The sequence below is a fragment of the Onychomys torridus genome, chromosome 6 (assembly GCF_903995425.1).
Source record: "Onychomys torridus chromosome 6, mOncTor1.1, whole genome shotgun sequence".
Classification (NCBI taxonomy): domain Eukaryota; kingdom Metazoa; phylum Chordata; class Mammalia; order Rodentia; family Cricetidae; genus Onychomys; species Onychomys torridus.
The window spans coordinates 126,351,416-126,423,504 of NC_050448.1; positions in this window are offsets into that span (position 1 = coordinate 126,351,416).

Here is a 72,089-nt window from a genome sequence, read left to right on the forward strand (position 1 = left end):
ATACTTAGAATCTCAAACTCTAAATATCTTTTACTCCTAATGTAACATAATACCTACTCAGTTTCTTATGTACATCTGCCAAATATTTGGAAATGCAACTTAGTGTGAATGAGGAAGTACCATGTAAGGTAATTAGACACCAGCGATCCATGAAATGTCTACATTTTTACTAGGAAATTCTTTATGGACTGATGCCATTTGTTTTGCCACAAATCTGCAGGGATTCACTGGGTTTGGCTATCAATGGCTGCTAGTCAGCTTCCTCTTGCGACTTTGAGATAAGCAGTTTAAGAAAAGCCATTGATTATGATGGTTCTTGGTTGTTGCGGTGTTACAGGAGGGAAACCCCTTGGAGGAGGGGGGAGGAGGCACAGAGTCAAAAACACAGACTCCATGAGTGAGGTGGGTAACAGAAGCAGACTCATTTACTCCAGAAATTGGGCCTGCCTATATACCTCCCTTCTGGTGTCCCATTGGCCCTTGTAGGCCTCTAGAGGTGAGTTGTTCTTTCTCTATTGGCTCCTTCGACCATGACCCCCTCTTCATCAGCAGTCTCTTGGCACAGTGGCTGATTCCAGGTTGGCTCCAAGGGAAGTTATTATAGTGCATGTGCATGCGGACCAGTAGGCCATGCCCAGTCAGGGCGACTGGCTGCTTTCATCCTATACTTGGTGTCAGACATTTTTGTCCTTAGTTGTTTGGCTATTCAGTAGGTAACATGATGGCTTTTTGGAGGATTCTGGCAATGTTTACCTCTGAGAACTTTGGTAACTCCCGTGACACATAGAGATTGTCCACATTTTCCATACCACATGTCTCCTCAGTAGTGATCAGTGTGGACTCCAGTGCCCTGTCTCACAGAGGACATCTTCAGCCTTCAGTTGTCATACAAGCCACCTGTTATGTCTAATAGATGCCTTCCAGAGCCACCCATTCTCAAGGATGAGCCATTGTTGAGCTAATGAAAAACATAGTTTACCAATACTTGTTTCCCACACATTTACCCAATCTCCTGGAGCCCTGGCTGATTCATGTATGTCCACAATTCAGACTCTGACTCTGCAGTCATTCTATAAACACTGAAGCACTGTACATCAAATATCAATGACATCAGATACTTCTAAGCATCAGACTCATCATCAGATAAATTGCCCTCGACTAACTCTTCACTCATGGGAGAGAAAAAGGCCACTCAGGTATCCCATGCACTTTAACTACTCTTCAGCCAATAGAACTGTTCAGATATTGTGTGCTGAAGGCCCTCTGGAATGAAAAATCCTCACTAAGTCAGACCAGCATCCTTCCATACCCATTCACAAAAAGTGTTCACGAAATTATTTCTCTACCAGAATAGTCTATAGATTCTCAAACAAATGACTGATTTCTGGAAACCTTATATCTTCTATGTGGAGAAAAGAGAAATAAAATCAACAAAAGCAACTGATATCTGTAATTTCTCTGTCAATTCAAAAGAATTGGGCTTTTTAGAGTCCATTCTCTATGGTACAATGCCTTACTCAGCCTTGGTGCAAGGAGGAGGGGCTAGATCTAGCCCCAACTTGGTATGACAGCCTGTGTTGACTACCGAAGAGAGGCCTTACCCTCTATGAAGAGGGGATGAGGGTGGGATGGGGGTAGGTGTAGGGAGAGTGGGAGAAAGGGATGGAGGTGGAACAGGGGTTGGTAACTAAAAGGAAAGAAAAAAATTCAATGAAAATGTAGGTTAAAAAAATCCTTACCACAACAAAGAACAACCTCACAGCTAATATAATAATAACAATTAAAATGTTTTGTCTAGAATTGAGAATATTCATGAATATTCATTGTTAGCATTCATTTCTAATCAAAACAGTACTAGTATTCATAGCTCAAGCCATTAGGCAATGAAAAGACAAATTTTTAAAGCATAAAGAAGTGATAAAGTTTGAAGACAGAATGACCTATATATTTATCTATCTATCAATCTGTAATACACACACACACACAAACAAACAAACAAACAAACACACATCTAGACTCAATGTAATTCCTAGGAAAATATTAGGAATAATAACAGCATAGAAATACTCTAGTATTCATATAGTACCATTACTGTTGCAATCATGGCTAAGGAATCAAAGCTGGAGATTTGTTTGAAGAATTGAGAATAATTTTTCAATAATTGGCACAGAGACACTATTAAGCATACAAATATTCATTGTTGTTTTATAGTTTCCTTGAAAGGTTGGAAAGAACATAGTTCTGGGAAAAAAATGGATCTCAAACATCAATAGATTTAAATTACTTGAGGTTGATTTTTCCATCTCTTGAAAATAACAGTGTTATGATATTGCTGAGAAATAGAAAAAAATACAAATATATGTGTAGGTCCTTAAGTAGAGAGCAACTACTTGATGGAAGAGGTGTAGTTTTAGACACAACTGTGGCACAATATTTGAATTAGTATCTACAAAGAATGAAACCATGATTGTAGATTCTGATATATTAAAGCATAGCACATGCCTATTTAGAAGATAATGACAAAGCATTATTCTGCATATGTTGGGCAGTATTGTCTAAAACTGTAAATTGTTTTTATTATAGTATTCTTCCTCCTGGAATCCTTGTCTCAAGAAAGTTTATCTTCTAGATGCCTGATGTCTCATGAGCATTGTGCGGTAGAAAAACCAATGAAGAATGATATGGGAGTGAGTTTGAAACTGTGAGAAAGCATAAGAGAAGAGAGCCTGCATTGTAGTAGAGGACAATAGCATTAGGTAAGAAAGAACTGTAGAGAAACAAGCTCTCAGAAAGCACCTGTGCTTCCTCCCTTTTCTTTAGGTTGAGTGTTGGAAGAATTTTACATCATAGCAAACATGAGCTGGGTGTTACCTAAAATCACAAGGAACCCATGCAAATCTTCCTCTGGTGATGCCAATCCTTACAATTGAACCCCTATCATCCTGTGATAGAGTACAGTAAAGAATGTGGATGAATTTCATGATGTTTTACAGTCAGTTTAAGTTAAATAATAATCAAACTTTCCCTGTGTTTTCAATAAGGTATCAGAAGCTACTTCAATAATACGTTTGAGATTATTCCTTCATTCCTAAAAAGGACAGCAGACCATGCAGGTGGATTTGTAGGCAATGGTTATTTTATTGAAAGACAAAAGACATAATTGAGCCATTTATAGTTCTCAATATTTGCCATGAATAACATCTAAAAGACAAAACAAAACCAACACACACACACACACACACACACACACACACACACACACACACACACTACTACCACCACACCACTAGCAGCTGCAACAGCAACAAAAAAGACCATAAAACCGAGGGAAAATGTATTCTAGAGACCAGAAGAAGTGGGAAACTATAAACTATGTATAAAAAAGTACTCTGTTTTCTTTAAGTATTCTTTCATAAAATAAAATTTTATTGTTAGCGTCACATCATTCCTCAAACAACTAAAGGGAACAACACTGATGGAGGATAATTCTAAGTTTCTGAGAATCAAAGACAAGTATTTTATATTAAAATAGTAGAAAAGAAAGATAAGATGCAATGAAATTATTTCCATAAGCCTTGGTTGTGAAAAAAGAAACAAAATTGAAAAGGAACATGCAACCAAAGGAAGATGGTGCCAGAGTGGGTAGACAAAATGTAGTATATTGCCTCGTAGCCAGTGGGAGAAGCAGACAGAGTAAGGATGTTTCTGGAGCCACAGAGGAGAGTTGTGTGGCTGATGTTAGGAATCTGTGTCCTTCAAGCTGCAAAAGGAAAGGCCTTACAAAGTTAGCTTGTTACCAAGGTTGATGTATTGGCATTCCTGTGGGTACATGGAAGTTGACAGCATAAATAATCCAAGAAATTGAAGATTTGGAAACTTTATGCTGAAACTTCTAAGTTGTCTACTTTGTTAACTTCTTGATTCATCACGGTTTGTTTCTGTTTTGTGATTGCCTTTCCTTTCCAAATATTTGACCTTTTGTTTTCATTCTCCACTCATGGCTTTTGTTTGCTTAATCTGAGATTCTGCCCCTACCTTCTTTCTGATCACACCTAATGGATATTTGGAACTCTGAAAACAATGTCAGGTTACACTTGAGGTTCATGTGCTCCTAAAAAAAAATAACTGAGCTATGACTACACACTTAAACAAAAGTCAGCACAGGAAAATGCCTTCCTTTAGCAGAATGCTGAGCCTTTATTTGGAGGACAGAGGATTTCATGTTACTTATGTAAAACTGATGACACTGGAGTTTATTCTTGCTAATAAGTGCCTACAGTCAGCTTCATTTCTTTCTCACTAAAACCTAGGATTTGCCAATGTACATTCCCTCTGGTACTTGAATGTTTGGATACTCAACATGTTTTTACACCCCCATCAATTATGAAATATGACAATGTTGTTTTCCTAATACAGCCCAATGCAAACTAAGTGCTTAATATTTGGTGAATGTTTAACATTTATACTTATTTTTCTTGGTAAATATTTGAGACCACTGAATTTGAGAGGATTGAGCTATTTCCTGAGGGAAATACGTTAGATACTTATGGGAATCTGGTCATACTATAACTCAATTAACTCATTCTTGACGTTGATTTCAGACCACTTCTCTTTAAAGACACCTCATATAAGACACTGGTGATTTTTTTAACTCTATATTTAACACTCTCATGACTTATGTATGAATATAGCTTATCCAACATACTCATTTTCTCTGTAAAACATATAACCCTCTTATACAGGGACATGATGCTATTAAGCAATAAAATCACCAATACAATTTTTTTAAAAAGGGAAAAATATGGCACATTCTACCTATGCCATGACACAGACACTTTTTAGTAGTATGCTAATGCATAAAGATCACGTCTCTATAAACAAGCCACAAATGTAAACTTTGAGTAACTCTAATTTTATCCTACACTGTGGCATAGGCTGACAAATTACTGTAAAATTTTTCCTGTTGGCATTGAAATTGCAGACAGCATGTATGGAAATTAACAAACAATGAGGAAAAACAGTTTACAACTTCCTTGCCAACATAAAGCAGAAAATATAAAGCCAAAAAGTTCTCTCTCTCTCTCTCTCTCTCTCTCTCTCTCTCTCTCTCTCTCTCTCTCTCTCTCCCTCCCTCCCTCCCTCTCCCCTCCCCCTCTCTCCCTCCCCCCCCCTCTCCCACAGAAACACACACACACACACACACACACACGCAAGGAGTGGAGGCTAACTGCCACTGCTCCACTGCTTTTACACAAACATTGCTATTCTATTCCTGTTAGCTTAATTTTCCAATGCTATACTATGTAAAAATGATCCAAACTCTGGTCTGAAGTGTAGTGGATAGCCATCCCAGCATTGGCCTGGAAGTTTCAACCCCCATTGAGGCTTCGGTAATGGTCACGCCCACAAGGCAGGGCGGAGGAGGAAGCAGAAGACCAAGGATCGGGAAGAGGTCTCTCTCTTGGTTCCCGGACTCTGGACACTGGAGGTAGACCGAGCAGAGTTCTCCAGAGAACACCGCCGGACTGCACTATACCCTTGCCAGACCCTGTAACCTACCCCTTCATTTGTAAGTTACCCCACAAAATAAACCTCCCTTTTAACTACATGGAGTGGCCTTAATAATTTCACCAATACTGAAGTCTCTAGCAGAAAGTGTGAAAGTGTTGTTGTTGCTAATGAAATGAGAATGGGCAAAGGCTGATAGAGAAGACAAATTATTGAATTTATATGGTACAAAGAGAGAGAAATACATCACTTATTCTAAATAGTGAAATTACCTTAAAGAAGCAGCATCCAATACTCATAAAATAGAAGAATAAAAGATTTAAGATGTTGCCAAACAACATGAATCACCAAATGTCCATGAGAATAAAACATTTGTTTGCATGTTTTAATTGAATAAGAGCTAAGTACCATAGTCATTATCTAAACACTGTAATCACTTGATAACACTCATATTTTATCTTTATGTTTATTTTTATTGTGATAAATACATGTTTTGCCATCACAGAACAAAAATTATGACTTTCATTGACATAAACACAATTTCAATTGTTAAGCAGACTTCCTGATTTTTAAAATTACTGAAAAGGTGAAACTCTGTTTTGTGTTTAGTCCTACTCACATTCTTCTCCTCCCCGCAGTATTCTTTACTTTCCTTCACCCTTCTTATTCTCCTTTTCCTTGATGTAAGAGCTCTTCTTTTTTTCTCTATTAAAAATCTAATCGGCACATTTACAATTTTAAACTAGAGCTTTTTCTCTCTCCTCTACACTTGCTTTTACAAAAAAAATAAAAATTTGACAGTCTGTTATCTATACAAATACTTACTTATGGGGGCAATACCCTATCAATTCTGTTTCTAAAATGTTATCGTTTACTTCCATAATGAAAAAATGGTTCTAATGCTTTTTACTATGAAAGATAGCTTAGGCATAATTACCTAAAACAGATGCACATAAACTTTAAAAAACAAAACATCTCTGGCACACACAGCTGTCCTTCAGACACTGCTTCTACACAGCACTTCTTTCTGGGTGACCTCCAACAGATTTAAAGAGGCTATTCCCTCTCACCTTCCCCAAAAAATAAAATAAAGTTGAAGAGAGAAAAAGAAAGAAATAAAAGGAAAAATGAATCTTGTCATGGAAGCTGTAGTGTGGCACATTGAGTCACACTGTAAATCCTTTTGTCCATATATCTCTACTCGCACGCGTTCATCAGAGACATTGGTCTGGTTTGAGGCCTCTGGTTTCTGCTACACTATCTATGCTGAATGCTCATAGGCAGGTGGTACCAGATAAGCCCCTCCCACACCCTCAGATCTGGCTCACCTGTGCTCCAGTTTACAGGGTCAACTCTCCTGTGGTGCCCAGGAGAGGTGCAGAGCCCATTCTCCTGAGGGCTGCAGCTGGTGAGGAGTTGAGTCACAATCCCCACCTGCTGCAGGATGGGTGAGGGGAGTCATCTTTCCCTACCACATGAGAGGCATGACCTGCTTTCCCATTCTCACTCCCTGAGAACCAGCTAGTCTATGTCCCTTCGAACAGGGTCAGTTCTGGACAGCTGAGGTGTAGGACCCTTTCTCCTGAGTGCTTCACCTGGTGAGGGGCAGGACCAGTTCTCCCTAGCATTGCAGTCAGTGAGTGGGTGGGGCCTACAATGTATAGCCTTATCATCTTGGCCTTTGGCTTCAGGAGCCATGAGCATCAAAATAGAGCGCAGCTGCATCAGGACCACGAACCTAGACATGGGCCCCAGTAGCAGCCCAGACCCAAACATCATGGCTCTGGGTTGTAATTAAGCCACTCACCTCATCCCGCTCCTCACCACTTTCACCTATTCAGATATGCCTCTTTCCACAGGAAATGAACCATCTTTCCCTCTCTCTGTGTCTCTGTCTCTGTCCCTCTCTGTCTCTCTGTCTCTCTCTCTTTGCCATACCAGCTTACCATAATCATAGTAGTGCCCATCTGCCTGGTACTGCGTGTCTCACTGTCCCACTCAGCTCATTATGGTGCTGGGCAGGACCATGCTTCCAAAAATTATAATGGTGCCCAACTGCCCATTGCCAGAGGCAGTCTTCCCAGCCCAAGTCTAGAGATCTTGGGTGGAGCTGTATTTGTCCTCTGGGGTCTTCCAGGACTAGTGGCCAGTTTATTTTTAAGTTAACTTTATTATTTTTTCTTTGATTTTCATTTTTACCCCATGTTATACTTCAGGAGATATTCTTTAGTTATTACTAAATGACTCTAACCTACTGCCTCAACAGATTGGGGGGATTGAGGTGGATTGAAGTCACAATAACTATTCTTTGTATTCAAATATGCTTTTTTACTTTAATATGTGTAGTTCACTCTTGTTATTATAACTAGTGCTTATTTGTAGCTTAATCCCTTTACAAACCAGGATGTTTTTACAAAATATTAATTTGTTCTTTAATTTTTTGCTTTTTAAAAATTACTATTAAGTATTACCTTTATACATACATACAAATATATAGATTCATTCTGATGTGTCCATTTAATGTTGCTCATAAGTATACATTTTTAGGGATAAGAACTTGGGATGGGAACACAAGGAGTTCATCCCTGAGAAAGACATAGTTGTAGAATGCATAGGGTGAAAAAACCCTCCTTCTGAGACATATGCAATTTGTAAATGTTACGTTTACTGTCAATACAATAATAAGAGTAATGTTTCTTCATTTAAAAATCAAATGGAATGTGATACTTTATTTTCTGATGAAATGCCTTGTTTTGCCTATCCATACTATTGTACTAGGAAGCAAAATGACATTTGAGTTCCTTTCAAATTCCTGCCTGTCTGTGTTAACTAACAGGGGGATACCTAAAGGGATCCTTACTTGTCTTGGACCTCATTAATAGTTAAGTTAGCGGTCATTAAATGATTGTAGTTCAAATGCAGTGCTGTTTGCAGCAAAAGATAATTATCTAATTAAGTCACCTAGCCGGACTCTGATGGGAAGTGAACCAACCACTCAATGATTCCAAATAAGAACAGCCCCCGACCTTGGGAGAGCTATGAAAATGAGAGCTAGCGTGAACAATGGCATTTGCTGGTAGGGTTCCTGGAGTTGAGTGCCATCAATTATTGTTGGCTTGCAAAGGAATGTTTCCCATCAGCCAGGCACTGGGGAAACAGTTACAGTTTCCCCTCTATGGGGTCCCTAAGGCTTCACTGCCTACAAACAGTTTTGAGGCTTACTGGGATCTGTGCTTTTCTTTCCATCGAAAATAAGTCCAATCCACAACTGAATTTGCCTCCTTAATGGTACATTCTGCTTTGTTGATGTAAAATGATACATTTACTGTAAACCACTTTGAAATATATACATTTGTGAAATTCCAACATGGATTTTTAACCAAGACTTGTACTTATATTTACACATGTGTAAAAAGATGCAACAGATTTGATAAAAATTAAAAGTGTAATTGGATTTTCAGGTTATGGTTATAAAATTATTGATCTAAAATACTTGAAATAATATACCACTTTATAAAGAAACTGAAAGACAAATACTCATGAAAATTTGTAGGATCTGATCTATAGTTTTTTATTAGCCTCAATCTGTCATTCAGTCAATAGATTTTGAATGGGATTATTCTCTTTTCTAAAACGATTTTTCTGTTTAATAAAAATATGTCCTTTAAGTGGGAACATATTTTGAATATACCTTCAGAGTCTACATAACAAATATTCAATGGATAGCTATTATACACCTATTCCTGTAGTACATGTTGGGGAGCTAATCAGCAGTTTTAAAATCCCTAATCAATAAGTTTTAATTCTGAGGAAAATGGAGGAAAAATGTAGGAAGTTAAAACAACAGAATATGCACGTATTTACTACTTTTCTTTCTTTTCTTTTCTTTCTTTCTTTCTTTGTTTTTTCTTTGAGCTGAGGATGGAACCTACGGCCTTGTGCTTGATAGGCGAGCGCTCTAAATCCCCAACCCCTTTATTTATTTATTTATTTATTTGTTTGTTTATTTATTTATTTATTTATTTATATTTTCTACTTAACTAGATTACTCCAACTACTCTCAAGCATAGAAAAATAAATGACAACAAAAATGTCTGATATTTAAAAGAAGGTGAAAAAAGCCGAGTATGAGGGCTGGGGAACTGAGAAATGAAAATAGTTTCTTAGACCAAAGAACAGTGTAGGATTGAAAGATAAGTTATGTCCAGACCTTGACATACTCTAGAACATGCTAATCCATCCAGAGCCCATCATGAGCAATACAGGATGCACTATAAGACCTCAAGAACAACAATGGCATTTTCCAATTATATTTCAGAAAGTGAGGGAGGCAGAAGATAAGGGTCATTCCCACAGAGGGGACAGTGCAGAGAGAAGTTTTTTCCCTGAGGTAGGTGTTAGTTATTTGGTGGCACTCTTACCCTTTGAGGGAATGTTCTGAAACATGACAAAGACAAATCCACAAGGGTTTATCATTAAGATAAGAAAGAAAGAGACAGACATGAACAGGCCTGTGGAAAACACACGTGGTCAAAGTAAAGAGTGAGATGGGGGAACATGGTGCTGGCTTATAAAGGGTGGGCCACACATGTGTCCAGGAACCTATGTGGCTACTCCACACATGCGAGTAGATCACATGGCTGCGCATGCACTTTACACAACCACGCAAAGCCACGGGGTCCTAGTCACTTGAGACGTTTTGACCTGGAAGTGGCTATTTTGAACGGGAAATAACTAGGCAGAAATGTCTAGGTCCACCAGGCATGCCCAACCGTGGGGGCATGTTGTGAATTCATATCATCAGGGATTACAAGGAAGCACTGCCCCGTGATTTCTCCACCAATGTGCAAGCTGGCAGCAAGCATAAAGACTGAAAAAGTCAGAATGTAGTCAGCACATTACAGGGCCATGGCGCTCATGAACTCACAGCAGCTGTGGTTACAGGCACGCATAAAACCAGGGAGGATTTGTGAGGCCCAGTCCCTTACTGAGAAGATATTGGCAAATCATAGCTGCTTGAAAGAGGGTGTTCTCACTGCTAGGTTACCCACAATGCATAGACAGACCCACACCCATGCAAATGACCAGAGCACTATCTGGACTTAGTGGTTTTACACATACATACATACATACATATTTATTATGTATTATATAAAAATATAAGGTGGGATATGTATATGTGTGTGTGTGTGTGTGTGTGTGTGTGTGTGTGTGTGAATAGAGTGGACAATAATTTGGGAAGGGGCCTTGCTGGGGGACAGGGATAGTTGGAGGGGTAAATATGATCAAATTTCACCATATATGTATATGAGGTTCTCAAATAACATAAATTTTAAAACTTCATAGAACAAAGTTGTACTTTAGCTGGTTGCGGAAGCTCATGATTTTAATACCAGCATTTAGCAGCCAAAAACAGGTGTTGGTGAATAAAGAGAGACCACAAGTGTGAGATATTGCCACTTCACATACAAACAAAACACATACAAATAAAACAAAGAACTGGATTGCCCTGCCAAACTGCACATAGGGAAGATAAACATTAAATTAACTAAGAATGATGTATTGTTGAAAATGATAGTCACATCTATACAGAGTTCATTGGAGGACAAAAAAAAAAATCTGAAGTATCTTAATACCAAATATTTCACTTAATGACGAAATTTTGATTTAATGTTATCGGTATTATTGTGTGCAAATTATTAAATGGATAATTTTCCTAAATTACACATTTATGATTTTTATTTAATAGCCCTTATAATTACTAGTTATTTTTCTCTACCTAAAATATTCATTAAACCATTATTTTATTATGATAAATTTTCTGAGGTATAAAGCATCTATGTAATATTAACATTATATGTTTCACAGCTAAGCTTAGATAGATCTTCCTGTTTGTGTTATAGTAGAGTCATGCTCTTTCCAACACTTACTATGTACAGTACATACAGCCAACTCCCTTTGGGTACCCATCTCTTGGAACACACTACCCTTTATCTGACTATCTCTTCATTGCCTTCCCATAAAAACCTGTATTGATTTAAAAGTTCTGTTACTCACTATTAAGGCACTTAATGCCCATAGGGTTGTGTTGTGTGAAGACTATTGTCTCTAGATGTACCCTGGTGCTCACTGAGGTCACAATGTGCAGGCTATTTAGTCCTCCCAAAGCATCAGCACAAATCCCTTGAAGCAGAGGCTTTCAGAAAATGTGTTCATTGCTCATGGAATGTAGTTGCAAGTTTGAGTCATTAAATCCCATACAAAAGAAAGAAAATATGAGAAAGAGAGAGAGAGGAAGATGGGGGAGGGAGGAAGAGAGAGAGAAGTATATTTAGTTACAATTAAAAATGTTTTTAGCCATCACATCTCTATTTTTAGTGAGTGGATACATATATTTAATAAAACGTAGAGATAATTGTACCTAATCTTAGCTCTTGGTAGAAAACTGATGGTTTCTAGGGTCTAACAAGAGTTACAGAGTTTCTCCTCCCAGTGATTTGCTACTGTGCAAATAGTCAGTCTGATTACTCTTTATTTGTTTGATCAATGCATGAACACAAACTCCGTAAACAATATAAACTATTTCAGTCTCAAACATCCCTTCAGATCTCCCCCAAAAAGCATTGTGGATACACTTGCTAAGTTTTTAAGAAGAAATCAAGAATCATGAAATGAAATTTAAATTACACATGAGTACATTGTATCATCATCATTTACAAGATAACACAGAACAAATATTTCTGCTAAAACAATTGTACATACACAATTCTCCCTATAGATGGTGGGGATTGTTGCTTCTCTCCTTCTTTCCTTAAAATGAGGGCTAGAGTAATAAGTCCCTTCCAAAGGAAAAAAACCACACATATTTAATGTGCAGGTGCAAAAAAATGGCAAGCGTTCACTTCAGTAGGGTCAGCCTCACAGCTTCACAGGTATGTTCTATGCAAAGAGATAGAGAAAATCATCTTATTTGGTGGTGACCTTCCTCAAAACCTACCACTCCAGTCTGTACATGGAGAAAAAATTCATGCCCATGAGAATGCAGGGATGGATATTCTATATCATTCCTAATTTTATCTTCTGAGCTGTCAAGATTGTGGAAAAGCAAAGGACAACCTAATTGCAACAGACCCAGGGAAATGAGGAGGTCACCAGGACCAAATAAAATGTGGCATCCTATACGAGATACTGTAACAGAAAAACATGAATGAGAAAACTGATAAATGTAGCAATTAGTGTTAGTTTACCAAGGATAGTTTCCTTGTTTTTGAAAAATGACCCATGTTTATAAAAGATGTTAATATGAGGAAAAAACTTGATGGTGACTATGTGGACATTTCTTGTGCTATATGTACAAATATTCTATAAGCATAACATTTTGTTAATATATACTTATTGTAAAAATAAAATGGGTTTTAAAACAAATTCTGAAAAGCATCAGTATTTTTTAAAAAGGAGATATTTTTTATATTTGCATAAGTTTTTCATGATACTTTGCTCTAGAAGATACATTTAAAATATTGAATGTCACTATAAAATTCTGGAAGCTTGAATATAAATGAGGTCCCATAAAATCTGTTATTTAAAAATATAGCATACCTTAAAAATCACTAAATACACATAACATACCATATATCAGGCAAAATTCACATATTAACATGTGCTTGCTTGATTTCTTTATCCTTACTGCTTTGAGCCTAAGGAACCAAAATGGTCAAGATACTAGTCAATTTTTTTTTAAACCAAGTTAACGGTTCCCTCATGAAACTTACTGAAAATGTTAGTCCATATCTATGTGGATAATTTCAACCAAAGAATTTGAAGTCCTCTTGTTAGTTAACTGTGAAGATTCATTTCATGGCTTTAGAATTTCTATGGCTTCTATTTGATCACATGGCATTTTCAAAGTTGCCATGCTGAGTATTAGAATCAAATAAGTCGACAAATGTCATACACTATTGCGTAAGTGTACTTATTGGAGCAGACCCAAGGCTCCCTCTATCCTGTCTTGGAGAAGCATGCAGGCTCAGCATTGCATAAGGGGGAAAAGCCCCATGGCGGTTGGTTGCACACCTTTAACCCTTACACTGGGGAGGCAGAACCAGTTGAAGATAAAGGCCAGCCTGGTCTGCAGAGCGAGATCTAGGACAGGCACCAAAACTATACAGAGAAACCCTGCCTCAAAAAACAAGAAAAAAAAAGTTATGTAAGCATTTAGAGTTATTGATAATACCAAGAGGAGATAGAGTCCTTCCAAATATTACTTTTTTTTCATTTAAAAGTTGTTTTTTTCATTTTACATACTAATCACAGTTCCTGCTCCCTCCCTTCTTCCTGCTCCTCTGTATCTCCCCCTACCCCACCCCCCATCCACTCCTCAGAGGGTGTAAGGTCTCCCATGCAACAAAGTTTGGCATATCAAATCTGGGCAGGACCAAACCACTGCCCCCTGCATCAAGGCTGAGCAAGATTTCCCACCAGAGGGGATAGGCTCCAAAAAACCAGTTCATGCACCAGGGATAAATCCTGGTCCCATTGCCAGGGGCCCCACCAACTGCCCAAGCCACACAACTGTCACCCACATTTAGAGGGCCTAGTTTGGTCCCATGCAGGTTATCTTAAAATCATTACCAACCTCTGAGATTTCATATTGCTGCAGAATGTTGTTTTCCAAACACCACACTAGCAAAAGCACTGTACCAATACTCTACTATAATGATGGAATTTATTGAGCACCATCCTAATTAAAAAAGCCTAACACACTACTCTAAGTATTTCACCTTCACACTTATTAGTGCAAAATTATGTTTTTGTGGTGATATCCTCTTTGAAATCTCCTCCACTTTCAGTCTGTTACATGACCAACACTACTTCTACTCAGCAGTCAGTTTCTCTTCCCAAAATATGGGAAATTTTGACTCACTTTAAGTAAAGTGTCATCATGCCTATCTCTTGCACAATCCTTGGTGATTGTGTTTAACCAATCACAATGTCAAGATGTGTGTATTCTTGTCCTTTTATAATTTGACATGTTTTGATAAAAGTTTTTATAAGATGAAAGAAGCACAGAAACAGAGAACACATAAGTCTAAACCTTAAGGGATTGTGTGGGGAATGCTGCCTAGAAGACAGAATAAACAAACACAAAACAACGAGAAACCCAAGCCATGTTAACTGGGATATTCCTGTTCAAAGCAGATCCAGTCTGCCAATGAGGATGGTAGAACAGAAACAAGTAGAATTGATCCATGAGAGTCTGCACAGTGCGCTGTCCAGACCAAGGGCCATGCGGCAGCAGCTACTCACTCAGTTACTCATCTTTCTAGAAAATTTCTCTCAGCAAGATTCAACCAGGTTTTTGTTTTGTTTTGTTTTTGTTTGGTTTTGTTTTGTTTTTGACATAGAGAGTGAATCTCAGCATGTGAAGCTTTGAACAATCATGCACTGCGGGAAATGTTTTGCAGAAATTGCATGACAAGATTGCCAAAAGGATTACCTCTTGATTTTCTTTGTCCTTGGGTTTATTTCAGCTAATAATGGGGCAAGAAAGGGGCCTTCCACATTGAAAAAAGAATTTATTCATGAATCATATGCAGCAAAACTGTTCTAAACTTATTGTTTCCCATAATTTTCTAAGAAAACAATACTTTTTGTGAACATAAGATATATATTTAAATATTTGTTATTGTCATGGTATCATAATTATAAGTTGTGAGAATGGAATATTTTTTCTTGCCAGAACTTAAAGCCAGAATCCTAAAAAGAAATATGTCTTCCCTCTCTTTAATCAAAGGTATGAAGGAGTGTAAAGAACTTGCAATATTGGATCATATTAAATAAACAGTTATAAAAATTGTGAATAATATATTAAATTCCAAGTAATACTATTTTACACCACTTTGATATCTGACAAAAATGTTAAGCTTTGATGAACATGGTTGCACCAAAAGCATTACTGTCCAGGTTAAGAGTGTTACAAGGTTAAGGGCAACACCACCTGCTTTCAACACTCTGTATGCAATATGCAGTATGATGGCCTAGTTCTTAGTTTCTTCCTCTGTATACTAAGAATGGCGCATCCAGACTGATGAACTCACAGAGCATGATCTTAGATTTAAGTGAGAGAAAGCCCATGTTAGGGTTTTGCATTTTCCCCTCACTTGTAAATTATTTAATAAGTCTCCTTTTAGTGAGAAATTGGGAATGAGTTCATTGAGGGATTATATTTACTGTTTTCTTCCATTTGAGTATGCCATGAGAAAAACGGGTGCAGAGAATTGATTATATGGTATGTTAATGAGTGAATCAAAATGCAAGCTAGATAAGAGAAAGCAAGACTATGAAGAAAAGCGGGGACAAGGCTAGACTTCTTGGTGAGACTGAATAAATATTTTCAGGGAAATATTAGGTTATGGAAATAGGTCAGCATGAGACAACTTGTAACAATTTTATGATAGAAATTTGCCTCTTGGATATTTAATTGTGATAGCAAGTTCCAAATTCACCCTCTCATTTATAATAAATATTTACCATTTTAAATATTTTAATTTAAATTGAATTACAGAGTTCCTCAGTTTCAATGAAGTAATTATATTTAGTGGGAGGGAACAAAGAATTTCCTATATTGTTTAGATTTTTAAGTGAGGTACTAAGAAATCTTTCGTATTAGGAGAAAGGAGGGAGCAGGAGAAGGGAGGAAAAGAGAGGGAGGGGAAGGGAGAGAGGGAAAAAATATTCCTGAGGTAAAACTTTAGAGAACAATAACTGAAATGTGTGAGGAGAAAAACCTTGTCAAAGATATGAGAACTTTAAGAAAAAAAAGAAAAACAAAGAGCAATTCAAAAGGAAAAATATGACTGCAAAATCACCCTTGGAAGAGAAAACAATGCACTGAGACGCACAGGCGTCTGAGATAAAGATTCCTTCATATGAAAACCTTGAAGTGACTTCAGAGAGCTGGAAGAATGAGAAAGGGGATGTCAAACTTAGACTTACACTCATCATTTCAAGTTTTACACTGCAGCAGGAGAGACCATGGCTTCCCTGAGGAGCTCATGAGTACATTCCTTGGGATACTATTTCCACACTTGGTTTTTCAAACCAGGTCCATTCCTACTCAGCTCTGCTACAGCATCATTTTCTCTACTCCAAGTTGCTAACATAAGAAGCATTATTCTTTCCAAACCAACCACATGATAACTCAAATAGTAAGTACAATGTATTTATTGAAAGTAGTCTGACTAGTTAATAATATATCAAATAAGAATTAATTGGATTTGCAAAGTCCAATCAGTATAAAACTACCAAATGACTCTGATGTGTCTCTCTATATGTAGATGTATACATAAAGATATATAGCTATATAAGGCATGTATAGATATGAACACACATATATGAACAGATAGGTAAATGCTTATAAAAATATTAATAAAACAAAAATATGTTTCAATACACATACAGATACAGACATTTGCATACATACCTAAACACACAGGATAAATACACAGGCACACACATGCACGCACACACACACACACACACACGCACACATACACACACACTCCTCCTTATAGTACAGTATCAATGGTAAATTCATGTATAAAAACAGGTAACTGAATACTATACAGAAATTTCCAGCTATGTTGCAAAATGATTGAGGGCAAAAATAATTGTTAACAAACTCCTTGGCAGATAGCAAAGTTTTTTTGTTTTTTTGTTTTTTTAACTCTCCTTTTTCTCACATAAAACCAAGTGAAGAAGAAGCAATTTTGAAGATAATTCAAAAATCAAAAGAAAAAATAAGTTGCCTAAATCATTAAAATGGTGAATGAAACTTGACCTTGAAGCCTCAAATATTCAGATAAATGAATATATTAACTAGAATATCAAATGGATAAATTAATCCTGAAGACTGCTACATAATTTGCCTAAGGTACTTTTTTTTCAAGTTTAAATTTATTTTCTTCTACTTTTTTCCTCTTTCAAGTTTCAATTTAGTCTTTCTTAGATTGGATCCAATATGATTGATCCTATATAGTCTTTGCTAAACCAATTCTACTAAAGCTTAATCTACACATAGCAAAGATGTAGGCTGTGTCCACACCAACCCAAGATAGTCATTTACAAAGGTGTTGATTGTCCACCTCTCTTTGTAATTTGTGTAATTGAACACTGTGAACACTGTGGGATAATTGACCATTTAATGGTTACTGAAATTTGAACTCTTATTTTTACTAATGTATTTTATAATTAGTTCATCATAGGTTAAGTAACAAGGATGCATATCTCATAGTTTTCATCACCATGAAAAATTCCTTAGAAGTCTAAATTAAGCAGGCTATGATTTCTTAGATCATATTAATTAAACATTATCTGTAGTTACAAGTTTAATAATTTAAAATAGTAACAAAAAGAACTCAAATTTCATTAATTGGTAAATGAGAAATACTCTTACGCTATTCATTCATCAAAAAATGTAAAGTCTTACAAGATATACTGGTGCAATAGTGTTACAAATTTATGACAGTAACCATCCCATTAGATGGCACCCATACATATATGAATGTAATAGCAACTAATGAAATAAAGGCCATGACTTTTAAATAGAGCAAGGAGGTACATAGTATACATTTTGGAGGAAGAAAAAGGAATAGAGAACTGATATAATTATATGATCTCAAAACCAAAACCAGAAAATATTTACAATAACTCTGAATGGCATATTACTATGTACTGAGTACTGCTGTATCTTCATGAGGGGGTTGTTTCTTTCAGTAGATGGTAATTACAGATGATATCCACAACTGAACAGTATGCAGAGGGGGAATGACCTTGTAACACTCAACCCTAAATGAAATGTATTTATCAAGCCCCTTGTCTCAAGGCTCAGGGATCTCTGTGAAGAGGATATAGAAAGATTGTAAGATCAAAATGTGTTAGATAACCACAAGGATACATGTGTCTTCTAGACACAGCAGGAATGATGCACATATGAACTCACAGAGAGATTGTGACAGCATGCACAAGACTTGCACAGGTTCATACCAGACAAGATCCCAGTGCTGAGAAGGGAAGTGCACAGGAAATCCAAAATCCCACCCCTAACAACGAAGCTATTTACATTTGATACACATTGGAAAGGAGAAAACTTCTATATGTCACAAGATCTATCAGTGGCACTCCAAGATAAGTCCCATGTCCAGGAATACATGGTTAACATCAAAGGAACTCCATGTTTTGACTGTCTTGTGTGACTTTTGTTTCATTTTGGTTACCATTTGGTTGATCATCATCTTCTTCTTCTTCTTCCTCCTCCCCCTCCTCTTCCTCCTCCTCTTCCTCCTCCTCCTCTTCCTCCTCCTTCTCCTCCTCTTCCTCCTCCTCCTTTTTCTCATTTGTTTTGATTTTCAGGTTTTTTTCTTCCCACCATTATCTGGGTGTGTGGAGAAGCAAGGAAGATTTGTGAGGAGGCAAGAGACTGCAAATATTATGATTAAAATATGGTTTATAAAAATTTTAAATAATTTTTAACACAGTTAAAAAACAAATAGATGAGTGGATCAGCCTGTCCTCTTCCACATAAACATTTGGAACATATTTAGAACTAGTCATATTCTTTATTTTGCTATGTTTAAATAAAGATTCAACAAAACTTCCCACCATGTGGTACCAGTATCAGATTCACACTGGATCTAAGTGCCTTGAGGAAATGAATAAAAACTCCCAGGACTGAGTGTAGTCTGACTGAAATGTGTTCAGAAACATTAGACCAAATAACAATTTTGTAAAATCTTTCAGCACTCTTTTCCAGCAAAATCTTGACTGTTTTCTGTAATTTATTGAGTATCAGTATCCAAATGTTTATAATGCAGCATAGTATAGAATAATCATATTCATTCCCAGTCATGTGACTGGCTACATTGTCATCATTCAGAATTGCAAGAGAATATCTTACCATATATCTCATCTCAAGAAAAGATTCTAATAAGTAAGCAAAGTATTTCACAGAATCATATATTTCAGAAATGCCATAGCGATTTACTCAAAAAGTATTTCTTGATGGACATTTAAAATTCACCTTGCTTAAACTATTTGAGTCCTGAAATAGTAAGATGTTAATAATGGCATCATTTTCATTAATGTAGAGATAATAAATCATGGAACATGCTCAGGTATGCCCTCCCTGATACATTAGTGTACCCTTGTTAAACTCATTCAAAGTAATTTCTTTAAATGAATTCTTTAGAGGGAGTGGGTGGAGTCAAACTGCCAAAGAGAGAAGTTTGTTTATTTTAGATTAATTAGAAAGAGTATTATTATCTACAGCCTGTCTTTGGACTTTTTATAAAACAGTAAGTCCAGAGGCTTTGTCAATAGACATGCTCTCAGGAAGAGCAGATGTTGTGGGGCAAGTCGAATGTGACTTGGTTTTGTGCAGCACATTGCAAATTTTGAATTCGCATTCACATTTTAAAATTCAGAGAACCAAGCTGAAGTGACTTGCTAAATATATCAAAAAGAAACAGCTTGTTTAGTAAATGAAGTAGCAAAATGTTGTGACCACAGTCTCTTTTCCTTGATAAATTGAGTCCTGTACTGTGAACCTCCCTCTGATACCTTGTCTCCTTGTACCTGTTTAAAATTTGAAATGAGACAAGTCTGCAATTCACCCAGGATGCTGCAGTATTGAGCACCCTCAGTTTTTCTTCAGGATAAGTTTGATCTGTCTTTTATCTGAAAGCTATTGAATAGAATCTTTACCATCAACTGGGAAGGATCTGCATGAAAACCCCATGTTCCTTACATGGTGAAGAGAGGAGATCACAGGTTTGGGGAAATGTTGTTTATATTAAGCCAACCCAAAATTCAATAAACTAGATTCAGGATGTCAATGATATTGAAATTGAGAGATAGAAATAAAAATGGTCATTTACATATTAAAATAGACCCTTAATATTATATCACACTGAGTATGATTTCAAACATTATATGGTATATATGGTTCATTTTAAACTCTATCAGGCAAAAGAGTTGAACACTTTCCTTATGATTTTCTAAAGCCAACTATGAAAAGTAAGGGCATACACACATACATTACACATAACATAGTATATAATATATAAATCTATAAACCTGCACATATTATACATATACTATACATATCAGATAAATATATAGGCACTTTTTATTCAAATTTGAATGGACAAAGATCTATTGTACTTAGATGGAGAAAAGCCATTGTGAGACAAATACATTCTGAATCTGGCATTGTAATTTTCAAATACCCATTATTTTGAAGAAAACAGTATATTATATATGATCCCTTTATAAAAATGATAACATTTCTAATAGGACCACCAAAATAAACACAGAATATTTTGAAATTTGTGAAGGAATAACTTCATTCCTGATTGAGTGTCTATTAAATATACCTAGTTTTTTTTTAAATTTTCAAAACACATAGTTACTCAAATCTAGTGAAGTTTTCAGTAATACTTGCACCCTGTCTCAGAAATTATACTGTTTGAACAGAAACTTTATGTATATATTTTTTAAGTAGACTTATGAATTGGAATTCCATCAGTGTCCTTTTCTATAGATTATAGCATGGTTTGTTTCTCAGTACTTTGGAAAAAGTTTTTGAAGAACTACATAGAAACTGACTTTAACACAAGCACAGAACCAGAAGTGGAGTTTGAAAACACTTCTGTTCTAGAGAATTTTTAATCTGGAAACTGTTGTTAGTTATCATGAAAAGTAAAAATTGATTGGAATGGTTTGGGGGATCTTAACTAGAACTAATTTAGGATCAAAATTATTTTGAGTCTCTTTTCCATATCTTCAACAGACTTTCTGCACAATAACATATTGAATACATATGATAATCTTGAAATAACTGGGTAGCAACTGTCTTTGTGTTCTTGGGCCTAAGAATGCATCTTGAAGTGTAATTACTTCTTATCAAAAGGCTATATACTCTATACTCCAATCAAACAGTGAGCTTATTATTATTGGGGTACTTTAATAATAAAAGAGATTTTTGAACAGAGCCTACAGTAGTGTTTCTCAACCTGTGGGATGCAATCCCCTTGGGGTTATATATCAGATATCCTGCATATCAAACAGTGACATTATGATTCATAACAGTAGTAAATATACAGTTGGGAAGTTGCAAGAAATAATTTTATGGCTGGAGATTACCACATGAGCAACTGTATTAAAGGGCCACAGCATTAAGAAGGTTGAGGACCACTTGTCTACAGGGAAAGAAGGTAGTAAAACTTCTGTTTTTTAAATTATTGTATTCTGACATATCAAACACCAAGAAGATATTCTTTGGGAACCAACCAGAGACTTACATCTCTTCAAATTCTAAAATAAGCAAGTAGGTTTTCATTTGCTCACTTTTAAAGTCCATTTATTTTTAATCCAATACAAAATATTCTGACACTTTCTCCAAGCTCTGTAGTGTGTGTCACTGTCTCCTTGATGGCTCCCCTGTAAATAAAAATGACTCATATATAAACTACATACCCTGTCATGTATCGATCAATATTCTCTAAGCAATGGTTCACTAAAATAAAAAATCTTGAATTGATGCAGAATGTATAAATTGTTTCAATAAACATTCTGTCAAAAATATAACCCTATGACTGACTGTAAGTTGCTATTTATGCTATATTTAGCAGCCACAATGTCTGAAGTTATTATTATGATATAGTAGCTTACATATAACTTTATATTCATATTTTATATTATATATATGAACATTATTAATATGAAACTAATCAAGAATAATTGTCAGAGGTCTTGTCAACAGATGTGTGGATGCGACCATTTTCAATGTACCGGGACAGTGGTTTAGATGAACCCAAGTAGCATAAGACTGTTTCCCTTCTCTAGTTTTTGCAAACTGTGATTAGAAAGAAATTAATGACTTTAAGGACAGACTCCAGCACAGAGCCTTAAGCACAGCAGACCAAACCTGATGCTATGATCTTATTTAAATTTTGAAACTTAGCCAAGTCCATTATTCATATTTATAATTTAAAGAGCCACTGTGCTCTGAAAACATTCAGACCCCTCCTGGTTGTATTAATATTTGATATTTGATTAGGTTAAGATGCAAATGTGAAACCTCCATATGCTGCTGAATAGCAGAGAAACAGCAGGTTCCATGTGGCCAGGCCACCTTGGATCTCCCAGTGATAAATATTCACAAGTTCTATGAATAGCTCATCATCACTATGTGTTTTGCCCTGCCAACTTTTGGGCCAGTGATCAAATGTGTCATTATTTTCTGAACAGTAGAAATTAATACTTTCAGAAATTATGGTTTTCTGAAAGTGACTTTTTTTCTAAAAAGGTAGAATAAAATTCAGCAATATTGTGTTTTTCCAATTTAAAAAGTATATACATGAGATACCTAGATTGTGAAAGAAAATACTTACTAACACTTGTTAGAATTGGAAGAGAAACAGAAGGAACTAACTATACTACAGTTGAAATTGCCTTTAAAGAAGGATTGGTAAACTTCAAATTCTAAAAACATCTTCATAAATATCATATCAACTTGAATAGAAAAATACAAAAGCAATAGGATAGCAAGTAGGAAAGATAATCATTCTGTAAGGAATGATTTTAGATATTCAGAGATGGACCGTGTAATCATTTTACAGAGACTAAACATTTTAGACAATGTCCTTCATGAGCAAATGATTTATGAGATTGAAGGAAGATGAGTTAAGTTTTGTGTGTAGAAAAAAAAGAAAGAAAAGCAGCCAGGCTGATCCTTCATTTGACTAAACACCTTGAATGCTCCATATTGAAAACTTACCCATGCACAGAATGAATATTTTCAAAGAATAATATAAAAGAGCAAATAAAACAAATTAAGCCTTCTCATTTTACTCTTGAGTATCATTTCCTACCCATCAATAGTCCCTAGCTTTACTTAAAAAGCAATGAGGAGAGCAAAACCATGGGCTAAAGTACTTCAGCCTGCGCTATGGATCACATTAGGAATGAGCAGGCACTTAGAGTGGTCCACACAGGTACACCTGGCAGTTCAGATTGGTCTGCAAGAACAGGTAGGCTATTTACCTTCAGCATTCTGAGTTAGAATGTGAAATTCTGAAATCCTTTTTTGCTATCATTATAATCAGTATTCATGAAACTGACATGCTAAGGAGTGATTTCATGCAAAGCTAAGAGAAATGAACTCCAAATCTCGGTAAGATTGAGAACAACATGACCAAACAACACTAAAGTGAAAAATGCTGCATAATTGATTTATGTTAAGAAATAAAAACTTTCCTAAAACAAAAGAGATATGTGTGGTGATATATTGTATATCAAATAAAGCTTGCCTGGAGATCAGAGGACAGAGCCAGCCACTAGATTAAACACAGAGGCCAGGCAATGGTGGCACACACCTTTAATCCTGGCACTCAGGAGGCAGAGAGCCTTCGAGATTTCTGTGAGTTCAAAGCCACCCTGGAATACATGAGATTGATTCAGTCTAGGGGAGAAACAGAGCCAGGCAATGGTGGCACACACCTTTAATCCCAACACTTGAGATCTCATGCCTTTGCTACCAGTATTTGGGAAGCACACAAGCCATTAATCCCAGCACTAGGAAGGAAGTGAAATGGCTGGGCAGAGAAAGACATATAAGTCATGGGAGACAGGAACTAGACCTTTTCAGCTGAGGACTCAGAGGCTCTCAGTCAGAGGATTCATGGAGCTAGGATCTCGCCTTCCCTTCGGCCTGAGGATTCGATAGTAGTGGTGAGAAGTTTCTCTAGTGGCTTATTTCTTTGTCTCTCTGATCTTTCAGCATTTACACCAATATCTGGCTTCAGGTCTTTTTATTATAAGAACTTTAGGAGCCGTGCAATAGAAAAATTTTCTTATTTTCAGATAGAGCATGCTAGTCGTTAAAATAAAACCAAAGACGAGATAATATAGACTAACCTATTCGTTCATACAACTCAAGTTTCTTTTTATGTAAAGATATTGGCTATTCAGGCACGTAAACACACTTGCACACACTCATAAACACCAAAATCAAAGCACATATGTTGTGGGAAAGTATTGGATCTCACTTCAAAAATGTATGATCTAAAACTTATGATGCTATTTTCACTATTTTAATTTTATATTTTTAGCTTGGCTTTTCCCTTGTGAGCTGTGAGTGAAGGATGTTGGATTTTGCTTGCAGGTCTTACAAGGCTTAGCTATTGAAGAAAAGGGAAAACCCATATTCATTTTGGGTTTAGGAAGTATTGTAGTCCAGGAATATCACTGTCCTTCAGGAGATAGAGCAGATGCACAAGCTTGGATATTTCAGAGTCTTTTCCACACAATCATTTCAACAGTCACTCCTCATCTGTATATTCTGGGACAAAAGCTGCCATAAAAGTCTTGGTGACTTATTCAAGTGTTACCCTTGCAGTCTGAGGCAGCAGGTTCCTACTCCACTAAGCCCCACTCATTTCTAGCTCCTCTGGGCATCTATACTCTCATCATTTTCTCATCTTCCTATAGAGTCGGTGACAGCAGTGTAATCAAAACTGGAACCATACATTAAAGATTTTATCATCAGTTTCAGACAGTCCCATGGGGTCTATAGAAGTTTCTATGGTATTATCTCATCTTTGCCCTGAGTAGGACTCAAGTGTACAAATATGCTTCAGAACCCAAACCAGCAAGAAGAAATAATAATTTTTTAAACAGCTAGAAGTATAAAAGCAGAGACAGTTATGAGTTTAATGAGATTTTAATTAAAGCATTGAATATATATGTCAGAATTTCCTAAAGTCTTCACAGAAAAAAAAATGAGAATAAACAGGATCACTTTCAGAACTCTGATTTCTCAATATCAATTACAAGTATTTTTTTTAAATAGTGATTTCTATTTTATTTTATTTTGTTTTGTGTGAGAGTACATGTATTTGGGTACCTGCATACACCTGAAGAAAAAAGCAGATTCCCTGGAGCTGCTAGCTGTGAGCCCTCTGATGTGGGTCCTGGGAACTCGAGCCTACTCTGGGAGAGCAGTTTTCACATGTGATTATTGAGCAATCCCTCCATGACAAATTTTTGATACTATGTGCTATCTAAGTAAGTATATAAGAATCTTAGTATAATGTAACTTGCACATGCACAAGATCCATATTCTCTGTCAATAACAGCTTAGCTTAGTAGGTTATGGTTTTCTTGTGCTACAAGGTTTCTGTAACTGTAATCCACAATGCTCAATAAATGTCATGAAAAACATGAGTGTATCTGTTTACGTCTAGTTTCTTGGAGAGACTGTAGTGTCTCGGAGTTCAGGACTTGCCAACTGAATGTGTCTTGATTCACGACTATACTAACTGAACTATCATTTGTCCTTCTGATCACCAAGTACTTAATTGTGATGCAAATCATCGTGTCTATTACGAGGCTGTCCAGTTTTGCTGCTCTTTATTTCTCATCTTTCATCACATCCTTTGATTCAAACATCCTCTAATGTCCTTGTGAATTTTACCTGAGAGTTCTGAGGAAATAGTTTGAATGTGCCAAACAAACTTTAGATTTGCATTACTCTGTAAGTGTTATTGTTGCTATGGTTTTGGCACTGATTCTCCTATTTTTCTCTGGGAACCCAAGGTGTCTGAGAGTTCTCTGCCACACCACTGGGAATCAAGCCAGGCCAAGGATAATCTAGGAACCAATCTTTCCACCAGCCCTTACCTTCTTGGCCCCTCTCTACTTCTAGACCATTTACTATTAAGAAATCTCAAGATAACTTCAATCTGAAATTTCAAAGATAATAAAACATAACTTTGTCTGTGAATTTGTTATTTTTAAGAAAAATGTGAAAAGATTACAAGTAAAATTGACTTTTAGGTCCACTGAAAGACTGTCTGTATTCCACTTTCTTCATATACCTATGATATTAAGGATAACATGCTACATTAGCACATAATACTGTAGACTTTCATATTTGCTCAGCTCGTTGTGACTAGCTAATTTTCTTGGGTCTCCCATGTGAACCTCTGTGTTGCCAGACAATTGACTCCAAATGCTCTGTTTCCCTATTTCTTTACATATGCCCATGACTTCCTTATACAAAACAGAAAACAGTTTAGAATGACAGTTTACATTAGCCATTCATAATTCTGCTTGCTAGCTTCTCTATAGTCTACTCAAGTACCAATAACTAGCTCATCCATAAAAATCAGGATTATGAATCCATAAGCATTTTCAAATTCACCTGTGGTGGTATTTTATTCATGCTGAAATGTAGTGATATTTTATTTGTGCTTTAATAAGTAAAGCTTGCCTGGAGATCAGAGGAAAAAACCAAGGCATTATAAGTAAACAAAGAAGTCAGACAATGGTAGCTCACGCCTTTAATCCTATCACTTGACAGCAGGATCTCTGTGAGTTCAAGGCCACACTGGAAAAAGAACACATGCCTTAAATTCTAAAACTAGTTAACCATGGAGGTCCACAGTTCTGTACAGGCACATAGGAAGTGACAGAGCTGGGTAGGAAGAGGAAGAGATATAGCTGTGTGGAGAGAGCAAATCAGATGGCTGAACAGCAAGGCATATAGGCATGGATAGACAGGAAGTAATTGGCATTTGGAAGCTGCAGAGTTGGTGAGGTAAAGTTGGCTGGTGGCTTTCCCTATTTCCCTAATCTCTCTAATCTCCCTATACTTGGCTCCATGTTTTTTATTTAATAAGACCATTAGAAATTAATCTAAATTCACCAAAATTGTCTTTGAAAAATACTGAAAAGTACATTCAACTGAGTAAATTTTAGATTCAATCCACAGCTAAATTCATCTTGAATTGATTCCCTCTGTGGATTCAGGAAATGATACATTTCTACCCACATAGAATCCCTTCAACTATCCCTAGTATACATTCCTTACAATTCTCCTACTCTGCTCTATCTATAGTGTTCTGACAATGTCTCCTGGATCATTAGTTTCCAAATGCAAATAGAGCCAAAGTGATAACTTTTTAATCAAAAAGTTTGAAAAGCCAGTTTCAAATATGTGGCATTGTGATACCATTAATATATCTTGATTCTGCACAGCATTCCAGTTAAATTAAAAAACATTAATGAACAAATGCTTGATTCCTAATTCTTTTTTTTCCCCTCAATCCCTTGGAATCTAGTTTTCATCTCCCAATGTCAGACAAAAGAGTTCATAAGCATGGCTAAACTCCTGGCACAAATGACAGTTTCCAAAGCAGGTGTTTGTGCCAGTGTTATGCTATTTCTTTGGAATTACTCTGAATATATAATGCCTGCAGAAGTGATGAGTATAGATGGCTGTGCTTTTAGCAAACATTCTTGTTCTTGCAACTGCAGTTAATTAAATAAGGTTAGATGTGAAAATAGGAGAAGAGTATATTCTTTGTCTAAAGGAAATTGATTGCACCTTGTTTTCAGAAAATTTGCAATTATGAAACAGAAGATCTTATAGAAGATGGGCAAGAGCCAGTAGTATGGTGTGATGGGGTCAAGATTATACTGTGCTAAGCAGAGACATACTCTCAACAAAAGGATGCAGACATAAATGTACCCAAAGACAATAAGCTCGGAATCTTTTAGCCGTCATAATCAAAGGAGGTAGCTAATCTTTTTCCACTTGTGAATAAGTACACTTTTAATTATTGTACAACTTCTGTCTTTAGCAAATAAACTTACTAATTTGGATAACCAGTGTAGATTTCTCCTCATTTCAAATGATGCACAATAAATTCTACCCTATTGTGGTAGCAAGCAATCTATAAAATAAGGGTAGTAAGATTAAAAAAGTAAAAGTCAACCATAAATTTGTTTGTCTCCAGAAAATAAAATGAAAAATATCTTTTGTAAGCTGTGTTCTTTATACTGACTTCCATGTTAAATAGACTCAGGTCTAATCCTCGATTGTGCTTAGTCACAGTTGGAAACGTGAGTTAAGTAAATCACTTATTCCTATAAAATACCAGTTAGACTTCAAATGGGAATGAATTGACATCTGTCAGAAAGGTTTGTTGATTATCACTTAAAATCATCTCACTTCAAATACCTAGTGTAGTGGATAGCCATCCCAGCATTTGCCTGGAAGTTCCAACCCCCATTGAGACTTCGGTAATGGTCACGCCCACAAGGCGGGGCTAAGGGAGGAAGCAGAAGACCCAGGATCAAGAGGAGGGCTGCTCTGGGTTCCCGGACCCTGGATGCTGGAGGTAGACTGAGCAGAGTTCTCCAGAGAACACCGCCAGACTGCGCCATACCTTTGCCAGACCCTGCAACCTACCCCTTCATTTGTAAGTTACCCCACAAAATAAACCTCCCTTTTAACTATGTGGAGTGGCCTTAATAATTTCACCAATAACCTAGTATAAATTTTCTATTATTTCTGACATTTTAGGCTTCATTTTGATAAAACATCATTGAGCAAGAAAAATCACACAAAGCAAATATTTTTAGAACCTCTGCAATGTCAGGAAAAAACATATATTATTCAGTTAGTGTTAGAAAATATACATCAGCTATGGACTCAGTGATGCCAGTATTCACAAGAAAATTGTGATAAATACTTGAAAGTTTTCTATCTGTTATGGTAGTATAGAATTAAAATAAATATCAGCTTCACTGAATATGGCTACAAATGATATGTACTTCCTATGTCCTAAACAGACTGAATACATTGACTACCACGTGAATGCTCATTCCCTTCCTTTGTGAAAAGTTGGAACACTCACAGACATGCCTGGTGATTATTTCAGGTCTTTCACAAAAATGGAGGATCTGAAATTTATGATTTTTAAATATATGCTTCAGAAAGAATGAATTAAGTTTTGTTTTGTGTCTCATAGCATTTTACTGGTACCTGCGGCATGACAGGGACATAGTAAAGTATCAGAGCATGAAAAAAATGCTGAAGATAATGCTTCAGATTCATAAATACTGGTTACATAAAGAAACCGGACTTTACATTTTCTAAGTCAAAATATAAGTGAGAGAAGGGCAAGGTTCAAGGGAAAGAGAGCTTAGGGGACCGGGAGATCCCAGCTGGATCAAGAACAGAGAGGGAGAAGAAGGAATAACAGACCATGATAAATGAAGACCACCTGAGAATAGGAAGAAGCAAAGTGCTAGAGAGGTCCCCAGAAATCCACAATGATATATCCACTGTAGACTGCTGGCAATGGTCAAGAGAAAGCCCGAAACGACCTAGTCTGGTGTTCAGATGGCCAAACACCCTAACTGTCATGCTAGAACTGTCATCCAATAACTGATGGAAGTGGATACAGAGATCCTCAGCCAGGCCCCAGGTGTAGCTCCAGGAGTCCAATTGTCGAGAAAGAGGAGGGATTTTATGAGTGAGAATTGTTGAGACCAAGATTGGAAAAGCACAGGGACAAATAGCCAAACTAATGGAAACACATGAATTATGAACCAAAGGCTGTGGAGCCCCCAGCTGGATCAGGCCCTCTGGATAAGTGAGACAATTGAATAGCTTGAACTGTTTGGGAGGCACCCAGGCTGTGGGACCCGGACCTGTCCTTGGGGCATGGGCTGGCTTTTTGGAACCTGGGGCCTATGCTGGGACACTTTACTCAGCCTAGGTGAAGGGAGGAGGGGACTGGACCTGCCTTAGCTGAGTCTACCTGGCTGGGCTGACTCCCCAGGGGAGACCTTGCCTTGGAGGAGGTGGGAATAGGGGTGTGTGTTAGGGGGGAGTGCTGGGGGGTTGGGAGAAGGGAGGATGGGGGAATCCGTGGCTGATATGTGAAATTAAGTTAATTTCATAAATTATACACACACACACACACACACACACACACATATATATATATATATATAATAAAAATGAGAAGGTATATAATACAAATGGATCCTATACTAAAAGAGAAGACATGAATTTGGGAGAGAGATATACTGGCCTTGGTAAAGAGAATAACGGGAAGGGAGGATGGCTATGATTAGGTACATTGTATCCATGTATGAAAATTTTAAGGAATGAATAAATACTTCTAGTAATTGAAAAAAACCCTTACAGTAAAAAATAAAAATAAAGGATAAGAAATGTTGAGACTATTTTCTCTAGAGTGTTTGGTAGTTACACTTCCACATGGGCTCAGTGGTTAAGGAAATGCACTGCCCCTGCAGAAGGCCAGAGTTCACTCATAGCACCCATCCTGGACTGCTTATGATCTCGAAATTCCAGACCTAGGGGTCATCTTAAGGCCACTACTACCACCTTACTCATATGCACATGTGCTTACACACACACAAACATACACATAAATTAAAAATAAAATAAATATTTTTTAAAAATTAAAGAAAAGTGAAAATGAATTGTGTATCAAACCATCAATTGTTTTTGTTTTTATGAATATAACAGTATAGCATGAGAATTCAAGGGAAAATTGATATTATAAAGTAAAAATGTAGGTTACTATATAAAGTTATATAATTTTAAGATAAAATATAATTTTGTTGTGTCTTTATTGTGATCATAAGTAATATTTACTAGTTGGTTTCCAGTACTTGGAAAATTCATGTATGATATACTTCAATAAATGGTAAATATTAATGCGTACCATTCTTTAAACAATTATGTAGTTAGAGTTTTCCTGCCTGGCCCAGAGTCTGGACAAATCTCTCTTACCCGCCAGTCCCACAGTCGCTCAGACCCAACCAAGAAAGCATACAGAAACTTACATTGTTTAGAAACTGTATGGCTGTGGCAGGCTTCTTGTTATCTACTTTTTCTATCTTAAATTAACACATTTCTGTTAGTCTATACTTTGCCACATGGCTTGTAGCTTAGCAGTGTCTTTACACGTTGCTTTTCATGGCGACGGCTGGCGGTGTCTCTCTCCAGCCTTCTACTTCCCAGAATTCTCTTCTCTCTTGTCCCGCCTTTACTTCCTGCCTGGGCACTGGCCAATCAGAACTTTATTTACTCAGAGCGATATCCACACAATTAGATAGCTATATCTCTGCTAAACTTCATAATAAAGTTAATGCAGAAAGACGACAAATTAGGCAAGTTATTAATTGTGTTGCAGAGTTTAATCATTTGTTTGTTTTAGCTAAAATTTTCTTCCTTTATTGAAGTCATGAGTACTTGACAGTGAATAATCTTGTATGGAAAATTCCTAATTAAGTTGGATTATTTTAAATTTATTGGAGGATATTAAACCCGAGGTTCTGTCAATATAGGTGGATATAACAACATATACAATCAAGTAACTAGGTCCAACATAGAGATGAGAAATTATTTTTGACAATACTTGAACCAGGAACAGTTTATAATTTTGCTGATGATTCTTCTCTCTGTAGGCATGAGCCATCTAAAGGCAGGGTGTGTTGTAAATCAAGTACTGCTTCCATTAATCATAATGGGAGTTAAATGTATGTCAGGAGAATGAATCCCCTTAGGTATTTAGAATGAGTTTCAGTTGCTATACATCTGTTGATGTTGCTTGCTAAGGTATTTTCACACTTCCAAATAACCATCCCTTTCGGCAAGATTAAATAAGAAAGCCCCAGCTGAACATGGCATTGCCAAGCCTCTGAAGCTCAGAAGCTCCTGAGGACCACAGAAGCATGTGAAGAGGCATCTGTAAATTACGTGCACAAGCCAGAAAGAGTGATCCAGACGCCCGCTCTGCAGGTAACTTAAAGACACCCAGCAGACTGCTTGCTCTGCCAGCTACTTGCTGTATCTCCACCAGAACTTTGCAAGCAAGGCAGAGTTCATCCTCCAGGGTAACACTGGGGAAGTTGTTTTTGTGCCAGGTTTATGTAAATGCTGTGAATTGAGCTGTCTGACTTTGTTACTTCATCCAAGGGACATTATGATCCAGCAAATGCAAACAGCTTCATTGGAGTCTTGCTACCTCTAAGAAGAAGGAAGGAGTACTACTGAACAAATATATCAAGAAAGTACCCCTGCAGAGACTGGAAAAAAATAGAGAAAGATTCCCAATGAAACAACATAGCATTCTTCATCGTTTTTTCTGGACGTCCGAGCTTCTTTCCAACCAGAGTTCAGATTAAATACTTTTACTGACAGAACACAGAACACGTCTCACAATATAACATCTCTACTTCCATTTTACTTGAATTCTGTAGCTACATAAACCTTGCTAGAATAAAAATAAGCAAAGGATAACATAAGCCAGAAGAAAGGAGGCCATGAAAGAGTAAATAACTGGATACAGAAAACATCATCAATATCATTATAAACAGGCTCGTTAAGGACTGGAGAGTGAAAAATGAAAAAAAAATATGGAGTGATTATTTAGGCACTTCCCCTCCCCCCCCCGAAAAGAACACCCAAGGCATAATGAAACCAGGAGTCCAAAGGAATGGTTTTTCCAGGCATATAAATAAGATATAGAATATTTTGAGATTTTCCTATACCTTCCTACCTTCTACCTAGATTTTGTTATAACTGGTAATATTTAATATTGCTTTAAATAGCAAGAAAAACAGAAATATGTGGTAAGATTAATCAGTTTGGAAATTAGTTTAAACTTCTGGACAATTAACAAAGCAACCACAAAAATAAAGGAAAAATAAGAAAGCAAACCAATGGCTGTAAGCCAGGGTATGTCATAAAGCTCTAGGCAACACTATAAACATGGCAGAGATTTGAATGCATTTCAGTGTAAAGTGGAGCAGAAAAATGAAAATGTCATGAGAATGCATGTTTACAATGTCAAGGTAGAGAAAAAAACGTAAGAGACATCTTCATGGTGACAGTGACATAAAGGGTGATTGACATAAAAAGAATCAAAAAGTATGTCACACTGTAAAATGCACTGGAATAAAATGGGAAGGTGTTAGATACAAAAGTATTAATATGACGAAAACACTTTTCTAGGACTTAAGTACACAACACCAGAAAACATCCTGATTTCTTGTAATTATGCACTTCAAAAAAAAAAAAAAAAAAAGGAATAGCAAAGGTCTGCCTCAGGAATGCTGGTGATCATTGGGTAGCTTGTTCAAAGCAGTCAGGAGAGTAAGTGATGTTGGGTGCTGCTGAGGTCAAACTTCAGATCCGATGGTTCTCTTGGGGTTTCAGCATCACATTTAAAGGTGCCATCTTTTCTCACTCTAACAACCTCTCCCGTCTTGAGCTTTTGTTTTTACAGATAACTTACCACTGCTCACATAGGCTTGATTTCACCTAGTTGTCTAATGCACATTTCAATCAATTAGAATCCATTCTTTATGCGGTCATTGTTTTATTTTGATGGATTTAATTATGTGCATGTTTTAGTAATAGCTAGCTATACAAGGTCTACAAAAGTCAAATACTGTAGTTACTTAATAAAATTATTTAATTGATGAGGGAGAGTATGATTTGAAGAAAATAAAAAAGTATGGCTAGAGATTGATAAGAGGTTTGAACTATAATATATGGCATGTATGGTCAGGAATGTCATAAGTAATAGACAAGAAATGCTAAAGATCTGCTGTCAGGTGAATCATAAAGGAGGAAATTTCAAAACCAAACTAGTCCAATAGTCAAAAGGCAAGTTTGAGACAAGAGACAGAATAAACAGGGTGGTAAAAGGGACTGTGCTGAAAAAAAAAAGGTCCATTAGGAGGTAGAAGTCAAATCAGATACTTTGTTGTAATAGTAGTAAGGCATTCAAAATACAATTGGATATTCTGGGCATTTTTAATAGACAGAAAACTGACCAGTATATGGAATACTGGCATAAATCAATGAAGAATATGAGAAATACACATGTTATGGAGGTGTCTTTCACGTGGCTGTCTGTAATTCCACGGGTGCAGCCTCCCTGTCAGGACATGGCAGGAGTTGGAGCTAGGTGGCAGAGGTAGGACCCAAAAAAACGTAAATAAATTATTCATGTATGAACTTTTTAAAAAAATGTACCATTTAAAAAAATCTGTTCATGTAATAGTATAGAATGGGACATTTTGTCCAGTGTATTGAAAATAAAAAAAGAATAGGTTTCAATTTGGCTGATCTGTCCAGAAGTGAAAGTGGGGTGTTGAAGTCTCCTACTATTAATGTGTGGGGTTTTATATGTGATTTAAGCTTTAGTAATGTTTCTTTTACATATGTGGGTGCCCTTGTGTTTGGGGCATAAATGTTCAGAATTGAAACTTCATGTTGGTGGACCTTTCCTGTGATGGGTATGTAATGTCCTTCTTGATCTCTTTTCATTGATTTTAGTTTGAAGTCTATTTTGCTAGATATTAGGATGGCTACACCTGCTTGCTTCTTAAGACCATTTGATTAGAAAGTCTTTTCCCAGCTTTTTATTCTTAGGAGGTGTCTATCTTTGAATTTGAGGTGTGTTTCTTGTATGCAGCAGAAAGATAGGTCCTGCTTTAGTATCCATTCTGTTAGCCTGTGTCTTTTTATAGGTGAATTAAGTCCATTGATATTAGGGATATTAATGACCAGTGATTGTTCATTCCTGTTATTTATTTATTTATTTATTTATTTATTTATTTATTTATTGGTGGTGTGTGTGTACATCTCTTCTTTGAGGTTTACTGCTGTGGTGTTATCTATTGCCTGTGTTTTCGAGGGTGTATCTGACTTCCTTAGGTTGGAATTTTCCGTCTAGTGCTTTCAGTAGGGCTGGGTTTGTGGATAAGTGTTGTTTAAATCTGGTTTTGTCTTGGAATGTCTTGTTCACTCCATCTATGATGATTGAAAGTTTTGATTTTTTATATTAGTCTAGGCTGGCATCCATGGTCTCTTAGTGTCTGTCCAGGTCCATTGAGAAATTGGGTGTTATTCCAATGGGTTTGCTATATACTTTGGAAACTAAAAATTAATGATAGTTTTACATGAATTCTTTAATCAGTTACAAAGATACATGTTTGTTTTAAAAAAACAAAGAATGGAATGTTAATTGTTATTATATTGTTAATTATATATATTGTAAATATTATATGTATTGTAATATATTGTTAATTTTGTATATGATTCAAAGTGCTTTCATTTGGATATATGCTTACAAACCACCTGCAAATGAATCTGAAAATATATTCAAGATACTCAAGAGTCTGAGATACAAAGAGTAAGTGGACATTTTACACCAGCTGTTTACCATAGGCTCCTCCTCATAGCAATGCAGGTCAAGTCAAATTCCAACACCTATTCTATCCTCAGAAGTTGAAAGCAGAATTTTTATTGCTGGTATCAAAAGGTTACATAAATAATTCTACAAAAGTTATATGTCCACAATTAAGGCAAAGAGAATATAATCTTTGCTATGTGCAAATAGATAACAAAATGAGTTTAGGGTATTAATAGCATATTATCTTCAAGACTGTGATATTTATTTTCAAATATAAATTAAGACAATATATTAAACAAAAATTTCCTTCATATTGTTATCATTTATTGTTGGCTTTACAATATTAAGTGACACCTAAGTCCACAATCAACATATATATATATACACATATATATATACATATATATATGGAGAGAGAGAGAGAGAGAGAGAGAGAGAGAGAGAGAGAGAGAGAGAGAAAGGGAAGGAGGGAGAGAGAGAGAGAGATCCATAAAAGAAGGCTGGAGAAAAGGTTCAAACGGTCCAAAGGTTCAAAAAAGGATCATAACCTGCAATTTTTTGTGGCAGAGGACCCGGATTCAATTGTCAGGACACAAATGGCATCTCACAACCACATGTAATTCCAGTTCCAGGGGATTCAACACCTCATCTAGCCTCCACAAGGCATATATTTGGTATATATATGCAGGCAAAATGCTCAAACTTAAAAAAAAAAAAATCTAAAAAAAAGTGCTAATAAAGAAAACTGAAGATCTCAATAAAAGTGTAAAATATTAGAATTTTGAATAGATTTGAGTTATGAATATAGAAGCTATAATTGAATTTGGCCTCTAACAATATCTGAGGCTCCCCAATTTATTTTTTATTGAACAGAAAACTAAATTCAAGTTTGATTTACTAATTTCAGTTAAAAGGGGAAAGAGTCCCAAGATGTTTTCAATAGTAAATCCCAAAGATTTTTAAGAAAAATACTGGAGAGGACTGGAGAGAGAGTTTAGTGCCTAAGAGCACTCAGCAATGCTCCAAAGACTTAGGTTTGGTTTCAGGGCTTCTATCCTCCCCTTCCAGCCTATTCATGCACTGCATGCATATGGTACACACACACACACACACACACACACACACACACACACACACACACACACAAACACACACACACTGGTTCTATATTGGATATGTTCTTGGAACTTCGATTTACAGGCTATTCCAGTGTTATTCTTTGCTCTAAAGATTGCCTCTTGGTTAGCATGCTATGTATTCACTACTGGTTTATGTAAGAGATTTATAAAGGTTAGTATTTTATTTGTCTGTTGTTGCTCAATAGAGAAACACATGATTTATGTCTTATAGGAAAATAACCTTAAAATCCACAATTTTATTGAATCCTGGGACATTAAATAACCCTGCTTTTAACTTAGCAAATTTATTTTAGCAAATCTTTTCCAGGTGGGTATAAAAAAATCACTATGACCCAAGTGACTTATACTGAGTGCTATTTAACTAGTCAAATATGTATTGATGGGCACTCATCTCAGTGTATATTTATGAGAACTGATTTTTAACAATGTCAATTACAAATGGACAGTTTGAAGATGCCACTGTATTTCTCAAGTGGACTCCCTTGAACAAGGTGATTAAACTTAATGTCTAATAAAATGAGGCATGCACCTTTTTTAACTTTAAAATCTCCCAGCCTACCATGCTCAACATCCTCTGAGAATCATGGGCAAATTCACCTTTCCTGAGCCCCTCTCCCATCTCCCTTCAATACCTTTCTCTCACCCCCAACAACTTCTATTTTTACTTCCTACTCTTATTCTAGTTTATTTGTGCTAAAATGTTGTTCCCAATGGGGTAATGGGTAAGAAGCAAATTTTATTGTCTAATTTTCTTAGAATAATGAGAATCTCTCTAATTTAGGAAATAAGAGGTAACTCTTAGTTAACTCATTTATTGTTTTATTCTCTGTCTACAATGAATTTTGCTCAAGGAAGGAACTGTCTCATGCAAACATGAAAACAGAAATGCTTTGAAATCTGGATATGCAATCTCTTAGGTTCTGCTTCAATTTGATCTTGGTTGGGACTCAAACAAAAACTTTTAAGTAGCATGTGTTAATACCTGTAAAGGTCCCAGATTCTGAGGTATGATAGAAATATTTCTAAACCTTGGCAATATCTGAAAAGATAGACTCAAAGTCTCCTTTTATAAATATATCCTATCTTATTGATTTTTTTAAAAAAGGATCATAAGATTACTAGGGATAGGAAGAGAAGACAAATTTGACTATTTTATGTACTGCTTTTAACAAAATCAACAAAACAAGACACGTTTAAATCTCCTCCCTAGAATGATATATGACTGATGTTTATGTAATTGAGGTAACATTTTGGCAAAGTCCAACTGGCTTTACATTGCTGCTTAAACAGTATGAGTTTGTTTTTCTGATTCTGTTGTATGAAAGATGAAACAAGCACATATCTGATGGTTCGATATTTTTTACCTTATTTTCCGAAACTGTTAAGTGGTATGTTTATGCTTCACGTGTTGATGGTGTTGATGTAAAGAAAGTTTAAGAATATGGTTTTCCAGTTTTAATAGTTATAATGGTAAATTACATACATCTGCTCAAATACATGCAATTGTAATTTTGAATGGAATTTTATAATATCATCACAAAATATGCTGTCTGCTATGTTAGCTTAAACAGCATTTGCCAGATTCCAGCTAATTTTAAATCATAGGTTAAAAATTAAATTGGAATAATTGTAAACTTTGAAAGCCTGGATAGAATGTAACAATAGAAAAAAAACCTCATGAAGAATGAGACAGAAGATGCCTGTGTGCCATTCTGCTCCACTGAAGAATCAAGGCAACATGGTATGACAATTTTAAGGAGTGTGCCTGAGAGGCATTGACTTGGGATGATGTGCATTCTCATGTCACCAAGTGGCATCAGAATAACATGCTAACCATGAGAACAAAGCTATTTTCAACTCCAGTCCAGTATTTAATGTGGAGGACTCTACATTTCTGAGAATGACATATGGGAATGTATTTGTACCTCCACTTATAGAAGTGGTCTAGCTATCATAATTGTTGACTTCCAGAGTCTTCACAGGCTTCATTCTGGTTTGGGAAGCTATCCTGTCTTAGTATCTAATACACTCCAAAGGATGACCAACCTCAAGCCCCAGAAGCCAAGCTGCTACAATAGTCACTACTGGCTACCAAGCTATCACCTTGTTCTAGTGACCTGTGGCCAGTAGCTGATGCTGTCAGAGCTTTGGCCAATGTGAATCTCTAGAGGCAGAGGACAGTTCCCTAAACAAGAAGCTCCCCATGACAAGTAACAGATAGTATATCAAATTTGGGTAGGACATCAGATGGATTTTAAGCCAGTATAAAGGTGAGGGATTCAGGTCAAAGAAATTGGTCAGACAAGGTCTTCCTGAAAGTTGCACTTAGATAAACATCTGCTATGTCTATTCCACCATCAGGTTACTAAGAAGAACATTCTAGGTGAAAATGGTAATTTCTTATTTTATGACAGATAAACAAATTTGTTATATATAATAAAATATCCTTTTATTCCTATAGTTAACATTACGTCTCTTCCTCTCTTTACCTTTTCCCAATGTGTGTGTGTGTGTGTGTGTGTGTGTGTGTGTGTGTGTGCATGAATGAATGTGTATAACAGTTTGTGATTATGTACTTGAATATGAATGATTGTAGATATGGGTGACTGTGTATGTGCATGTGTGTGGTGGCCAGAGGAAAATCTCCCGTGCCATTCCTCAAGTATTATCCACCTATTGGTTTACATTTTTGAGGCAGGTCTCTCACTGATCTGTATTTTACTAATTCAGTCAGACAGGCTTTGGGATTACAAGCACACCAGCCCATTCAGGTTTATTTTTAAGTTTCTTCAGGGATCAAATTCACATCTTCCTGCCTATAAACTGAACACTTTATCAACCAAGCTCTTCTTTCTCTCTAACCTCAGTTCTCAAATTTAAATGGAATACTGTGCACTCTTGAGCTCCTTCACCAAGATACCATAACTTTATTTTCAGAACAGATGTATCCTGATTTACAGGCATCAAACTGCTATCTCATTTTCCAAAGACAAGACCTTAATACTCAGCTACAAATATGAAGTGGTTACTATCTTGTTTTCAATTTAGAAAAGCCTAGGAGGAACTATAGATTATTTTAAAAGACTTTTCAAATATCCCTGCCTCCTATGCTTCAATTACACTTCTATAGCAGAGGGGCATTAGTGACAACTAGCTCTGCTCTTGGCTCCAGCTATGAAGGGCGACTATGACGTTCCTTGTCTCACTCCCTAGGAAACTCTGTTATTTCCATAAGAACATAAAACTGCTACTGTTCTCAACAGTAACTTGTTCAAGACAACAACTTGAATTGAAAGGCACTCTTAATGAAGCACTTATCTTTTTCTTAAAAGCTTTATTTTGATTTGGTCTAAACTGACTTTCTCGTTCACTATTAATTTTTGATATAACAAACTCAAACTGCCTGAAAACTGATTAGCAACTTAAAACAAAACAAACAACAGCAAAACAAGATTGAAGATGGGTCATGTGAATGGATATCTATGTTCCATCCACAGAACTACATAAACCCAGTTCTGTGGCACACTCCTGTACTCCCAGCCTTTGAAAAGATCAAACGTTCAAAGCCCATGTCATTCCCAGGTAGCTCTCTTTCTCTCTCTGTATTTTGAGTAGGATAAGACATATGATAAGGATGGTATCTACTTTACCAGGTGATGCAGACCTGGTTTCTCATGGTTTTCCAAGTACCAGAGAAGGAAATGTAAATCCAAGAAACAAACCAGTGAAAATGATATTCTATGCTACTAATTATTTAGTGAAGACAATCTATAGAGAAGTACAAAAAGGTCATGAATATAGATTTAAAGGTATAACAACATCATGTAAAAACACAGAGAAAAGAACCAAATGAAGGAATCTCAAACTCCCATAATTATAGGACCTACAACTTAGGAGTCTTTAAAAAAAAATCACACACAGCATGAGTGAAATCTACATGGACAGACTTCTCATGTTTGTGCAGATTTGTCTTCTAGAATGACCCATGAGCCACTGTCTCCTTTTAGCTTCCTAGAGATGTTGTGGTTCCTCTAAATTCAGCTCAATACTGCCTTTCAGTGTTGGTTCATTAAAATTTGCTTTCTTAGAATGAAAGCATGTCTCTGTCATGAGGAGAAAAGTATACTCTCTACATTGGTGGCCAGTCAGAAGTGTTTGGGATGAAGAGTCTATATGAATACAATTCTAATGGCATTTCAGCATAAATTACATAAAATATATGAAAGTAAATGGGTGTTACTTTGTTTCCATAAAATTTTATTTACAAAATTGGTGGTTCAGCAATTTGGCTGTGACCAGCAGTTTTCCAACCGCTGCTCTTCAGTTTACTTTTTATTAAAAAGATCATTTTCTTTGCTTCAGTTACAGAAATGGATGCTAAGAAATGTAGGAGCTACTTATACAAGTAGTAGGACGGAATGAATAAAGCAAATATTCCTGGAACAGGTGAATTAATTATGAGTTCTAATGACCAATGTGCTTATGACTTTGTGGTACAATTACCAGCAATATTATTGTACCTTTTCTTGACTTTTTAGAAGAACCTACTAAAATGCCTAGCAACAAAATCTCTGAATCCAGACCCACATGACCTACTAGTTGCTATGACAAAAATGACTGACAGCAGCAATGGTAAAAGTAAAGGTCTATTTTGGCTCACAATGTAAAGACAGGATCCACTACAACAGAGAATGCATGATAGCTGGCTTGGGGGTAAGGGTGTGTCATGTTGCTTCTGTAGACAGGAGGAATTAATGATGCCCACTGTTTCTCACTTTACTTCCCCTCTTTGGCCTTTTAATTCATTTTTGGCACCTAACCCACATAATATTGTCACTCACGTTCACATTGGGACTTCCCTTTGATTTTAAACTTTCTGGGAACACTCTCACAGACACACTTGTAGGTCTCTTCAGTAATTCTATATCTATTCAAGTTGACAATGAAGATCACCTGTATTTGCATTTAAAGCATTATATAGTCATCAAATAGAGCATCTTAGAAACTATACTGTGACACAGTTAAATCACTTCTTGACTTATTGCAGTGAACTTACTTTGAAGCCAGCTTACTGTGAAGATATGACATATTTACTATTGTACTTGTTACTTTATTCTAGTTCTGGCACCAAATTAGGTTAGCATCTATAAATGAATAAATTGATAAAGACAATACAATACTTGTATGTAAAGGAGCATTATTCATCCATAAAGAAAACAAAATTATGTTATTTGAAGGAAAATGTGTAAAACTAAAGACCACTGTGTTAAAGTGTAATGGCCAGAATCACAAAACCAAGTATCCCGTGATTACTTCTTGTGCCTGGGATGTAGAGGGAAATGAAGGGACACAAAAGAAACCTGGGAACTATTAAGGAGCATGAAATGAAAACAGGTGGTTGAGGGAGGAGAATAAAAATGGTTCATAGGGGTGCTAAATGCAGTCTATGAAGAAATCATAAACTGAAAAGTCATGATGAAATTAATCTTACAATAAACAAAGACTATTATAAAGGAAATTTATTAATACAATTTATAAAAATAGCTTCTACACAAAAGGATCCCTTATATAACTACATTTTAAATATTAAATAAAAATTTAATATTCTGTGAATTGTAATTAGTTTTTATAATGAGAATTAATATGACATTCTAATTCAGTATATTCTTATGTTAACAGAAAGGCAAATAGTTTGTATTAGTGATGTGAGGTTCAGGACCCTGAGATAACAAGGATGGTGGAGGGCAGCCTAAATGGACCTCTTCCTTGCCATTTTATTCCCGTTAAAATATTTCAGGTTACAAAATACAAAAGATACAGTTATATTTTGACATATTAATTTATTTATATCTTATTAGTTTATACTAGTTTTTACATTCAAGCAATTGCTATTAGAAATTGTATTATTAGTTTTTTTTTTGTTTTTCAAGACAGGTTTTTTTCTGTGTAGCTTTGGAGCCTGTCCTGGAACTAGCTCTGTAGACCAGTCTGGCCTCAAACTCACAGAGATCTGCCTGCCTCGGCCTCCTGAGTGCTGGGATTAAAGACGTGCACCACCATTACCCAGCTAGAAAATAATTATTAAAATGGCTAAGTCATCATTTTTGGTGACGTGTTGAGGCACTTAGGATCAAATGCTTGCTCTCTAGTATGCTAGTCAAGAAGTCTAGCACTGACAGCAACCTAATCACTATGCTTGTAATTTTTTATGGTCTACATATAAAGAAATATACAGCAAAGAGTTACTTATCATAGACTAGAGTAGTGAATATGTAAACCTAGCTTCAAAATACCACATGAGAGATTCAGATAAAATATATTATAAGACACAAAGATTTGGTTTCATAAATACTTGTATCCATCAATGACATTGTTATATAATTATAGGTGTTAGTAATTTGATAATCATCTGGAAACTGTCTGAATCTTTTTTTTTTTGAGTCTTTTATTAAAACTGGGTGACATCAATAAGGAGATGGTACAAAAAAAAGGATTCATGAAAAACAAAAACAGAAACCATCTGAATCTTACATTATTGGTAAACAAAGGGTACTATGAAGACTTGTTGCTGATCCTTTAGTGTGTGTGTGTGTGTGTGTGTGTGTCCAACAGATATAAACTAATAGAATTTTTCAAAAAGTTTCTGACTTTACCATATCTCTTAATCCTTAATTAAAAATTCTAATTCCTGTGCACACATGGAACACAGAAGGCAAAAGTGGAAGCACCTCCACATTGGGTGAAGAACTAAATATATTTCAGTATTTGTCAGTGCCTCGCTGGCTAGCTAATATTCAAATCAAAATCAGAATGCTCATGAAAACCAAATGCAATCTAAAGAGCAATGTCTTAATTCTATGAAATTGTCTCTGATTTTTTAATTGTAAAATGATGTTATTTTATTAGAATAATAAATAATTCATAAGGTATATATATATATGATGAAAATAAATTTGTACCCCTGTAGTCCCAAAAAGTTACACATAATGTTTAAGATTAATTTTCTTATCCAAAATTTCTCTCCCTCCTTTGGGTGATCGGATCATTTATGGTCTTCAATTTGCATATATATTTGACATCATTTATGAATGCTTTATAGCCTGATGCAGACAGTATAAGTTTGTTTTATATATTATATACAACTCTCTTGCACATTGATTACAATCGATGCCAAGACTCATTCCCATACTAATGTCCTGGTATTATCCTTCTCGTGTGTGAGCATAATGCTCTTTGCAACCATGAAGCTTGATGAGAGTTTCTTGGCATTCATGAAATATTTCACTTCTTTACTTTAGAACATTTAATAGCTATTCAAAGAAAAAACAAGAATGAGCAATCATTTTCTTCATTTGCCATTGAAAACACAGTGAAGTACAAAACCTAAGTTCCAGGTTTTTTTTTTTTAATTATTGTTTTACATTTTTAAGTATTAATGGTTGGATAATCAAGATATCTCTAAAAATAAAGCCCCTGTGACATCATGAAAGATGATGTTCAATGTGTAGATGCCAAGCTACAGATTCAGGTGAATTTTATGAGTGTGCTTTTTAATTCAGTCTTACTTTTTTTTAAACTTAATTTTTTAAATTAAAGTATTATAACATCATTTTCTCCTTCCTCTCCCCCTCTCAATTCTCTCCTATGTCTCTTCACATTGCTCTCTCAAATTCATGGCTTTGTTATTAAGTGTCATTATTGTATTATAATATAATATTATTACACAATTATTACTACATATATAAAAGCAAAAGTATAAAAATATAACCTATTCAATCATTTAGCATTGCTTAGATGTACATTATGTCAGGGCTGGCCATTTAGTATTAGATAACTAATTGCAGGAATTTCCCATGGACATAACTAACCCCTCCCCCATCAGTCTTTCATTGCCTGGAGTTCTTGTTCCAGGAGCAGGGCTGTGTGTTGTTTTCTCCTTTTAGTGTTAACATGCTCATGCCATTGTCGTTGTGCTTAAGCAGCAGTATTGTTGCAGGATCATGTGCGTAGCTTCCCAGTCATTTCTAAGGGACAATCTCACAGCAGATTTCCTGGTCCTCTTTCTCTATAGGCTTTCTGCCCCTTCTAAGATGTTCCCCGAGCCTTAGGTACAGGAGCTGTTTTCTAGTTGGAGCCATTGGGGCATAAGGGTAATTTTATAAAATCAAAGCATTATTCTGTCTTTCACAAACTTCAGCTTCAGGTAAACACCACTTTCATATCTGCTAAGATCAAAGGGAGAAATGTTAGTTTAAAGGATAGGATAAGACAGGGACCTGACTGGTTATCAATTCCTATATGACATAATAAAAGAAACTAAGCCATACATTGGGATGTTTGAGTGCTTTGTAGACAGCATTTTTTCGAAAAGTCTAACTATGAGGTTTTAGAAAGTTTGAAACTCACTGTGAAGACCAGGCTGGCTTTGATCTCACAGATGAATCAAGAGTTGGTATTTATGGGGTATGGCACCACAACTAGCATTTCTGTTTGTGTGTTTGGGTTGTTTGTTTGTTTAAGTCTCTAGTGTCTCAGAGAGGCCACAGACTCACCCTGTTATGATCCTCTGCCTCCACTTGCCAAATCCTGGGACTAGAAATGTGCACCAACATGTCAGGCTTCAGGACATGTGGGGGATAGAACCTAGGTCCTCATGAATGCTAGGCAAGCACTCTACCAACAGAGCTACATCAGCAGTCATGGTGTATTTGGATATTTTTCAGTAGATACACAACTTGAATTACACTTTCACTGAATCACAGAATGCAGTAAAACTTCCCAGAGAAAATGAATAAGAAAATTGCTTATGCTTCACCAGCATGTTCTACTTTAAGGTCGAGAAAGAACTCAAGTTGTAAATAACATTTGTCCAGTTCCATTAATGACAATGAAATTCCTTCTAGAATATTAATACCTGCCTTGTAAGATCTAAAGTCAAAATCTTTTTTGGGGGGGTGGGTGGGTGGGGGGAACCTTTCAGGTTCCATTAAAGAATAACCTGTGGTGATTTTTATTTGTGCTGAAATGTGATATTTTATTTGTATGTTAATAAATAAAGTTTTCCTGGAGATCAGAGGTCAGCCCTTAATCTGATCACATGGCAGTCAGTCTGTGTGTTCAAGGACACAGCCAAGCATGGTGACACATGCCTTTAATCCCAATACCAACCATTGAGACCTGAAGGTCTGTATAGACAGGCAGTGATGAGGAAGTGATATGGCTGCGCTTAGAGCAAATGAGAAGGCAGAACTGGAAGGCAGTAACGCACAGGTTAGACAGGAAGAGACTCTCTTGGGAAGCTGTGGTAAGGTGGTGAGCTAAGGTTAGTTGGTGGCTATTGCTCTGATCTCTATAGCTTGCACTTCTGTACTTGGCTCTGTTTATCACTTAATAAGACTGTTTAGAAATTCATCTGCAATTACCATTACTACCACAAGGGTTAAATGCATACATCCAATGACTATGACTAAACAGCATTTTCAAGAACACAAATAATTTCGGAAAGAATGGTCAGTCGACATTCAGTTTGTAACAGGTAAGCAAGCTAGATCATGGGACTAAATACTATAAGTGTATTTAATTGAAAACTTGTATATAAAATATACTTTGGAAGCTGGCTTTAGGGTTAAGAGTACTTGCTGTTCTTACAGAGGGCCTGAGTTTGGTTCACAAGCACACCAGAGGGTCTGCCATCCTCTTCAAGATTCTATGAGTGTCCACATGCACATATTAATGTGAAAATATACAAATATACATATGTATAGATATATACTTTGATTTATATTATATTATACGATAGCAAAAAGATAGTAATTAGGTCAGAGAAGATCAGAGAGATGATGGGGTTGGTGCTCAAGAGAGACATAAATGGAAGAGAATGAGGAAAAAAGAGAACAAAGAATGGAGTCAGGATGAGATGAGGAAAAAGAATGAAAAAGGAGAAAAATGGACAAAAAGTGGAGACTTTTTTTTATTAAGAAAAAAATTTATTCATTTTTACCATACCAAAGTTTCCTCTCTTCCTTCCTCCTGCTCCCCAGCTTCCCCCTCCCGATCCATTCCCCATTCTCTCCTACAAGAAGGTAAAGCCTCCCATTGGGAGGTACATTTAGCAGAGGCAGGCCCAACCCTCTCCCCCCTTGTTCCAAGGCTGTGAGAGGTATCCCATCAGAGAAGTGGGCTCCAAAAGAAATTTAGATCAACAGCTGTGGAGCCTGCATGGGACTGGACTAGGCCCTCTACATAGCAAGAGAGTTGTGTAGCATGATCTGATTGGGGGGGAGGGGCTGGCAGTAGGATCAAAAGTGGAGGAGGAAGGGAGAAAAGGAAGAAGGGAGGAAGGGAAGGAGGGGAAGAGGGAGAGAGGGAGAGAAGGAGGGAGAAGTATTTTTCCTGTCAACTCTACTAGTTTAGAGATTTAAAACTTGCATCAACCTCTCAGACTCTTTAAAGAAGTTTTGATCAAATAAGACCTGGAACAGTGATTATTTTTCAGGTAGGGTGTCACACTATACCTGGACTCTATGCAGGATCACCATCTTCGTCTTCTGTTTCTCTGTCCTTCCTTACTCCCTATCTACTTCCAAACCTATCCTTCAGCCACCCAGTCCCTGTCTGAGTCAGAGTACCTACAGGACATTTTCTTTCTTGATCAGGTCAGTCAAAAACATGTGCAGATGTTCAAAACATGTTATATTTTATGAGCTTGACATTTTTACTGCATTTCCCCTCAGAAGTTAATTCAGTTTTACTGTTGAAGAAAACTGTCATTTCCCTATATAAAAACAACACTTTGCTCTGAAAATGGCAACATGTTTCCCTAGGGCAGGATGGTAGCTGGTGAATCTCCTACAAAAAGAAAGCATACACATGGCATGCAGCTATCATTTTTATGAGAGCAGCCTGTTCATCCTTCCTCCTTGTATTTTTTTTTTCTTGCTTTGGAAGAGTGAATTTTATAAGTTCAAGGATAAAGCAATTTCTGGGATGTGTCTTAAGATTCTCAGAAAACAGTTGTCTTCACTTTATATTCTGAGTATACTACTAGATGGCAGGGGAACTGCATCAGAGGTTGAAGTGATTAAGCATATTAAAACCTATCACTTCCAAGCATTTATTTGAAGAGATCTGATACACGGTAAATAGTTCAGTCTTAACCTTCTTTGTATGACTCCTTCTCGCCCAATGCCTAGCACCTTTAAATTGAGTTTTGTCCACTGCAGGATCTGCTGTCCTTTGTGCAGTGGGCTAAATGATGGCTGACAAGCACAAAGAGTACATCTAATTCATAATCCTTAGAAGTTGTGAATACTACTTCATATTACTAAATAGATGGTGGGTGTAAGATCCCAAATGTTAGCCTTGGTTATCGAAATAGGTCCCCAAAGCATCAAATAAGCACCTGAGGAAGAACAACACAAGGAGAAGGTAATTCTGACAATGGAGAAGGAGATTGCAACAAGGTGGCCACAAGCCAAGGCAATGTTGGAGCCATTAGAAACTCTAAGAGCTGGGAACAACTACTCTTGAGCCTCTGTGGGAAGCGCAGCCCTGCCAACACTGTTTTTAGACTTTTGGCCTTAAAAATGGTGAGAAAATAAGTGGGTGTTGTTTGAAGCTCCAAGTTTTGGGGAATTCATTCTTTCAGGAAACTGAAACACCTACTAAAGAAGACTTGCTGAAAATGCCTCATTATAAAAGCTGTTATTTAGGCATGACCTACCAATAAAACAACACAACACTTACTCCAGTAAGACACACTAGAGTGCCTTAAGTTAGTTTTTATGTGCACATTGTTTCCTCTCTCTCTTTTCAAAAATGTATTCTTTTCTTATTTTATTTTATTTGTTTATTCTCTTCTCATACAATTTATCTCAACCACTGTCTCTGCTCCCTGTCTCTCTCACTCACATACCCTCTCCCCCAGATCCACTGTTCCTCCTTTGTTTCCCCTCAGAAAAGAGCAAGCTTCCCAGTGATATCAACAGAACTAGGCATAAAAAGATGTTGGAAGACTAGGCACATACCCTCATATCAAGCTTATATAAGGCAACCCAGTAGGAGGAAGCAGGTCCCATGAGCAGGCATAAGAGTCATAGACACCTCTGTAACATGAATTTCTAAATGTTCTTATTAAATTAAAAAAAAAAAAAAACTTGGGGCCAAATATAGGAATGAAAGTCTCAGAGAAAGATCAGGGAAAATAGGGAAAGCCTACAGCCAACCTTACCTCATCAACTCTGTAGCTTCCAAAATGTGTGACTTCCTGTCTACCCAGTCTTTATATGCCTTATTTTTTTATTTCAAATTTTATTTTTTTTTAATATGGATATTTGTGTTTCAATTTTACATATCAGCCATGGGTTCCCCTGTCCTCTCCCCTCCCGCCCCTGCCCCCACCTTCCCATCATCCCCTCCCCTCCATTCCCATATCCTCCAGAGCAAAGACTCCCCTGGGGATTCAGCTCAACCTGGTAGATTCAGTTCAGGCAGGTCCAGTCCCCTCCTTCCAGGCTGAGCAAAGTGTCCCCACATAAGCCCCAGGTTCCAAACAGCCAGCTCATGCACTAAGGACAGGTCCAGGTCCCACAGCCTGGGTGCCTCCCAAACAGTTCAAATCAATTGTCTCACTTATCCAGAAAGCCTGATCCAGTTGGGGGCTCCAGAGCTTTTGGGTAATTCATGTGTTTCCATTAGTTTGGCTATTTGTCCCTGTGCTTTTTCCAATCTTGGTCTCAACAATTCTTGCTCATACAATCCCTCCTCTTTCTTCCCAATTGGACTCCTGGAGCGCTATCTGAGGCCTGGCTGAGGATCTCTACATCCACTTCCATCAGTTATTGGATGAGAGTTCTAGCACGATAGTTAGGATGTTTGGACATCTGATCACCAGACTAGGTCAGTTCGGGCTTTCTCTTGACCATTGCCAGTATAACAAGAAGCCTGCCACGGCCATACAGTTTCTAAACAATGTACGTTTCTGTGTGCTTTCTTGGTTGGGTCTGAGCGACTGTGGGACTGGCAGGCAAGAGAGATTTGTCCTGACTGGGCCAGGCAGGAAAATCTAACTACAAATGGCGCCCAACATATTGGCAAGAGTTTCCACCTAAAACCTGAGAAAAAAGATTCTAAAACGGAGCTAAAAATAGCTTCCTAATTGTCTCTCTCAAGTTAGCGGCAGCCTGCCGGTTTGAGCTACTATGGTGGGTTCCTGGCGTGTGCGTCTGACCTGCAGTGTGGCGGGAATGAGGAGTCTACAAACTGCATTTTACTCTGCTATGTGGTGGATGTAGCCTTTGCTAGTTAAAAAAAAAAAAAAAAAAAAAAGTTTCTGGGCTGTGCGCTGCTTTGATAGAACTGCTTCTGATAGTTGATGGTACACATGGCTCCAGACCCAGAGCTGGAGGTAAACTATACTACCGCCATGTTGGGAAACTGAGGTGGGCGGAGCCAGCAGCCACAGTGGTATTTCAGTCTTACAAAGATGGATATTACACAGAGAATCTGGTTTGTCTTGTCTTTGGGATTTTTTAACCACAGAAAAAGATTTGATCATAAAAGCGTTGAGTTAAACAAATATGTAAATTTTAAAGGTACCTTGACTTCGAAATTTGGATATAAGGATATGTTGCTTTGGAAAGGAGTCTCTGCTTTTGTTTCCACAGAAAGCCAGAGGCTGTGGATTTGTTCCAGATTAAGATACATCAGGTTTGATCAGCCAAGACCACCTGAAAGTTCTCCGAAGACACCATGGCCCAGATGATCCGACATCCAGAATGGTTTCAAGGCAACTGGCTCAGAGGTTTACCCTCACGGACTACTCCATAATCCTAAAATTTTCTTTGTGTCCCCATAAGATACAGCGCCCCCCTCCAGCAGGAAGTAGTAAGAGAAACTACGCCCACATTCCCAAAATTATCAAGCTGGCTTTGGAGATGGAATTGGCTCACTCCTTCTCTAAACCCAGACTTATTGCTAAAAGGAAAGGTTAAGAGATTCTTGTGTCCCAAATCAGAAGAGCCCTCTGGTGTGGGACAGACAAAAAACAATATTTTTCTTTAAAGCAGGTTGATTATAAATGAGATCTCTTTCTAAAGAAGAAAGGGGAATATGATATAGATATAATAGGATGAAAGGGTAGATTAGGGAACTTACTTCTAAAGAGCAACAACTTGTTTAAAATGTTTTACATTGGTTTAGATTTTAGTCTATTGATACAAACTTAGTTAATTTTGTTATATTGTGTGTATATTTCTACTCTTGTTTAAGGTATTATGTTTGTATAGCTCATTTTAAATTGAAATGGATAATTAAAAATAGATTAATAATTAGTCATCTATGATAATCATACTCGTAGCCATGTTAGTTAAGTCTTCTAGATATACATAGACATATTTCAGATAGATAGGTAATCTTCAAATACATCAAAGACCTACAGAATATGGCATTTAAAATACTTTTAAAATTTAGACTTTCTGGACAGTGAGACATGTCTGCTCCTGGCAGCACCAATTTACTTCAGAGAGGAGGATGGGCATTGAAGACACTTCATATGGAGTTTATCTTCACCTTGGCAAAAATAGCCATTTGGGCAAGAAACTGTTCTTGCCTGGACTGCTCGATCACCTGGACATGCAGGACCCATAGAAAGGTGACCACTGAACTTTGCTTGACAAAATGGTCCTTCAGGTTCCTGCTTCACAGACGAAACTGCCAGACATTCTACAGGACACTGAGAGAAATGACCGAGAGACTCTAGCCCTGTGGGCTGAAGACAAATGCCCCAACTTTACAAAGGAACATTAGGTGACTGTCCAGGCTGCCAGCTGTCTCTGTCTACTCTTGCAAGACTCCCGAAAAATGCTTGCATCCTTCTTCCGGTTCTCAGGTAATATTATATCCTTCTGAGGTCTTTGATGTGGTTAAAGACTAGATAGTTATAATTTTCTCAGTTATGATAAAAGATAAGTTAGATATAAAACCTTAGATTCACAAATATAAGATAGATAAGATATCTTCTTTAATATTGTAACTGTAATTATTGCTTGATAATTGTTTTGTTATATGTAATTGTACTATGTAAAAGTTAAAACCTTCCTTAAAAAAAAAAAAAAAGAAAAAGGGAAGTGCTGTGGATATCGCTCTGTGTAAATAAAGTTCTGATTGGCCAGTGGTCAGGCAGGAAGTATAGGCAGGACAAGAGAGAAGAGAATTCTGGGATGTAGAAGGCTGGAGGGAGATACTGCCAGCCGCTGCCATGAGAAGCAACATGTAAAGACACTGGTAAGCCACAAGCCATGTGGCAAAGTATAGATAAGCAGAAATGGGTTAATTTAAGATAGAAAAAGTAGATAACAAGAAGCCTGCCACAGCCATACAGTTTGTAAACAATGTACGTTTCTGTGTGCTTTCTTGGTTGGGTCTGAGCGACTGTGGGGCTGGCGGGTAAGAGAGATTTGTCCTGACTGGGCCAGGCAGGAAAACTCTAACTACATGATCCAATTGGGGGCTCCAGAGCTTTTGGGTAATTCATGTGTTTCCATTAGTTTGGCTATTTGTCCCTGTGCTTTTTCCAATCTTGGTCTCAACAATTCTTGCTCATACAATCCCTCCTCTTTCTTCCCAATTGGACTCCTGGAGCGCTATCTGAGGCCTGGCTGAGGATCTCTACATCCACTTCCATCAGTTATTGGATGAGAATTCTAGCACGATAGTTAGGATGTTTGGACATCTGATCACCAGACTAGGTCAGTTCGGGCTTTCTCTTGACCATTGCCAGTAGTCTACAGTGGAGGTATCATTGTGGATGACACAGAAATGGGTGAGATCTACATGAACAACCTGGACATGAGCGGGGTAATGAAGGGCAAGGTTAGAGGGAAACAGAGCTTAGAAGAGCAGGAGATCCCAGCTGGATCAAAAACATAAAGGGAGAACAAGGAATAACAGACCATGATAAATGAAGACCACATGAGAACAGGAAGAAGCAAAATGTTTGAGAGGCCCCCAGAAATCTGCAATGATACATCCACTGTAGACTACTGGCAATGGTGGAGAGAAAGCCTGATCTGACCTAGTCTGCTAGAACTCTCATCCCATAACTGATATGCCTTATTTTTATGTCCTCTCATTGGCTCTTAGCCAAGCTACTTTTCTTCCTCTTCCTACACAGCTCTGTCACTTTCTCTCTGTCTGTACAGACTTCCAGGTCTCTATGGTTGGTACTGGGATTAAAGTTGTATGTAATCACCCTTGGCTCTGTTCCCTAGTGTGGCCTTGAACACACAGAAATCCTGCCTGCTAAAGGATTAAGGGCATGTGCTGCTTGACTTCTTTGTTTACTTAAAATGACTGGCCTTTCCCCCCTGATCTCCAGATAAGCTTATTTATTAACACACAAATAAAATGTCACCATAATTCCCCTTTTTTGTCTAATAAAAATGAAAATCATAATTAATATAAGAAAAAACTATGTATAATAAGTACAATAACTATATATAATATATAAAAGCAATAAATACATCAACAATGTCTAGTCCATTTGCATTTGAAAAATTCAGAGAAAATGTGCCATCATCTATCCTATTTTGGTGATTCCAAAATTTACCTAATCCACTTTCTATCCTAACATATTAGCAACAGAAAACTATCTTATGATATCTTTCAAACGTATACACTTTACACCTCCTTAGTGAGTTTCTTTTCTGAATTTCTTAACAAAAAAAAATTGTTATTACAACTATGTCATCTTCAACTCCCTTAGAGACCCAAGAAGGAAATAATATTACCTAGTAAAACAGGAAGTGCAAACAAGCAACTTCTCAAAAATGAGTTATGACAGAAACAGCCAGCTGCCTGGACAGTTACCAGAGGTTTCTCCACAGTGTTAGGGCATCATCTTCAGCCTATAGGCTTAGCATATCTGACAGAGTCATTTGTGAAGTAGGATGTACCTCACATTTGGTGCGAGTATTCCATCTACTATATAAACTTGAATTCTACCAGTGTCCTGTCATGATTTAGGATTTTAAATTCTGGAAATTGCTGGTGTTTTTGGAATTCAGCTTTCCATTCTTCTCGGCTTGTGGATGGCTTCATCTCCTTTATTAAATGCCAGTCTACCATTGAGAGATTATACTCAGTCAGCCTAGTTACTCCTTCAAATAACTGTTTCAGCTACTGTTCCACTACACACCAAAAGCCATCAGTCCATTGCCTATTCAGCTGCCTGCGAAAAAGAGGCCCTGTAACTTTTCCAGATTGCAAAGCCACTTCAGCAGTGGCACCATATTGTTCTGGCCTCAGAGGATGCCTGTTGCCAAAGCCGCAATCACACTTATCTTGGCAAGGATCAGCAGATCTTTGTTTTGTGTCCTGTTTATCCATTTTGGGTAGCATACTGTCAACAGTCAATGTGAGGGCACTTTGTTGCCCAGTGGCTAACTTTTGCTACAATAAAAGTTAACTCCATATGCAGTTTCTTCAATGCCCATACCTTTTCTGAAGTAGATTGGTGCTGCTAGGAGCAGATGTCTCATACTCTTAAAAAAAAAGAAAAAAAAAACTATGCTATTAAAACATTTTAAATATCATATTCTATAGATCTCAAAAGGGTTTAAAGATGACCTGTCTAAAATATATATCTGCTTGACCTTGAAAACATACCTAACATGACTACAAGTTTAATTGTAATGTCTAACTACTAACTTTCTTTTCTTTGTATCCTAATAGTTGGTAATGATAACATTCAAGGATTAACAAATTGCATTACATTGTTAAATCAACTGTTATAGGTACAATATCCTAAACAAGATTAGAAATATACATACAGCATTTTCTACCAATATCAATCTCAATATATATAATTTGTATGCAATATATAAAAATCCAATCCAATGTAAAGTATTTAAAACTAGTAGTTGTCTTTTAAAAGTAGATTCAATAATCTACCTTTTCATCTATATTACATGTATATCCTCTCTTTTTTGTTTTCAGAGTAGATTCAATAATCTACCCTTTATTCTATCATTTCTATCTCTCTCTCTCTCTCTTTTTAGAGTAGATATGCCTCCCTTCCATTGTTAGGAGTCCAATAGTGGGATTATTTTGCTTATTACTACTTGGTGACTGAAGATTTGCTCAATTTTCCCAGTGAAGACTGCAAGCCACTCCTCCACTATATTTAGAGTTCATCATACAAATTTGGAACACAGCGGGCACCTTGAGGACACCTGGCAATACAAAACAGCTTTTTGCTGATTGAAAGACCATAGCAGAATTATGGGAACTGTGGGACATTGTATGATGCTGAAGGATATTGCTATGACCTCATCATCCTCAGGCTCCTCCTGCTCCTGTACTGAGAGCACAAATTATTATAGAACAGAAATTACCATTGACACCAGAATACTTCATCCCTAAAGTGTGCCATCTTTCAGGGCTTATAAAACATCTACGTACCCAGAGAGCCCAAGACAATGTTTTAAAAATTAATGTCATGCATGATGCAATTAACTTCTCTGTATGATCATTGATGTAACTCCAAATACTACATATTAGAAAAATTCAAAAAACATGGTGGAAATGTAAGCATATAGTATTTATTTATTTATTTATTTATTTATTTATTTATTTATTTATTTATTTATTTATTTTCTTACCAACTGAAGAGCATGCTAGGATACTGACATGAGAAAGGAGTCTTACTCCCATCCATTCTCTGCTAAGGACATAAGTTGTGATTAACCAGTCAGTTAGAATCTATGACCATAATTTGAATTTCTTGTCTCCTTTGCATCCTTACTCTGAGCTCTTAAAATTCTTTTCCATCCTGTTTTCCTAAGTTAATAATTGTATTATACTTGTAATTGATAACTAGATACTTGGACCTCCTTACGTTAAAAACTTCAGAAATAGTGTCTGATGGTAGCCAAATTTTATATATGTGAGGCAAATATTTCAAGCATAATTAAGTGTTCTTGATGACAGATTTTTAGATTAAACATTCAAGAAAAAAGAGGCATAATTTAAATATTCAGTCCAAAAAATCTAAAGCACAAAAAAAAGTTTTGTTCCACAAGATTATGGTCTATTATAATGGTCTTTTGAGGTTTTTTATTTTTGTATACTTTTATTTCTTTTTTATTATTAAACTTTTAAAATTCATTTTACATACCAATCAGTTTCCCTCCCATTCCCTCCTCCCACCTCTATTCTACTCCATGCCATCCACTCCTCCTCTGTCTTAATTCAGAAAGGATAAGGCTTTCCATGGGAGTCAACAAAGTATGGCCTATCAAGTTGAGACAGGACCAAGCTCCTCCCCCTTGCATCAAAGAGAAGCCAGGCATCCCATCATAGGGATGAGGTTCCAAAAAGACAGCTCATGTGCCAGGGACAGATCCTGGTCCTACTGCTAGGGGCCCCACAAACTGACCATGCTACACAACTGTCACCCACATGCAGAAGGCCTACCTAGGTCAGCCCCATGCAGACTCCCTAGCTGTCTATCTAGAGTCTATGAGTTCTCTCATGACTTTGATCCTTCTTGCCTATATAGTCCCTCTCTCCCTCTCTTCAAATGGACTCTTGCAGCTTGGCCCAGTGCTTGGCTATGGATCATTGCATCTGCTTCCATATGATACTGGATGAAAGTTCTATGATAACAATTATGGTAGTCACCAATCTGATTACAAAGGAAGGCTAGTTCAGGCACCCTCTCCACTATGGCTAGGTGTCACAGCTGGCGTCATCCTTGAGAATTCCTGGGAGTTTCTTTGGCACCAGTTTTCTCCCTAGCCCCATCATGGCCCGCCCCCTCTATCAAGATATCTCTTTTGTTGCTTTCCCTTAGGTTTTATTTTATGAAGAAAGCATTTGTATAATCCTTGCATATTTTCCCATAATATTGCTATGATAGAGGCGCATAATAACCCTAAGCCAATGTAAGTGATTTTTCCTAAGTGGTAATTGTTCTATTGGGATTTTTTTCTTTTGATCTTAATATGTGCATATATGTATGTGTGTTCCTGTATAGGTGAATGTGAGCATGCACACATCACGGTGTGCATATGAAGGTCTGAAGACAATCTTGAGGGTCTGTTCCCACCTTCCTCCTTGTTTGAGGAAGGCTCTCTTGCTGGCTGCTGTATGCACAAGGAAAACTGACCCTTGAAATTGTATAAATGCTTTCTCCACCTTCCATCTTGCCTTGGGATCTTTGGGGATGTAGACACGTATGACTGTATCCAGCTATATGTGGGTTTGGGGGCTCTGAACTCAGGTTGCCACACATGGGCAGTGAATGTTTCTTTGAGCACACTGGAATTGTCATGAACCCATTGTGTAGAATATATCATTTATTATGAATCTTTATTTCAGGTTTCTAAAGTGATGTATTACTATATAATGCAGAAGTAACAATACATTTAGGGCACTGGCGATTAGCCAATGTTTAATATTGTGTGAATTATAACATTCTATGATACTGGGATCTAAAAAGCACAGAATTTATATGGCATTTAGAATTCTATTTTTGTATTCTTTCAGCAAGTCTACGTGCACTTGCTTTAGGCAGACTTTGCGCATCTAAAAGCTAAAAGAAAAGAAACGTAAGTGATATGATACCAGACAAGAAAGGCTCCCAGAGTAGAGATGAGCATTAACAATTTTCAGAGTTACTGTAGGTAACTCAGTGTAGAAGATGGAAACCTGAAGCCAATGGTAAAACATTTGAAGGAAAATGGAAAGATTAGTAATTGGAGGTCACACAATCTCCAGTTGTAGATGATCAGAGCTTGTATTGGACAAACCTTCTCACTCTAGAAGAACTGCCCTCCAATTTTATTTCTTAAAATGGTAGATATTAGTATATGAAGACAAGCACATGTAAACACTTATGCTGACCTTACAAAGGGGCAGCACTGAAATTAAAAACTGACAACATCAAATTAATATTCTGAAAGAGCTGAAGTGCTGTTGAAAGGAGAGAATGGTGAATTGAAATTAATCCAGTAGCTGTCCTGAGTGAATAGCAGACGATGTAGGGCATACCTAAGACCAGTGATGATAAACAGAGACTCTCAAGCACCAGGGTAGAGTGAGAACACAACACTGCACCAGGGTAGAGTGAGAAAACACCTGCACCTGGGTAGAGTGAGAACACACCTGCACCTGGGTAGAGTGAGAACACACCTGCACCAGGGTAGAGTGAGAACACACCTGCACCAGGGTAGAGTGAGAACACACCTGCACCAGGGTAGAGTGAGAACACACCTGCACCAGGGTAGAGTGAGAACACACCTGCACCAGTGTAGAGTAAGAACACAACACCTGCACCAGGGTAGAGTGAGAACACACCTGCACCAGGGTAGATAGAGTGAGAACACACCTGCACCAGTGTAGATAGAGTGAGAACACACCTGCACCAGTGTTGAGTGAGAACACAACACCTGCACCAGGGTAGAGTGAGAACACACCTGCACCAGTGTAGAGTGAGAACACACCTGCACCAGGGTAGAGTGAGAACACACCTGCACCAGTGTAGAGTGAGAACACACCTGCACCAGTGTAGAGTGAGAACACACCTGCACCAGTGTAGAGTAAGAACACAACACCTTCACCAGGGTAGAGTGAGAACACACCTGCGCCAGGGTAGATAGAGTGAGAACACACCTGCACCAGTGTAGAGTGAGAACACAACACCTGCACCAGGGTAGAGTGAGAACACACCTGCACCAGGGTAGAGTGAGAACACACCTGCACCAGTGTAGAGTGAGAACACACCTGCACCAGTGTAGAGTGAGAACACACCTGCACCAGTGTAGAGTGAGAACATGCCTGCACCAGTGTAGAGTGAGAACATGCCTGCACCAGTGTAGAGTGAGAACACACCTACACCTGGGTAGAGTGAGAACACACCTGCACCAGGGTAGAGTGAGAACACACCTGCACCAGTGTAGAGTGAGAACACACCTGCACCAGGGTAGATAGAGTGAGGACACACCTGCACCAGGGTAGAATGAGAACACAACACCTGCACCAGGGTAGAGTGAGAACACACCTGCACCAGGGTAGATAGAGTGAGAACACACCTGCACCAGGGTAGAGTGAGAACACACCTACACCTGGGTAGAGTGAGAACACACCTACACCAGTGTAGAGTGAGAACACACCTGCACCAGTGTAGAGTGAGAACACAACACCTGCACCAGTGTAGAGTGAGAACACAACACCTGCACCAGGGTAGAGTGAGAACACACCTGCACCAGGGTAGAGTGAGAACACACCTGCACCAGTGTAGAGTGAGAACACACCTGCACCAGTGTAGAGTGAGAACACACCTACACCTGGGTAGAGTGAGAACACACCTACACCAGTGTAGAGTGAGAACACACCTGCACCAGTGTAGAGTGAGAACATGCCTGCATCAGGGTAGTGTGAGAACATACACCTGTAGTGGGTAGCCATTCCAGCCTTGACCTGGAAGTTCCAACCCCCACTGAGGCTTCCATAACAGTCACGCCTACAAAGCAGGGCTGAGAGAGGACACTGAAGACCCAGGATCCAAATGAAATGGATCTCTTGGTGCCTGGACCCTGGACGCTGGAGGTAGACCAAGCAGAGTTATCCAAAGAACAACGTCAGACTGCACCATACTGTTGCCAGACTCCACAACCTACCTAACCCTTCATTAGTAAGTTACCCCACAGAATAAACCTACATGGAGTGGCCTTAATAATTTCACTAATATCTGGTGCCCAAAGTAGGGTTCGAACCAATGACCCTGAGATTAAGAGTCTTATGGCAGATTATTGTATACATTGGTAAACAAATTTAGTAAAATATCAGCCTTAGATAATTTGCACTGTTATGAATTCTTATATGTTGATACAAATATAAACTATTTTTATATTCCTGTTTAAGATAATTTGTATATTGATACAAATACAGAACTATATTTGTTATAATGCACACATATTTTTACTCTTTTTTTTTCCAAGACAGGGTTTCTCTATAGCTTTGGAGCCTGTCCTGGACTCGCTCTGTAGACCAAGCTGGCCTTGAACTCACAGAGATCCACCTGCCTCTGCCTCCTGAGTGCTGGGATTACAGGCGTGAGCCACCACTGCCCGGCTGATATTTTTACTCTTATTTGAAATATTTGTATATATTGATACAAATGTAAATTTATATCTGTCATATTGTATGTATGTTCTACTTCTGCTTAAGATATTCTTTATAGTGATACATATTTAAGATTATTGTCATATTGCATATTACACTATACATTCCTATCTCTGTTATAAATATCTTGTGTATTGTCACAATTTTGAAGTCATCGCCCTTTACCATACATTCACTTATAGACTGTTTACCTTGTTTACATGAAACCTTAGTCCTTAGGTTATTTAGGTAGATATGACTTATAGATTTATTGTCACCTATGCTTGTCATCTCTATAATTATGTTAGTTAGGTTATCCAGATTTACAGATACATAGGTCAGATGGACAGGTAATTTTCAAACACTTCATAGACCTAGAGAATATGGTATTTAAATAACTTAGAGTTTGGTTGACATGAGACACAATTGCTCCTGGCAGCATCAATTTGATCCCAAGAGAACATTGGGCTTCTAAGACATTTCCATTTGGAAGTTTGTCTTCTTGGCACAAAATGGCCTATTGGGCAAAGAACTGCCCTTGCCTCAACTGCTGACAGTACAAATACTGTCCTTCTGGACAAGTGGGACACAGAGAAAAGTGACTTCTGAACTCTGCCAAGACAGGTTAAGATGGTCTTTCAGAATTGCTGCTTCTAAAAATGGTCTGTCAGATACTCTAGTTCTGTAGCCCATTTGAATGCACCAAAAATGCTGAGAAACATTAGGTAACTGTCCACGCTGCCAGCTAAATCTGGCTACTCTTGCAAGATTCCCAAAAGTTGTTTACATCCATCTTCCATTTCTCAGGTACCATTATATTCCTTCTCAGGTCTTTGATGGGACTGAAGACTAGTAGTTATAGTTACAACTTAGTATTTATATATATATAAAATATCTTAGGTAGAACATATTAAGTATTAGATTCAGGTTCTTTAGGATAGGACACCTTTTGGAATGATCTTTTGTAACATACCATTTACCCACACTTTAGACTTCTCTGGATTTTAGTATGTGTGTCTTGCTTGATATTGTTTGCATTGATTGTAGTTCCATCTTATCTAGGTCATTATCCCTCATTACTCCTGGACAATATTTGATAACCATTTCTTTGTATATAATCTCGTATTAGGTTAGAACCTTCTTATTTAGACAAAAGGGGGAGATGTAGTGGGTAGCCATTCCAGCCTTGGCCTGGAAGTTCCAACCTCCATTGAGGCTTCAGTAACAGTCACACCTACAAGGTGGGGCTGAGAAAGGACACTAAAGACCCAGGATCCAAATGTAAGGGATCTCTTGGTGCCTGGACCCTGGACACTGGAGGTGGACCAAGCAGAGTTCTACAGAGAACACTGCCAGACTCCACCATACCTTTGCTAGATCCTACAATCTACCTATCCCTTCATTTGTAAGTTACCCCATAAAATAAACCCTCCTTTTAACTACATGGAGTGGCCTTAATAATTTCACCAATACAGAGCTGTACCATTGTAGAGTGAGAGCACCCCTGCACCAGTGTAGAGTGAGAACACACCTGCACCAGGATACAGTGAGCACCCAAACTCTAGAACTAGGTGTTCTCATCAGCTCCTGTGTTCCTCTTCACTGCCTCTTAGATTCACTTGCTCATCTCTGTAGCTCTGGGTTTCTCTTCCTCTCTGGAGTCTCTGCCTCCTGTTTTCCTATCTTCAGTCCTTGCTCTTTGAAACATTTAGTGGTAGCCAGACTCATATTTTTCTCAATTTCTCTCCACACGTTTCCTAGCTTTTATTCTTGCTTTGAATAAGCTGTTTTCTTTCTTTCTATTTTTCTACCTTTTCCCCCCTGATTTATTTCTTTTTATGTGCATTGGTGTTTGGCCTGCGTGTATGTCCTTGGGAGGGTATTGGATGCCCTGATACTTAAGTTACCAATAGTTGTGAGCCACCATATGATTGCTGGGAATTGAACCTGGATCCTCTGGAAGATCAACCAGTGCTCTTAACCTTTGAATTTTTGAAGCTGATCATCCTCTTGTGCAGATTGTGATCATATGCCCTGCATAGGATGCAGAGGTATCAGAATCTTTTGGCATTTAATGATTGCCTTCAGAGTATGCCACAACTTTACATCTCATCAGCTTTTTAGTTTTATCCTCATCAGTACTCAACTTCACACCCAATTTGACTTGTGCCATGAAAGTTTAAGCACCCAGTTCCAAATATCTCTTTAGCTCCAGTTTCGACTATCTTTATTTTAAAACTGTAGATAACATGCTGATTTATTGATTCTTTCTTTCTTTTAAAAGTTAGTTATTTCTTCATCTCCGTAAAAATGTATAACAGAATTGTGGGAAAAGGTATTGCATGATTCCTTTTAAAGTTATTGTATTTTGTATTATGTATGTATGTATACATACATACACACACACAGAGAGATTAGATTATATGAAGTAGATATTGTAATTAAATTAGCCAGCTTAATTTTGCTTTTAAAAAATCTGGTTACTAGAAATCTCTTAAAGCTTTTTTGGGCCAGTGGTGATTTAGATAGTGTTATTGATTATTTTTTCTAAGTAATCATATTATAAGAGACATATTCATATAAACTCTAAGGATTTATATTTTCTTCTTATCTATATTTACCTTATATATTTAATATTTATTAATTTTACGTTTTAAGTTTAGTTTAGTCTCTGCTGTGTGTGTGTGTGTGTGTGTGTGTGTGTGTGTGTGTGTGTGTGTATGTATGTATGTATGTATGTGTGTGTAGTTAGAGTTTTCCTACCTGGCCCACAGTCAGGACAAATCTCTCTTACCCACTAGGCCCATAGACACTCAAACCCAAGCAAGTAAACACACAGAAACTTATATTATTTAAACTGCTTGGCCATTAGCTCAGGCCTACCATTGTCTAGCTCTTACTCTTATATTTAGCCCATTTCTATTAATCTATACTGTAGTGGATAGGCATCCCAGCATTGGCCTGGAAGTTCCAACCCCCACTGAGGCTTCGGTAATGGTCACACCCACAAGGCGGGGCAGAGGAGGAAGCAGAAGACGAAGGATCGGGAAGAACTCACTCTCTTGGTTCCGGGACGCCGGACGCGAGAGGTGGACCGAGCAGAGTTCTCCAGAGAACGCCGCCGCCGGACTACCCTCTACCTTGCCAGACTCTGCGACCTACCCCTTCATTTGTAAGTTACCCCACAAAATAAACTTCCCTTTTAACTACGTGGAGTGGCCTTAATAATTCCACCAATACTATACTTTGCCACGTGGCTTGTGGCTTACCGGTGTCTTTACATGTTGCTTCTCATGACGGCAGCTGGCAGTGTCTCAGCCTTCCATCTCCCATAATTCTCTTCTTCCTTGTCCTGCCTACCGTATCCTTCCTGCCTGGTTATTGGCCAATCAGCATTTTATTTATTTTACCCAATCAGAGCAACGCATTTGACATACAGAACATCCCACAGCATGTGTGTGTATGTATGTATGTGCACATGTATTTGCTTATGCATGTGTGGGCACCTGTGAGGAGGCCAGAGGTATATTTCACATACTTTCCATAATAATTCCTCCCTACTTTTAAAACAGAGTCTCTCTCTCTAAATCTGGAGCTCCATGATTCAGCTAGAGAAGCAGGGCAATAACTCTTGGAATCCTTTTGTGTCCCTCCTGGAAAACATGCACACACACACACACACACACACACACACACACACACACACACAGTGATGATGTTATGGAGCTAGCCACACACTAGACTCATTTAGGGTTCTGAGGATATAAAGTCAGACTCTCATACTTTCATCACAAACTGAGCTGTCTCTCCACTCCTTTAAAAATGTTCTCTATGTGATTAATATTACTTTTAAGTTATGGTACATGTCTGTGGCTTTAATGCTACAAAGTGGTGTTGACAGTACTGTGTGCACAATTCTAGAGACTATGTCCAAAAATACCAGCCTGGGGTGAAGTAAACCTGCACAATGTATAGGGGAGAGATGTGGTTTGAGTCCATGGCGTCTCTTTGGATACTCCATTGTGAAGGCCATGGAAGACAAGTCCTCCTGAGCTGATTGAGAATGTGGCAGCAATGTGAAGATGTGAGATTGACCCTGGGGGGAGTCACATTTACTGATATGGAGCTATAAAAATTATTCTGCTATTACTTTTATTTATTATCATTTTAAAGTGCTAAAGATTTCTTTTAGCTTTATGGTTCATACGTAGCTACCTTCTATTATGTTGTAGAGGTTGGTTTTTGTCTAGCAAATTGGCTAACTCTGGCTTTATTTTCTTCTCACATGGGACAGACACTCGATTTCTACCACAAACCAAATTGGCCATTAAGGTAGCAAAGATTCCACACCAGCTGTTTTGAGAACAGTGTTTTTCATCATGCTGACATAGAACATGGCTTACATACTTTCTCAAAATCACATATAACCCCTCTAATTGGTAGCATGGTGCAGAGGATCCTGAAAATTGGTCATTTGTATGTCAGAGTCTGTTAGGTTTAGTCTTTGATGTAAACAAAGAAAAATTTCCTAAATTTTGTACCTATCCCATTGAAGCATGGACGTTAATTTTTGATAAAGCACTTTCTTGGATTGAGCATCCAGAAGGATAAAACATAAACAAATGTTAAGCAAATGTTATTTTTAAAAAAATGTATCAGAACATGGAAGACAATTCTCTTTTGATAATATTTTTAGCTCATTTGTAGGCCTGGAGGCTCTCAACCAATGTAAACATACATAATCAATCTCTAGCTTCGGATACATTTTAAATGAACTAAACTCATGCTTTATTTTCTTAGTAAAAGTGTGACTGATATGAATAATTAACATCATTTTTAAATTCCAGGTCATAATATTCAGACACGATGTCCCATTCTCCTAAGTGGCCGTGATTAACCATTGGTCTGGAAGGTTCCTTTCCTTCCTAAGACAATGATCTTTTATCACTTAGTTGGACTGTATCCTATTCATTTGGCAAAGATTCCATCAGACCATGCTGTGCCGCCTATCCTTCCTTGAAAATATTCAAATAATAGTGTAAGTTTTAGAGATCACTACTATGCTAAATGTACTGTTTTAAAATTGGGAAAGGAATTTCATTTTTATAAAGAGATGCCACCAACTATAACATTAAAAATACTTCCTACAGCAACATAGAAGTATTTAATTTTTAATTAATTAATTTTAGTTGAAATTTTTATAGGATATATTTCAATCATATCATTTCCATTTCCTCAACCCCTCCAAGATTTTCCCACCCAACCTCATTGCCCATCTATGTGTTTCTCTCAAGAACAAAATAAAATAAACAGAAAGCATAACAAACTAAAAATAGAACCATGAGAAAAACTACCAAAACAAAACAAATAGTAAACCCACCACCACCACCACCACCACCAGCAGCACCAGCAGCACCACCACCACCAGCACCACCACCACCAGCACCACCACCACCACTGCCATCACAACAACCACCCACTACCACCACCACCACCACCACACCACCACCACCATCACTACCTACAATAAAAACAAACACAATCCATTTTTTGTTGGTCAAATGCTTCTGGGCATGGGATCTGCCCTTAAGTATGATTAATATACCCACTGACACTCCCTAGAAGACACTGATTTTCACCTTCCCAACCAGTATCAATTATAAACAGCTTCTTGATTGGGGTCTTAATTCATTGATATGTATGCACATATCTCTGTGTGTACCCCCATTGGCCATTCAAGTTCCAAAGTAAACACTTATTTTAATAATACAAATACAGTGAGAAGTAATTCTGTTTAAGTCACTGTTTTCTTGCTCTAAAGAGACACCATGACCACAACAACTCTTGTAAAGGAAAACATTTAATTGGGGCTTGCCTACAGCTTCAAAGGTTTAGTCCATTGTCAGTATGACAGGAGGCATGAAGGTACAGAGGCAAGCATTGTGCTAGAGAAGGAGCTGGGAATTCTACACCCAGAGCAGCAAACAGCCAGAAGACAGGGACACTGGGTCTGACTCGGGTTTTTTAAACCTCAAAGCCCACCCCCAGTGACGCATCTCTTCCAACAAGGTCACACCTCCTCACCTAAAACTTTTAAATAGTGCCACTCCCTCATGACCAAGCATTCAAATACAAGTGCCTATGGGGGTCATTTCTACTCAAACCACCACAGTGCATGTTTACCTATCTGTACATTTCACATAACTGTGGTGGCATTCTGTTCCCCAAAATATTGTGTATTCCCAAAAATAAACTTATCTGGGGTCAGAGAGCAGGACAGCCACAATATAAAACATAGAGGATAGGCAGTGGTAGCCCACGCCTTTAATCCTAGCATTCCGAGGTAGAAATACCTCTGGATCTCTGAGTTCAAGGCCACATTAGAAATAGCCAGGTGTGGTGACACACGCCTTTAATCCCAGGGAGTGATGACAGAAAGTAGAAAGGTATATAAGGCATGAAGACCAAAAACGAGAAGCATTTGGCTGGTTCAGCATTTGGCTGGTTAAGCGTTTAGGCTTCTGAGCAACAGTTCAGCTGAGATTCATGTGGATGAGGACTCAGAAGCTTCCAGTCTGAGGAAACAAGACCAGCTGAGGAACTGGCGAGGTGAGGAAACTGTGGCTTGTTCTGTCTCTCTGATCTTCTAGCATTCACCCCAATAACTGGCTTCAGGTTTGATTTTATTAATAAGACTCTTTGATATTCATGTTACACATAACAGTTTAGTAAGGCTAATATGCTTAAGGCAATAAGTTTAATACTCTTAATAAAAAATTAATATATACTATGCAGATATGAGGAGGAAAATACGACCAGGAGTACACTGGGGAATTTTCTCTAAAACCACAATGTTTACTATTTTCTGAAGTGGCCATAAAAATTATTTTGAAACTTATCTAGACTGAGAATGGTGATTTACAGCATTCAGTAGTCTGAGTCAGGAGGATTGCTAATAGAGGGAGACGTTAGATTACAGAGAGTTCCAAGATAGTAAACTGATAGATCTACATAGTGACTGAGTCCTTTCTCTTTAAGAACACACACACACACACACACACACACACACACACACACACACACACATTCTATTCTTTGCTTTTACTCAGAAAAGTTTTCATTACTTGACCAATCAAGTGTACATTTTTTTCTACTTAAGTCATTATTATCTTAGTTTTGCATTTTGACCATTATCTACCATAGGAATGGTAGATAACAACAGCAGAAAAAAAAAGGTGTTGGTTGACATGTGGATAATAATGTGATCCTCTATTTGATTAACAGGTTATTTTTATAGGAATTCAAGAAATTGTCATTAAAAGAATTGAGAAGATAAGCTGGGAAAGAGCTTGCTGTACAAGCAGTAAGACCTGAGTTCCATTCCAAGGAATGCTTATCTAAAAGGCTAAGAGTGGTGGTGTGAACATAATACCATCAGTGAGGAGACAGTAACACAGGGATCCTTAGGGTTTATAACTTTATTGGTGAATCACAGTGAAAGATCTTGTCTCAGAAAGCAAGGGAGATGGCTCTGAGGATGAGATCTAAGACTGACACATGCACACACAGCTGAATAAATCCAAACCCCTGTGAAAAGACATACACACATCAACACAGAAAAGTGGCATTTGAGTCAATTGTGAAAGTGAGGAGGTGCTTAGCAACCAGAATGTATGAGTATTATCTCCCCAGAAACAAGTCATAGGCAAGTAATACACAATCAAGACAAATATGAGATTTGATGTAGCAGCTCAAAATTTAGAGAACAGCTGTGGAAAGGCACAATAATAGGCAAGAAATATATAATCAAGAGGCTCGTGCAGAGAAGCCATGGAATGTGTGGTTCTGGAAATAGTATTGGTAGTTAAAATCTTCTTTCAAAGAAACGAGTTATCAATTATCCTAACTTGAAGGTATTAGTACAACAGATAATGTCTTCTTTTAGATTTCTACAGGTCATAGTTAAGCATCCATTGCTTGCATTGTTTGGTCCTGTGTCCTTAGCTGCTTATCAGTACTGGATGTGACAACATCTAAGCATCTCTTGAGCATATGCATCTTGCATGATTACATTTTAAACCACTGATTTGTCTATATACATCCCCAGGCATTAGAAACCATCCTTCTACTCTCTGCTTCTATGACTTTAAGTTAATTCATAAAAGGAAGCATTCAGTTGTTTATGCTACAACTGGCTTACTTCATTCAGTAAAATGCCATCAAGTTTCAGTCATAATACTTCATATAAGAGATTTTTTTTCTTTTTAAAAGCTCAAAGGTAGGGTGGTGTATGTACACACCTGTTTTAAACAATTCATTCATCCTTAGTATGCATTTTTCCTGTTTAAGCATCATGATTACTGAAATTAATACTGTAATAAACATGGAAGCACTAATGTTTAACAGAGTTGGGGAGTGGATCTGTGAGAGGGGAGGAGTGGAGGAGTTGGTGGATGTGGAGGGAGGGGAAACTGTGCTTGAAATATATTACATAAGAGAAGTATCTATTTTCAATTAAAAAAAAAAGAAAGAAAAAGATTCTGATTCCAGCTCTTAGAGGTGAGAAATCCAAAGTGTAATGGCTTCATCATTGTGTGTGAGATATAGATAGATAGACAGACAGATAGATAGATAGATAGATAGATAGATAGATAGATAGATAGATAGATAGAGATATAGATATAATTTGTACACAGTTCATGTCCATATGACAAATGAAGTTGAGCTTTGCATACTGTGGAACAGAGAAGCAATCAAAACTGTTGAGCAGAGTGGCATGATGTGCTTTGTGTTCAGAAGGATGTTTTTAACTTAGGCATTAAGAACTATAGAGGGGCAAGAAATGAATGCCTATGCTGTTTACTGTCTATAAGATTTTGCATTGTAGCTAATGTGAGGATAAGAGCAGAAATTTAAGTTAAAAGATGAGTTATTTGTAGATGTCCTTTCACAACACCAGGTATTACCCATTGACTATGTACTATAGCCAAGCAATTCATCACAGTTATTTAATCAAGATATATATTTATAAGTATAATTTAAAGGACAGGAAGCTGGGTCAGAACTCAAGGCCAAGCCTAACTTAATTTCAATGCCCATGATTTCAATCAGACCACACAGTCTCATGAGGTCATCAATATTCATCAACTCAAATTCCTCAAATATCCCAAATATACTTAGTCCCTTCTTAATTATTAAACAGTTCATCCAAGAAAATCATGAAAATAAGATCCCTGAAGAAGTATAACATTAAGTGACTGGATGATGTATGCTTGACAGACACTTTGCTAATGCAAAACAGATAAATTGCACATCAGATTTGTTTCATTTCCATTTCTTCAAAATTGTAAAATGACTTCTATAAGATTCATTATAGTAAATATCCATTATAACAAAATAATTTTATGGTCTTCAAAAGGTGATGGCAACTTTTGCATAATGCTTAAAATGCTCCAATTTAAAGGTTTTCCATCCCTGGGTCACTAAAAGCTTTCTAAGTGGAGCCATGATGATTTTAACTACCCACAGTCAGCATCTCTCTAGCTTTATGCTTCACATTTAGAAAGATGAGGGAACAAGGTTAGGTGTGATATAAATGAGTGTTGTGTTTGAATGTTCATTTGCCCCTTAGCTGGGGATGTTACTTTGGGAGATAGTAAAAATTTTAAGAGGCAGATCCTGCATGGAGGAAGTAGGTCACTTGTAGGGTCTTTTGAGGTATCTTGTCTCTGGTCTCTTCTTTTCTTTCTTTCTGTCTACTTCCTGTCTAACATGAAGTTACCCATGCTCCTTCACCAGACACTTGAACAGCTCCAATGTTATTCCTAAGTCCATGAAGCCTACTGAGCACAGACTGAATGGTCTTGAACTGTTGTGTGACTTCCTGATGTGATATGCAGATTTCTACTTGCCCCTTACAGTGCATGGAGAACACATAGGAGAAATGATTCTACCTAAGTATAACTAAATAAATTTAATTTAATTTATTGAGGTTATATACAAGATTATGGGTCAAGGCAATTGTATTACTGAGAAATAAAAACTTGTAACTTGTGTATCATAGGCGGCTTGGCCAGTCAGAATGTCTCCTCTGCACAGCAAAGGGTGGCTGTTTTTATACATTTGGAAGTGGACTTTGTGAATCTTATAATTTTCAGAAGGAGCCTCCTGAATCTTTTAAAGTTGTTTTATTCCCCCAAGTCTAGTTATTTTTAAAGCTTTTTAGACTTATGTGCCTCTCTCCTCCTTCCAGAAGGGAAAGCTTCAATTCACAGGGATAGCTAAACAATAGAAATCATGAACAATATAAGTACTATCTCTCTTAATATGCGATCCAAGGGCCCTGGTTATAGAAACACAAAATCCACTAATACATGAAGTAATAAATGCAGAGTAATAATTGTCCATCTTTCTCAGCTGTGAAGACTATGTGAAGTGGGACTCAAGAGTTTATAGAATAAGCTTTAATTTTTTCTCTGTGTTTATTGTTCAGGGATGGTTGGGTGAGAAATTCAAACATTTTAAGCTTCATTTTATTGGACCATGTCTAAGTTAGGGTTTCTATTGCTCTGAAGAGACACCATGATCACCATAAGTTTTTTAATGAAAACCTTTATTTGGAGTGACTTACTTACAGTTCAGAGGTTCAGTCCACTATCATTCATGGCAGGAGCATGCTGGCATGCAGGCATGCATGATGTTGGAAAAATAGCTGAGAATCCTACATCTTGCAGACAACTGGAAATGGTCTGTTTGTCACACTGAATGAGGCTTGCAAAATAGACCTCAAAGCCTGTCCCCACAGTGACACATTTCTTTCAACAAGGCCACATCTACTTGAACAGGCCACACCTCATAATAGTGACACTCCCTTTGGGATTATTGAGGCCAATTACATTCAAACAACTACAGGCAAAAATACTCAGTTTATGTGGTAGATAAATGAATGATTATTTTAGCTCATTGGAGGGAATGTTCAAATGGACTGGTGACTACAACTACTTATCTTTGCAGTGTTATTATTTACCAATGCATCTACCATGCAGTGTTTTTATCTGCCAAACAGGAATCAGAGGCACCATTGTAGAAAAGATTGCACCCCACTGGCATGCTTTTTGAAATTCCACAGTAATTTAGTCTGGTTCTTGGTCTAAGCACTTCTGTATGTTCTGAGTTCACGGAAGCAGCTGCTTAAGCACTTCTGTATGTTCTGAGTTCACAGAAGAAGCAGCTGCTTAAGCAAGAGTTCGACAGACTTTACATTTGCACACTGAAGGCACAATGCTTTCCCTTTATTTCCATGAAACACACTATGTAATAGAACTTTTCCCTTCACAATGCTAAATCACCAAGATTACAGTCACTATGAAAACAAAATATAGTATGTACTACAATATGAACATACAGGTCTGCAAGGATTTTTATATGAAATTTAAAATTATATATATAATAACCAAATGAACTCCTTGTTCCTGTGGTCACCTTTTTTAAATATTAAATCCACACTAATCTGCTTTTCAGATTTTTCCTTTGTTCATTGTTTATATTAAATCTACACTAAGAAATCACATGTTTCTTAATGTCAATAAGACACTGTAACTACACACTGACCATGTGTTAATGTGCTTTTCAGAATTTAATCAATATTTCAATAATTATATTAAAGTCTTGGCACAGGTAATGAAAAAGCAAAACTAACATGAAACCAAAGGTAACATGTTGTGTAATGTTCCCTTATACACTGTGAAGATATGTCACTGTGATAGGTTTAATAAAAAGCTAAATGACCAATAACTAGGCAGGAATTTGGAGGCAGAGAGGATGCTGAGAGATCAAAGGCAGAGTCACCAGCCAGACAAAGAAAAAGCACCATGAGCAGGGCAGAGTAAAGGTAATAAAGCCATGAGGCTAAAAGTAGGTTGATAAAAATGGGTTAATTTAAGTTGAAAGAGCTAGTTAGGAACAAGCCTAAGCTATCAGACAAGCTTTTATAATTAATAAGAAGTATCTATGGGGTTATTTGGGAGCTGTCAGGCTACAGAAAAATCTGCCTATAAATGGTGCCCAATATGTGGCCATATATATTCACATAAGACCTGAGAACGCTTTAAAAAAAAAGGTTCTAAACACACAAAAAGGGAGCTAAACGTGGCTTCCTAGTCCTGTGTCCCTCAGGCTGGCCATGGTA